Source organism: Oncorhynchus mykiss, chromosome 3, assembly GCF_057628025.1.
Source record: "Oncorhynchus mykiss isolate SJ-2025 chromosome 3, ASM5762802v1, whole genome shotgun sequence".
Taxonomy (NCBI): Eukaryota; Metazoa; Chordata; class Actinopteri; order Salmoniformes; family Salmonidae; genus Oncorhynchus; species Oncorhynchus mykiss.
Genome location: NC_143024.1, coordinates 83,553,998 through 83,626,086, shown reverse-complemented (window position 1 = coordinate 83,626,086; position 72,089 = coordinate 83,553,998). Strand labels below are relative to the sequence as shown.

The 72,089-nt window shown below is 43.3% G+C and overlaps 1 protein-coding gene and 1 long non-coding RNA gene across 4 annotated transcripts; one reads left to right on the top strand and one right to left on the bottom strand.

Moving 5' to 3' along the window:
• Positions 1 to 36,174: 36,174 nt before the first annotated feature.
• On the bottom strand, positions 36,175 to 45,898 carry LOC118964324 (uncharacterized). 2 transcript variants are annotated; one of them, XR_016494977.1, is made up of 3 exons: positions 45,748 to 45,898; positions 37,992 to 38,213; positions 36,175 to 37,700 (listed from the first exon to the last, which is right to left on the bottom strand). It is a non-coding gene; the product is annotated as an uncharacterized LOC118964324 (long non-coding RNA). The 2 variants fall into 2 exon arrangements; XR_005051370.2 differs by lacking the exon at positions 45,748 to 45,898 and having other exon boundaries at positions 37,992 to 38,320.
• A 14,203-nt stretch (positions 45,899 to 60,101) lies between these two features.
• rnaseh2b (ribonuclease H2, subunit B) lies at positions 60,102 to 70,825 on the top strand. 2 transcript variants are annotated; one of them, XM_021597898.3, is made up of 11 exons: positions 60,102 to 60,393; positions 60,852 to 60,923; positions 61,095 to 61,202; positions 61,305 to 61,381; positions 63,869 to 63,983; positions 64,283 to 64,347; positions 65,866 to 65,971; positions 67,816 to 67,897; positions 68,272 to 68,317; positions 68,656 to 68,733; positions 70,259 to 70,825. In XM_021597898.3, exons 1-11 carry the CDS (start codon positions 60,330 to 60,332, stop codon positions 70,367 to 70,369), a joined length of 924 nt encoding a protein of 307 aa, XP_021453573.1. In that variant the 5' UTR covers positions 60,102 to 60,329; the 3' UTR covers positions 70,370 to 70,825. The 2 variants fall into 2 exon arrangements, with proteins under 2 accessions (XP_021453573.1, XP_021453574.1); XM_021597899.3 differs by lacking the exon at positions 68,656 to 68,733 and having other exon boundaries at positions 60,166 to 60,393.
• Positions 70,826 to 72,089: the final 1,264 nt, after the last annotated feature.

Genomic DNA, 72,089 nt, shown 5'->3' with positions numbered 1-72,089 from the left:
ACCAGCTTCACCTGGAATGAGTTCCCACATATAATGAGCACTTGTTGGCTGCTTTTCCTTCACTCTGTGGTCTAACTCATCCCAAACCATCTCAATTGGGTTGAGGTTGGGTGATTGTAGAGGCCAGGTCATGTGATGCAGCACTCTATTACTCTCCTTATTGGTCAAATGGCCCTTACACAGCCTGGAGATGTGTTGGGTCATTGATCTGTTGAAAAACAAATGATAGTCCCACTAAGCTTAAACCAGATGGGATGAGTTACGCACTTCTAGGAGTAGTGGGTGCGGAGTCAGGCACAGAGAGCAGAGGGTAAAGGACAATCATGTTTATTCCAGCACAGAAAACGGTCACGCCAAAATACCATGCGCATACAAACGACCGGCCCAAAAACAGGACCAAAACAGTCCGGAGAAAACAAGAAAATAGCACAACCACAAAAATAATCAGAGGAACAATCCCACACAAAAACAGGCAGGCATAACCGGCTTAAATAGCCCTAACCAAAACCTAAACAAGAAACAGGTGTAACAAATAAGACAAAACTAACAGAAAAGGAAAACGGGATCGGTGGCGACGACCGCCGAGCACCGCCCGAACAGGAAGAGGAGCCACCTTCGGTGGGAGTCGTGACAGGATCGCGTATCGCTGCAGAATGCTGTGGTAGCCATGAGAGTGCCTAGAATTCTAAATAAATCACAGACAGTGTCACCAGCAAAACACCCCCACATCATTACACCTCCTCCTCGATGCTTCACGGTGGGAACCACACATGCAGAGATCATCTGTTCACCTACTCTGCATCTCAAAAAGACATGGCGGTTAGAACCAAAAATCTTAAATATGGACTGATCATACCAAAGGACAGATTTCCACTGGTCTAATGTCCATTGCTCATGTTTCTTGGCTCAAGCAAGTCTCTTCTTCTTATTGGTGTCCTTTAGTAGTTGTTTCTATGCAGCATGAAGGCTTGATTCACGCAGTCTCCTCTGAACAGTTGATGTTGAGATGTGTCTGTTACTTGAACTCTGTGAAGCATTTATTTGGGCTGCAATTTCTGAGGCTGGTAACTCTAATGAACTTATCTTCTGCAGCAGAGGTAACTCTGGGTCTTCCTTTCCTGTGGCGTTTCGCAGGAGGGCCAATTTCATCATAGCGCTTGAGGTTTTTTTGCGACCTCACTTGAAATTTTCCGTATTAACTGAACTTTATGTCGTAAAGTAATTATGTTTGAGCTGTTCTTGCCATAATATGGATTTGGTATTTTACCAAATAGGGCTATCTTCTGTATACCATCACTACCTTGTCACAACACAACTGATTGGCTCAAACGCATTAAGAAGGAAAGAAATTCCACAAATTAACTTTGAACAAGACATACCTGTTAATTGAAATGCATTCCAGGTGACTACCTCATGAAGCTGGTTGAGAGAATGCCAAGAGTGTGCAAAGCTGTCATCAAGGTAAAGGGTGGCTACTTTGAAGAATCTCAATGATAAAATATATTTAGATTTGTTTAACACTTATTTGGTTACTACATGATTCCGTATGTGTTATTTCACGGTTTTGATGTCTTCACTATTATTGTGCAATGTAGAAAATAATAAAAATAAAGAGTAGGTGTGTCCAAACTTTTGACTGGCACTGTATATATATTTTTTATCCAGCTTAGAATAAGGCTGTAACGTAACAAAATGTGGAAAAGTGAAGGGGTCGGAATTTTCTGAATACATTGTATGTCAACAGGATACACAGAGAAAGGGAAAGGGAAAGGGGGATACCTAAGAAGGCCAACAGGAAGTGAAAGACACACACACACAGCCCAATAGGTGTTCTATTTTCTAGGGCAGTGCTTATAGAGTTGCTCACATAGGGCCAGCTCTTCCTGTGTGTCTGTGCTAGACCATCCTGTCCTGTCCTGTCTTGTCCTGTCCTGTCTTGTTCTGTCAAAGTTTAAATCTACAGGCTGCGAGGCACTTGCTGTTGTTGGAGCAAATATAAGCCACATATAGTATGCCATATCATTTTTTCACGTAGTTTTTCACTTGCTCTGACTTTCTCTCTCTCACGCAGGCCCACACATACACCAGTGGAGGCTGGTGAGAGTTGCTATGAGAGGACGGGCTCGTTGTAATGGCTGGAATGGAATAATGGAACAGAATCACATCAAACACAACCAAATGAAAAAATGTTTGACTCGGTTTCATTTATTCAATTCCAGCCATTACAATGAGCTCATCCTCCTATAGCTCCTCCCACCAGCCTCTTCTGATAAACATACATTAAACGTAAACCTTCTGTCAACCCGAGCACTTATTTCTGCCACCTCAGGTCTCTTGGCCCTCCCACCCCTACGGGAGGGATTCTCCTGCTCAGCTCAGCCCAGTCCAAGCTCTTCCCCGTCCTGGCACCCCAATGCTGGAACCATCTTCCGAAGACATTTGTAACCCTATCTCTTCAAAGAGTATCTTAAATAATCCTTCCCCTCACCTCACCTGTACAGCACTTTGAGATATCAGCTAATGTACGAAGGGCTGTATAAATACATTTGATTTGATTTGGATAAGGGCGTCTGATAAATGACTAAAATGTAAATGTAAAATGTAAGGAACAATACTGTGGTAATGATGAAGCTCTCGGTCTTCCTCACCCATCAACACACCGGTAGAGCCACACACATGTACTGGGGCTAAGCTGGTGATTTATTACAGATGTAAGATTTTAATGCAGATGAGCTTTGTGATTTACATATTTTCACTGAAAACCCACACTAGCACTTGATTATACTAATAGAATTGCGCTTTTCATGTAACCTACAATTGTCCAGTTAATAGCCTAACCACCGATCAAGCAACATTATGGACTAAATGTTAAAGTCCCGTTGCTGCAGGATTATTTGCTGTGACAACAAGGGTTAAATTAAGCTACTACATCTGTAGAGACGCATGTAACTAAGAAAGGCCAAGAGTATGATAACCATACTAATACTGTACAGAGACAGAGATATGGAGAAAAAGTAAGACAGGGGATGGTAGAGAGAGAATGGGGAAGGAAAGAGATGAGGTGTGAGAGAGGGGAGAGAGAGAAGGGAGAGGGAGAGAGAAAGAAAGAGAAACTCATTCAAAGCCAAGGGGGAGAGATAGAATAGTGGAGGGAAATTCAAAGAAAAATTAGATGCCTGTTTGGAGATGACGGGAGGAGAGAGTGGGATGGGAGAGATGGAGAAAGTGAAATGGGAGAGATGGAGAGAGGGAAGGTAACTCCAAACAGGGCTTGAAATGGCCTTTGTGTGTGGGGTGGGAGTGGTGAGACCATCACACTGACGTCACTGTGTGTGTGGGGGTTACTGTGTGTGTGTGTTTGTGAGAGAGGGTGTCATTCGTCACATCCGGCCATGAGCGGATGAACATGTACAGTTGAAGTCGGAAGTTTACATACACCTTAGCCAAATACATTTCAACTCAGGTTTTCACAATTCCTGACATTTAATCCTGGTAAAAAATTCCCTGTCTTAGGTCAGTTAGGATCACCACTTTATTTTAAGAATGTGAAACGTCAGAATAATAGTAGAGAGAATTATTTATTTCAGCTTTTATTTCATTCATCACATTCCCAGTGGGTCAGAAGTTCACATACACTCAATTAGTATTTGGTAGCGTTGCCTTTAAATTGTTGAACTTGGGTCAAACGTTTCGGGTAGCCTTCCACAAGCTTCCCACAATAAGTTGGGTGAATTTTGGCCCATTCCTCCTGACAGAACTGGTGTAACTGAGTCAGGTTTGTAGGCCTGCTTGCTCGCACATGCTTGTTCAGTTCTGCCTACAAATGTTCTACGGGATTGAGGTCAGGGCTTTGTGATGACTACTCCAATACCTTGACTTTGTTGTCCTTAAGCCATTTTGCCACTACTGTAGAAGTATGCTTGGGGTCATCGTCCATTTGGAAGAGCCATTTGCGACCAAGCTTTAACTTCCTGACTCATGTCTTGAGATGCTTCAATATATCCACGTAATTTTCCTACCTCATGATGCCATCTATTTTGTGAAGTGCACCAGTCTCTCCTGCAGCAAAGCACCCCCACAACATGATGCTGCCACCCCCGTGCTTCATGGTTGGGATGGTGTTCTTTGGCTTGCAAGCCTCCTCCTTTTCCCTCCAAACATAACGATAGTCATTATGGCCAAACAGTTCTATATTTGTTTCATCAGACCAGAGGACATTTCTTCAAAAAGCACGATCTTTGTCCCCATGTGCAGTTGCAAACCGTAGTCTGGCTTTTTTATGGCGGTTTTGGAGCAGTGGCCTCTTCCTTGTTGAACGGCCTTTCAGGTTATGTCGACATAGGACTCGTTTTACTGTGGATATAGATACTTTGTACCTGTTTCCTCCAGCATCTTCACAAGGTCCTTTGCTGTTGTTCTGGGATTGATTTTGCACTTTTCACACCAAAGTACGTTCATCTCTAGGAGACAGAACGCGTCTCCTTCCTGAGCGGTAAGATGGCTGTGTGGTCCGTGGTGTTTTATACTTACGTACTATTGTTTGTACAGATGAACGTGGTACCTTCAGGCATTTGTAAATTGCTCCCAAGGATGAACCAGACTTGTGGAGGTTTACAGTTTATTTTCTGAGGTCTTGGCTGATTTCTTTTAATTTCCCCATGATGTCAAGCAAAGAGGCACTGAGTGTGAAGGTAGGCCTTGAAATACATCCACAGGTACACCTCAAAGTGACTCAAATGATGTCAATTAGCCTATCAGAAGCTTCTAAAGCCATGACATAATTTTCTGGATTTTTCCAAGCTGTTTAAAGGCACAGTCTACTTAGTGTATGTAAACTTCTGACCCACTGGAATTGTGATACAGTGAATTATAAGTGAAATAATCTGTCTGTCAACAATTGTTGGAAAAATGACTTGTGTCATGCACAAAGTAGATGTCCTAACCAACTTGCCAAAACTATAGTTAGTTAACAAGACATTTGTGGAGTGGTTGAAAAACTAGTTTTAGTGACTCCAACCTTCCGACTTCAACTGTATATACCACATGCGAAATGTGTCTGTGATGAGTGTATGTGTGTGTTTGTTTGTGTTTGTTTATATGGTCTTTTATGTCTGCATGAAAGTTTAAGAGGGTCTGTAAAGCTATGTTCATGTATTGAGAGTATTAAAATAATCTCTCTCTCTCTCTTTTTTTCTCGCTCTCCTCTCCTCTCTCTCTCTCTCTCTCTCGCTCACTCTCACTCTCACTCTCATTCTCTCTCTCTCTCTCACTCTCCCCTTCTCTCTCTTAAGCCTCTCCCAAACCTTAACCCTTACCTTATCCATTGGGAGTTATGCATAAACCTAAGGTTTGTCAGTTATGCCTAAACTTCAGATTTCAGAGTTAATCCCTAAACTTAACCCTAAACTTCAACATTTGGATGTAATGCTCGAACTTAACTTTAAACACTTTTGATAAACATGGATGAACGTCTAATTCTGCTTTGAGACTGTGAGAGCTTGTTGGTATATGAATCATCTCACATTGTTGGTTTCCTCTTTGCTCTCAGAGTAGCTTTATCTCTTTGTTATCTTTTACCTTTGTTGTCAGGAGGATCCAATTTAGTGATGAGACAGATCTATTCCCGTCAGATGATCCCTTTATGTCCTGGTCAGAATATACAGACAACCAGACAGACAGACAGTGTTTTGTTAAAACTAATGCATTTGTACATCAGAGTATTTGATCTGGAGCTACAATATGTAACTGAAGGTGAGTTATTTGTCAGTGATGGTGAGGCTGTTCCTCATCCTCAGTAGTGGATTCAGAAGGTTGGATTATGAGGCACGCTGGGAGCACACAGTGGAGCACAGCACAGCTAAGTGGACAACTGTGGAATCACGCAGAGAAACGAGAGGGGTGTGACATGAATTTGTGTGTGTGTGTGTCTGTCTGTGTTTCGATTAATGAATGAACTTGTGTGTGCCTTAATGTGTTTATTTGTGTGTGTGTGTGTATATATGTGTGTTTATATGTATGTGTATGTATATGTGTGTGTGGTGTGTGTTTGGGTGTGTGGGTGAGGTGGGTGGGTGTGTGTGTGTGTTTATGCGTATGCGTGTGTGGGTGTGTGTGTGTATGTGTGTATGTGTGTGTGTGTGGGGGGGTTGTTTTGTATTGATTTTATTGCTGCCTGTCTGCTGTCTCGCTGTGTATTTCTCTCGGGGGGTTACGCTACCTGCTCACAGAGCGAAAAGGAACTAGAAAGAACAAGAGGACATGGAAGAATGAGAGCAAGACAAAAAAAATATTAAATGGGACCAATTGTCATCAGCACTTTTTTAAATTCTCTCTATCTATCTATCTCTCTCTCTCTCCTTCTCGCTGGAGGATGCTAACTCGCCAGGTCCCTTGGCTCCTGCCCAGAGGATGATGTCATTTTGTATGACATCACCATGCGGTGTCAGCCCTCCTCCCTCCCTCCCTCCTCCCCTTCCCCATCCTTTTGAGAGAAGGTGCTGCTTGACACACAAGCCGCCAGAAACCAGACCATCGGCTAAGCCCCCGTTGTCTCGCTAGCTTTACTATTTAAGGGAAGAGAGGGAGGGTGAGGGGAAGGAAGTGTGTAGAGAGAGGGGGTGGAGGTGGAGGGAAAGGGAGTTGGGAGAGAGGAAAGGAGGGAGGAAGGTGGAGAGGAGGAAAAAGAGGGATAGAGAGAGGTATGGATGGACAAGAGTGGAGGGGTAGAGACAGGTTAGGGGAAATGAGTGGGGAGCAAAGGAAGGATGAAGAGGGGAATAGAGAGAAGGAGTGGCAGATGGTGAAGGAGAAAGAGAGAGAGAGATAGACAATGGTGAGTAAAATGAGAGGGAGAGAAAGGGATGAAGGGAGGGAGGAATACTTAGAAAAGGATCATGGGACGGAGTGGGAGAGAGGAACAGTGGGAGAGAAAGAAAGAGAGAGAGATAGACAATGGTGAGTAAAACAAGAGAGGGAGAGAGAGGAATGGAGGGAGGGAGGGAGGAATACTTAGAAAATGATCATGGGACGGAGTGGGAGAGAGGAACAGTGGGAGAGAAAGAAAGAGAGAGGCATCGTAGTTTAATTGCAGTTCTTTGCTTTCACCATTCCACCACAAGGCCCAGACGTACGCTGTCATTAGGCATGCCCATGGGAGACTGTCTGACACAGGTTGCTGCCTTCAGACTCTAAAGCTCCATTGTCTGCCATGTTCACCACACTATTGTAGTCTACTCAGCCCAGGGCAAAGAATTGATAGACCTTTTTAATATGTTCTTTATTGGAAACAAAAAAGAGAAAATTACACAACAACCATTTCAAAATAAGAAATACGTTAAGTGCAAGATGGTACACGTAGAAATGTTCACCATGACCTAATATTTTTGTCAGGTCAATGGAATAAATAATGTTTTCAAATATTTGTATGGCTTGAATGATTGAACAGCCAGTATACAATGCTTTTCAATCCTGCATACGCAGCACACATACAACACACCCAGGTCTCCCAATGCAGCTGGTGCACATGCACATTCAAACACTCCTGAGCTTTATTGAGTTCTGTTGGCACAGGCGGGAGCCAATGATGTCATTATTAGGACTGGGCCAGCAATAAGGGGATCAGCAAGATTCAGAAATGAGGAATAGTGGGGGTGGGGAGAGGGTTGGGGAGTGTGGGAGGGATGTGGAGTGGGGGAGAGGAGGGGATGGGGAGGGATAAAGGAGTGGGAAAGATGGGGCTAGAGAGAGAGATTGATGGGAGGGTGAGGGTTGGGGGAGGGATTGAAGGTGAGGGAGAGATGGGGAGAGCGACTGAGTGAGAGAGGGAGGGGGGTTATTGGGGAGTGCTACAAGCAGTAGAATGCCATTGACCCATGACACTGATCTAATCTCAGTTTTCAGTTTCGCTCCCAATTGTTATTGTCAGGAAATAGAGATGATAAGCTGACACTAGATCTGTGATAAGAGCAACTTCTACTCTGAGAGGATTTTAGCAGGGTGGGGGGAGTGTTTTAGGATAAATAAGGTATTACACATCTACAGATGTAGGATCTTAATTTGATCAGCCTGTCGCTGGAGAACTTTCCTGAAATGCAGGAAATGTAAAACGTGTAGAGTATTAGAGGTTTTTAAAAGGCTTCTGAAGTTTGTAATTTCAACTTTGAAATGTCAGACTTGATTTTTCCTTTACGAATAATTTATCAACCCCTACAAAAAATATCCAAGAATTAAAATATTGGCCCACACCTCTTGGCAGAGAGGAACATAGTAAAGAGGCTACAAATGTTTGTGCTGTCTTTGGCTTGGTGTGGATGGGGTTTAGCATTTATGGTTGGGTGGTGATGCACATTGTAATATTCAGAGTTTTAGGGAGATGCTGGTGGAGGTGAATTTAATATTCACAGTGACCACGTTTACATGTGCTCAGTATTCTTATTAGTAACTCATATCACGCTTCAGGTCTTATTCAGGATAAGCTGTTTACATGTGCTCAGTATTCTTAATAGTAACTCATATCCCTCTTCAGGTCTTATTTGGGGTACGCTGTTTACATGCGCTCAGTATTCTTATTAGTAACTCATATCACTCTTCAGGTCTTATTCAGGATAAGCTGTTTACATGCACCTCTTGATATCCCACCCGCAAGTATCCCGATAGCCATGAATAAACAGAATATTCCTCATTTAAGTTCATATGAGTTAAATGGAATAGTAACTGAAATATGGACACTGACTGTAGGCCTATAACCTCTTACATGTAGCATAATATAATGTGAATTCCTGGACAATTACGTATTTATTGCAGTGAAATTATATATCTTTTTTTTTATAATAATAGTGGAGAAATGTGATTTCTTTCTATAACTCTTAAGAAAATGCCATTGTTATGCAAGTATTCACCCACTTAAAAATATGCACCCAAGACCAACTGAAGTCGTATCAGAAATATGTTTCAGCATTTTTTCAGCTTTTAATTTCCTTAAAACTGGTCAAACTGATGACATTTGGACATTTTGCACAGGACCAATCTTTAATATCTTTGTTATTGGGTTTTCTCCCCAGTCCCCAAACGAAACAGACAACTTTACCGGTGTTAACTAAATTACTAATGCATTCATTCTATCAATGTAAGACATTGTTCTTGTGAGCACCACTATATTAAGTCTCAAAGGGCAACAGGTTGTGACAGAAGAGAAGCTGCATGTATCTAACTACAGTTGACAAACAATAGTCTACCAAATGTCGGAAATTATAATATGGCCCACCATATCATGGTAATTATAAGCAGAAACTTAATTGAAATTATGGCAAATTAATGATAGTAGGCTAAATTATCATGGTGGATCGACCTGCGCAGGTATCCTACTTTTTGAAATAATTAGTTTGAAAATCATATGAAAACAAGGTAACACTTTACGTGACACCTAGTGTCAGAACAGTCATAACTGTGTGGTAATATGTCATAACAGCTGATATAACTTGCCCTAACCTGTCATAATATGGTAATGACACATACATTTAGACCTGTTGTGACATATATTGTGTTATTTTATGTCTGGTTGTGACACCTAAATGAGAATGGCAAAACACACTAAATCCACAGTGGCAATTTTGGCATGTAAATCTTGGTGGGGCAAACATTTTCTTTTTTAAAGCGTGCCAGCAAAGTCACTACACTACACAACACTAAACAATACATTCATTTCACTATAACGGCGACAAACGGTGCCGACAAACTGGGCCTACATAAAGCTGTCCCAACAGCAGAGCTTTCTTTTCAGCACCATGGAGTGAATCCTTATCACTGCTACACCTGGCTATCAGCAGGGCCTTGTCTGGCCGCGAAACAGTTAATTCAGCCTCGTTTACTGCCTTTAAAAAAAACATAGCTGATATGGCTGACTTGCTTTAAAAATTGTGGTTTCTACTGATAATTAAGATGTACAAACTATGTTTTCTTTGGTTGCTGCTCTTTTGACCCCATGATCACTAGGCTACACAGCTGATGCCCCTGGACTGTTTCAATAACACCTCATTTTGTTTATCTATCAGCCCCAGCCTCGAACTCAAGTCCTGTATGTACCTAATTGGCCCGCTCTGCCCATTCATCACCATTTACCCGTTGTTGTCTTGGCTCTCCTGATCAACACCTGTGATTGCTTTATGCCTCTCTATTGTCAGTATGCCTTGTCTACTGCTGTCTTGGCTAGTTATTATTGTTTAATTTCACCGATAGCTCTTTTATCCTCCATAGACAAAACCTCTCTTATCGTCACTCAACGCCTATGTTTACCTCCACTGTACTCACATCCTACCATATCATTGTCTGTACATTATGCCCTGTATCTATTCACCCATGCCCAGAAATCTGTTACTTTTATTCTCTGTACCCAACGCCTAGACGACCAGTTCTTATAGCCTTTAGCCGTACCCCTATCCTACTCCTCCTCTGTTCCTCTGGTGATGTAGAGGTTAACCCAGGTCCTGTAGTCCCCAGTTCCACTCCTATTCCCCAGGCGCTATCCTTTGTTGACATCTGTAACAACATCACAAGCCTCCTCCCTAAGTTTGTTTTATTCACTGCTTTAGCACACTCCTCCAACCCTGATGTCCTAGCCATGTCTGAATCCTGGCTTAGGAAGGCCAACGAAAATTCAGAAATTTCCATCCCCAACTGCAACATTTTCTGCCAAGATAGAACTGCCAAAGGCGGTGGAGTTGCAATCTACTGTAGAGATAGCCTGCAGAGTTCTGTCATGCTATCCAGGTCTATGCCCAAACAGTTTGAGCTTCTACTTTTAAAAATCCACCTTTCCAGAAATAAGTCTCCACTGTTGCTGCTTGTTATAGACCCCCCTCAGCCCCCAGCTGTGCCCTGGACACCATATGTGAATTAATTGCCCCCATTCATCTTCAGAGTTTGTACTGTTAGGTGACCTAAACTGGGAAATGCTTAACACCTTGGCTGTCCTACAATCTAAGCTAGATGCCCTCAATCTCACACAAATGATCAAGGAACCTACCAGGTACAACCCCAAATTCGTAAACACGGGTACCCTCATAGACATCATCCTGACCAACCTGCCCTCTAAAAACACCTCTGCTGTCTTCAACTCAGCAATCACTGCCTCATTGCCTGCGTCCGTAATGGGTCCTTGGTCAAACGACCACCGCTCATCACTGTCAAACGCTCCCTAAAACACTTCAGCTAGTAGGCCTTTCTAATCGACCTGGCCCGGGTATCCTGGAAGGATATTGACCTCATTCCGTCAGTGGAGGATGCCTCTTAAAAAGTGCTTTCCTTACCATCTTAAATAAGCATTCCCCATTTAAAAAAATGTAGAACTAAGAACAGATATAGCCCTTGGTTCACTCCAGACCAGACTGCCCTTGACCAGCACAAAATTATCCTGTTGCGTATGGCATTAGCATCGAGTAGCCCCCACGATTTGCAACTTTTCAGGGAAGTTAGGAATCAATATACACAAGCAGTTAGGAAAGCAAAGGTTAGCTTTTTCAAACAGAAATGTGCATCCTGTAACACAAACTCCAAAAAGTTCTGGGACACTGTAAAGTCCATGGAGAATAAGAGCAGCGCCTCGCAGCTGCTCACTGCACTGAGGCTAGGAAACACTGTCACCCCCGATAAATCTACGATAATCGAGAATTTCAATAAACATTTATTGGCCATGCTTTCCACCTGGCTACCCCTACCCTGGTCAACAGCTCTGCACCCCCCACAGCAACTTACCCAAGCCTCCCCATTCTCCTTCACCCAAATCCAGATAGCTGATGTTCTGAAAAATATGCTAAATCTGGACCCCTACAAATCAGCTGGGCTAGACAATCTGGACCCTCTCTTTCTAAAATTATCCGCCGCAATTGATGCAACCCCTTTTACTAACCTGTTCAACCTCTCTTTCGTATCGTCTGAGATCCCTTAAGATGGGAAAACTGCCGTGGTCATCCCACTCTTCAAAAGGGGAGACACTCTAGACCCAAACTGTTACAGACCTATATCTATCTTACCCTGCCTTTCTAAAGTCTTCAAAAGCCAAGTTAACAAACAGATCACTGACCATTTCGAATCCCACCGCACCTTCTCCGCTATGCAGTCTGGTTTCCGAGCTGGTCATGGATGCATCTCAGCCACGCTCAAGATCCTAAATGATATCATAACCACCATCGATAAAAGACAATACTGTGCAGCCGTCTTCATCGACCTGACCAAGGCTTTTGACTCTGTTAATCACTGCATTCTTATCAACAGCCTTGGTTTCTCAAATGACTGCCTCGCCTGGTTCACCAACCACTTCTTAGATAAAATTCAGCGTGTCAAATCACAGGGCCTGATTCACGATGATGACTGCTTGCCTAGCTTGCTAGCTAATATTTTGAAAGTATGATGTTGACATGATCAATCCAATCAAAGCTACTGTAGATATAATGTGAATTGATGTCATTTTATCTGTAGCCAATGACCTTGAGCCTTCATGGATGGGCACTTCTAACGTAACTCTATGTCAGCACCCAAGAGGTTTGAATTTTTAAGCTCTCCTCTCCCCATGAATGACAGAACACTGAGCCAATCACGGTGCAACTAGAGAACATTACCAACCCCTATGCTCCGTCTTCTCCGCTGGCCACAGAAAGCACTGAGCTAGGCTGAAACACCTGCATTTGGGAGCTTCCTTACTCAAGAAAGCTAAAAAGAGACCATGTTGGTATGCAGCTTTATTAACTCAAATATATTTTTTTACATTGTTTGCAAACTGATATTTGACATGTTTTAATGCCAAACTAATATGCAAAACAGGCAACAAACCAAATAGGTGGGGCTCAAAACAGGTGGGGCTCTGCCCTACCTGCTGTCACATCTACTCCTGCTCCTCCCCTCCGGCGTTCGACATCGCCTGTTTACTAACCACCGGTCCTGGCATTCATCATTACGCGCACCTGCGCTTCATCAATAGGCACACCTGGACTCCATCACTTCACTGATTACCTCCCTTATATCTGTCAACTCCCTTAGTTCCATTCCCCAGGCATTATTGACCATGCGTTTCATGTCTGTATGCTACTTGTGTATCTTGTATTGTTCCATTTTCCTTTTATTATTAAACTCACCACCTGCACTTGCTATCCGACTCCCAGCGTCCACATTACAGAATACTGCCTTACCAAATGGAAGCAGCAGGAAATCAGGACATCTCCCAGACGGTCAACGAACATGGGTACCTACTTCATAAGCACCACGACCAGCTGGCGCAACTAGGGACAGCTATGGAAGAGGTTATTTGCAGTCTTCAACGTCTCGAACATGCCCGAGAGGCATTGCCTTTCACTGGCAGAGGATATTCTGCCACCAGTCAACCCAGCGACCCAGAACATCAGTCCATTCAGCAGTCCGCCCAGGTCAGCAATGCCCATTTGTCCCTCCCGGATAAATATGATGGAATTCCATTTAAATGCCCTGGCTTCCTATTCCAGTGCTACCTCTATTTTATGTATCAGATGGGAGCCCCCACCACCGAGAGGTCCAAGGTTGCCAGTGTTATTTCTCTGCTGACTGAGCGGGCGTTGGACTGGGCTACGGCCATCTCGGATAGAGGAGAGGAGGAGCTGGCTTTGTATGAGGGGATCATGGCTCTGTTCATAGGTATTTTTGATCATCCACCAGAGGGCAGAGAAGGGGACGAGCGCCTACTCCAATTATGGCGGGATGACCAGACCGCTACCGAGTACACGCTCCCCTTCCGGACAGTAGCAGGATCTATGCCGAAGAGGACTGCGCGAGGAGGTCCAAACGGCACTAGCATCGCAATGGCCATCTGGTTGGATAATTTACTTTGTGTGCGTTGGTACTCACATCGCTTCTCTCCCTCCCTCCCTCAGTGAACACTCTGTAGCAGAGCCTGAATCTATGGAGGTAGGGGTCACAGGCATCCCTGCGGCGGAGCGACGCAGACGGAGACAGCTGAGGCTCTGTCTCTATCGTGGTCAAGGGGGTCACCAGCTTCAGCAGTACATCTTAACACGGGATCCACGAAATCAGAGGCACGATCACGTGATCTTCCACCTCCAGCTGGCTGTCCCTCATGTACTGTTTCTACAGCGCTAGTCGATTCCGGTAACGCGGGGAACTTTATTAACCAGACCCTTGCCTCCTCTCTGAACATACCCTCATACACGCTCTCCTCTCTGTTTCCGTTGATAAGCCCTTGATAATAGGCCACTAGGATCCGGAACCATAACACACATCACCACACCACTCACCCTCACCGTGGAGTCCATTCATCAGGAAAACATACCCTTCTTTATCACTAGTGCACCAGCTCACAAGATCATCCTCGGCCTCCCATGGCTCCAACGCCATAACCCCACCATCTCATGGTCGAGTTTGAGAGTTACGGACTGGTCACTCGAATGCTGGAGGACCTGTTTTCCTGTTCCCTCTCATGTCGTAGCCCCTGTGGTTTGGGACATAGATGTGGACATTCAACTGGCTCTGGAGAGGGAACCCGCTCCCACTACCTGTCCTCCTGCGCGCATCTATGTTCCCACAGGGATAAGGGAGCGCCTGTTGACCGGGGCACATCTATGTTCCCACAGGGATAAGGGAGCGCCTGTTGACCGGAGCACATCTATGTTCCCACAGGGATAAGGGAGCACCTGTTGACCGAGGCACATCTATGTTCCCACAGGGATAAGGGAGCCTGTTGACCGGGGCACATCTATGTTCCCACAGGGATAAGGGAGCGCCTGTTGACCGGGGCACATCTATGTTCCCACAGGGATAAGGGAGCGCCTGTTGACCGGGGCACATCTATGTTCCCACAGGGATAAGGGAGTGCTTGTTGACCGGGGCACATCTATGTTCCCACAGGGATAAGGGAGCGCCTGTTGACCGGGGCACATCTATGTTCCCACAGGGATAAGGGAGCGCCTGTTGACCGGGGCACATCTATGTTCCCACAGGGATAAGGGAGCGCCTGTTGACCGGGGCACATCTATGTTCCCACAGGGATAAGGGAGCGCCTGTTGACCGGGGCACACACATCTCTCGTCGCTGGACATCCTGGGATTACCCGTAGTATACAATCACTCTCCGAAAAGTATTGGTGGCCCACCTTGTCGCAGGCCGTTACTCGCTACGTCAACTCCTGTTCTGAGTGTGCCCAAACTAAGTCTCCATAGCGCGCTCCAGCAGGGAAACTCCTTCCCCTTCCCGTGCTTCAGCATCCCTGGTCTCATCTGTCTATTGACTTTGTTACCAATCTCGCCTCCTCTGATGGTTTCACCACCATTCTGGTGGTTGTGGACAGATTTTCTAAATCAAACCGGTTTGTTCCTCTCTCTGGTCTCCCTACCTCTCTCCAGGTCGCTGAGGCACTGTTCCAGCAGGTCTTCCGGTACTATGGCCATCTGGAGGACATCGTCTCTGACCGTGGTCCACAATTCCCGTCACGGGTATGGAGTGCTTTCATGGACAAACTGGGGGTCACGGTCAACCAGGAGTTGAGGAGGTTCCTGAGGAGTCACTGCCAGTAACGGCATGGAGAGTGGGCCCGATTCCTTCCCTGGGCGGAATACGCCCAGAATTCATTACGTCACTTCTTCACTGGGCTTACTCCCTTCCAGTGTGTCCTGGGTTATCAGCCGAACCTGGCTCCGTGGACTCCGAGCCAGACCGAGGCCCCTGCGGTGGATGAATGGTTACGGCGCACAGAAAAGGTTTGGAGTGGTGCTCATGTGAGGCTCCGGCATGCCGTCTGTCGCCAGAAGGAGCAGGCGGATCGCCACCACAGTGCGGTGCCCGTGTTCCATCCTGGTGATCACGTCTGGCTCTCCATCAGGAACCTCCCACTTCGCCTGCCCTGCAAAAAGCCGAACCCCTGGTTTGTGGGGCCATACTGTCATGTCTAGTCCCAATCCTTCCCTCCAGCGTTTCATGCCGCTGGTTTACTAACCATCGGTCCTGGTATTATTTACACACACCTGGCATTCATCATTACGCGCACCTGGCAACCTTCATTATGTATACCTGGCAAGCATCATTACGTACACCTGGCAACCACCATTAAGTGCACCTGGCATTCATCATTACACGCACCTGGCATTCATCATTACGCGCACCTGGCAACCATCATTACGTATACCTGGCAACCATCATTACGTACACCTGGCAACCACCATTACGTGCACCTGGCATTCATCATTATGTGCACCTGCGCTTCATCATTACGTGCACCTGGGCTTCATCAATTGTCACACCTGGAATCCATCACTTCACTGATTACCTCCCCTATATCTGTCTCTCCATTAGTTACATTCTCCAGGCAGTTTTGACTGCGTTTCACGTCTGTACTTTAGTTGTGTATCTTGTATTGTTCTGTTTATTATTAAACTCATTACCTGCACTTGCTTCCCGACTCCCAGCGTCCACGTTACACCTACCCTGAATGACGCATCGCCCCTACACCTACGAAAGTGTCAAAACCCACAACCTACCACACAAGGCAAACATTCCATTACACCATAGCCTAATTGTCAACAGCATTTTTATGTCTTATAAAATTCTCATAAATTTACAATTTGTAATTACGCACACGTTGATGTCAGACATGCACATAACCCAATGCTCTGTTGCTAATGACTGGGATGAATGCAGGAGCAGATTTCAGGAGCAGGACAATACAGCCTATTTTTGACTGACATAAGGGCATGTACGTGATACGTAAGCCAGATGGGCCTGACTCTGATGTCATAATGCTTCTTGACAGTGTCATAAAGTGTATTTTCTACAAGTTATTTAAAGTTTGTTAAAGAATTTATCACAACAACAACAAAGGATTTTAAGAAACAAACTTTCAAACGAAAGGTAACTTCTTGGCAGGGGAAAAAAAACACATTTGAATAAATGTGAGTTTTGACACTCTAATGCAAAATATGTGACAACAGGTGTAAATATATGGGTCATGGTTGTGTTCTGACCGTATTATGGCAGGTTAGGACAAGTTATGTCAGCTGTTACCAAAAACATCACACAACACCCAAGATATGTGAAACTGAGCCTGCGCAGACCGCAAAAACAACAGTAAAGGGGAAAAGATTAAGATGTTTACATGCCACTGTATCCCGTCTTAGATTAGCATATCCCAGACGTATCGGGATATTGTAAACGGGATGTGATGTTTATATGCATCAACTAAAAAACAGAATACTTGAGTATACTGAATAATAACGGTGTGCGTGTAAATATTGTTGTTGCTAGGGTGATGCTGGTGGAGGAGGGGGACTGGTGTATTGTGTATTGACGGTGACACGCACAGTGTGTGTGTGTATCAGTGTGAGTCTGTGTGAGTGCCCTTGTGTAAATGAGTGTCTATAGTATGTGTGTTTGTATGTGTGTATGTGTATGTCTGTGTGTGTGTCTTCAGTGTGTGTGATGAAGGCATGTTACACATCTTGGCAAATCTCATCATGCACTCTATAATTAGAGTGCCAGGTCAGAGCTCTGGTCGTGCCATTCACCCGTCTGTCCCCTGAGTTTGGGCCAAGGCCCCCGTCACCACCACCTGCTCTGGCCTCCAAGGGGAACACTGCTAAACTTAGCCCAGAGAGGAGGCTCCGCCGTGGGGTATGAGGAGGCAGTGAGCGCCTCCAGATTGTAAGAGGACCGGGACCCTCGTCCATGTGCCAAGGGTGGAGAAGGGAGGGGGGATGGAGAAGGGAGGGGGGAGGAGGATGGAGAAGGGAGATGGGGGAGGAGGAGGATGGGGGAAGATGTGTTGTCTCCCATATGGGTGTAGGCTATAAACCCTTTCACACACACACACACACACACACACACACACACACACACACACACACACACACACACACACACACACACACACACACACACACACACCTGCCCTGCCTGCACCTGTTGTCCTGTAGTCTCTGTTGAACATCGAAGTAACACTCCCTTGGCCAGAAGGAAGAACCCTTAGAACTTCCACCTGCGTGTGTGTGTGTGTGTGTGTGTGTGTGTGTGTGTGCGTGTATGTGAACAAGCGTGAGAGGTGTGTGTGAAACTCCCATCTTAATCCCCTTCCGTCAAAATCAGATCCACCACCTTTGCCCTTAAATAACACAGCCACCCCCCTCCCTGTCTCTCCCCATTCAACCCCCCTCTCCATTATCTGCCCCCCGTCTCTCCCCATTCAAACCTCCCCATTCAATCCCCCTCTGATTCTCTGCCCCCCCGCTCTGTATCTCCCCATTCCCTCCCTTCCCCTGCTCTCTGCCTCCCCCCGCATCGACAAGCTTTGGGTCAGTGCAGCCGATTGGATCTCCAGGGAGGAATTAGCATGTGAAAAAAAAGTCAACCGTTTTAAGAGCTCTGTGTTTCCAATTTGCCGCCACATGCTTCAAATTAGCTTGTATTTACTAAGGTCAGGGAATGGGCACAGAATCCTTAGGGGAGTACATGTATGGGGTTTGGTGAGTGTGTGTGTGTGTGTGAGAGAGCAGGCAGATTGCTCAAGAGTGACTTCGAAATTGGACGTCTATCCATGTCCTGAGGACGTCGGGAAACTACTTCAAAACCGGCCAATAGGGGCAACAGAGGGCGAGAGATGGAGAGAGTGAGTGTGCATAGTCATTGCAGACAGCAATTTCTACTTAATTATATTGGAATCGACCCCAACCTCATAAAAAACGCAGACAGGTACGGTCATGACTAAAGTATCCACTATCCATTAAATAAATTATGAAAATAAGGATCAAGGTTAGCACAGGCAGAGGAGACGTTATACATTTTGTTCTATGATATAATTGTCAGTTAACATGACCTTTATGAATTATGAAGCCTTTACGTGCTCATTTTGAAAACATTAATCTTTTAAAATTCACAAAATGTGACGTTGGCTGATGAAGATTCTCATAGAACAAAACTTATGCGATCTCCCAAGCCTGTGTTTACCACAGACCTTATTTTCGGCGTTTATCCCAAAACATTCATTTCCCCATAGGCTTTGACCATAGTGCCTACAAAAAGACACCATTACTATTGCTATTTCTGTAAAAAGCATACACACATTTTAAACCAGAACATGCATGACTGCAAATTCAGAGCAAACATATAGTTGAGCGGTATTTAGAAAGCACATTCAGCTCTGTTCGAAATGTATGGACATCTCAGAAAAATACAGATAATCAAGGAATGAGAGAAGAGAGAGAGATAACCAAGGAATGAGAGAATGAGTGCAATGATGAGGTGGTGAGTCAGAAGCAGGTGAAACATTTTGAAACAAAACCAAGAACACGACACTAACATAAGGCAGTATGCGATACACAAGAACAATACCAAGTGAACATGGGAGTGTGACATATAAAGGGGAGGAAATGTTGAAGGTAATGGAGTCCAGGTGTGAATCATAAGGTTTCATAGGTGCGCGTAATGATGAGTGACACGTGTGCGTAATGATGAGTGCCAGGTGTGCGTATTGATGACCCCTAGGACCTGTGGTTAGTACTTCGGCGACGTCGTACCCCTGAGGGGAGGAGCAGGAGTAGACGTGACAGTACCCCCACTCTGAAGTGAGGCCCCTGCCGCAGGACGACGCCGACCAGGGGGACAACCCCGACGACGAGGAGCAGGTCGGTCAGGGAAAGTGGAAATCACAGGTGATGTTGGGGTCCAGAATTTCCTCCACCGGAACCCAACACCGTTCCTCTGGGCCATACCCCTCCCAGTCCACCGGATACTGTAGCCGACCACCCACGATGTCGGGAGTCCAGTAGGGATCTGACAGTGTATGCTGGGCTCACCTCTATGTCCAGGGGGGTGGTGGTGTGTCGTGGGGTCAGCATCAGCTAGGGGACCAGGAACCACCGGCTTGAGAAGGGAGACATGAAGAAGGTGAGATACGGTAGTGACTGGGCAATTGTAAGCTGTATATCACCTCATTGACCCTCTGGAGAACCTTGAAAGGCCCCACAAACCGGGGGCTCAGTTTCTTTCAGGGCAGGCGGAGTGGGAGGTTCCTGGTAGAGAGCCTGACGCGATCCCCAGGATGGAACACAGGGGTCTGCCTGCTCCTTCTGATGATTGACGGCGTGCTGGAGTCTCACGTGCACATTGTTCCACACCTCCACACGCCAGAACATCTCATCTATCGCAGGAGCCGCGGTTTGGCCCGGTGTCCACGAGCCAGGGCCGGCTGGAAACCCAACACACACTGGAAGGGGGTCAACCCAGTGGAGAAGTGACGTAGAGAGTTCTGGGCGTACTCTGCCCAAGGAAGGAAACGTGCCCGCTCACCCTACCGGTCCTGACAGTGACTCCTCAGGAACCTCCCCAGCTCCTGATTCATCCTCTCCACCTGCCTGTTAGACTGAGGCCGATACCCGGATGTGAGGCTAACTGTGACCCCAAGCTTCTCCAAGAAGGACCTCCATACTAGGGATGTGCATTTGGGGCCATGGTACAAGACGATGTCCTCCGGAAGGCCATAATGCCAGAAGAGTGCCTCAGCAACCTGGAGAGCAGTGGGAAGACCAGGGATGAATTGACATGACTTGGAGAATCCACCCACTATCACCAGAATGGTGGTGAAACCATCAGAAGGGGGAGATCAGTAACAAAGTCAATGGATAGAAGGGACCAAGGTCGCTGAGGCACGGGAAGTGGCAGGAGATTCCCTGCTGGAGGATTAAAGGGGGGACTTGGTTTGAACACAAACGGAACAGGACTTGACATACTTCGTAACATCCTGCACCAAGGTGGGCCACCAGTATATCTCAGTAATGGAATGATGGTGCGAGAAATACCTGGATGTCCAGTGACAACAGTTGTGTGTACCCAGGTCAGCAGCCGATCCCTTATCCCTGTGAGAACGTAGATGCACGCGGGAGGACAATTCCAATTCAAACACCTGGACCCACGACTCGGGAGGATGGGATTATGGGTGCCCTCTGGACAGGAACCTCTCCAAATCGTGGATATGGGACAGGGCATCGGCCTTGATGTTCTTAGAACCTGGGCGATAGGTCAGCGTGAAGTCGAACCTGGTGAAGAAGAGGGCCCACCTGGCTTGGCGCGGATTCAATCTCCTCGCTGTCCGTATGTACTCAAGGTTCTGATGGTCGGTGAGGATGACGAACGAATGGTTCCTTGGCACTCTCCAGCCAGTGTCTCCACTCCTCTAATGCCAAGAGCTCCCAATCGCCGACGTCGTAATTTCTCTCTGAGGGGGACAGTTTCTTGGAGAAGAAAGCACAAGGATACAATTTTAGTGGATCCCCCTGTCTTTGTGACAAAACTGCCCCCATACCCACCTCCAATGCGTCTACCTCAACCACAAAAGGTAGCGTGGGATCTGGGTGTTTTAGCAAGGGGGCAGAGGTGAAACGCCCCTTGAGGAGATGAAAGGTCTCGTCGGCTACTGGAAACCAAACCAACCTACAAGGCCCACCCTTGAGGAGGGAGGTGAGAGGGGCGGCAACGGCGCTGAAGGTCCTGATGAAGGGGCGGTAAAAGTTGGCAATCCCCATAAACCGTTGTAACCACTTGATGGTGGTTGGGACTGGTCATGACCTTACCACATCTACCTTCTTGTCCTCCATCCTCACTCCCTGTGGGCTGATTTGGTAGCCCAAGAAGAAGACACCTCATTGACGAATGCCTGGAACCCTGACAGAGCATTGGCTAAACCAAAGGGCATAACCAAGTACTCGTAGTGACCAGACATCGTGCTGAATGCCATTTTCCACTCATCCCACTTCCGGGTGTGAATGAGATTGTAGGCACTCCGCAGTTCCAGTTTGGTGAAGAACCAGGCCCCGCGGAGCTGCTCGATGGCTGACGGCATCAGTGGGAGAAGGTACCAATACTTTGTGGTGATGTCATTGAGTCCACGGTAATCTATACAAGGGCTTAATCCTCCTTCCTTCTTGGCCACAAAGAAGAAGAAACCAGCCAACCCAGGGGACGTGGACCTGCGGATGATACCCTGTTGGAGTGCCTCTTGAATGTAATCCTCCATGGCCTGGGTCTCAGCCACCGACAGAGGGTAGATGCGTCTGCACGGAGGTGTAGCACCTGAAAAAAGGTCAATGGCACAGTCCCAGGGGCGATGAGGAGGGAGAAAGGTAACGCAGATCTTGGAGGATACCTCCCTTGAAACCTGATATTCCTCCGGGATGTTGGGCTGGAGGGGAACCACAAGACTCAACTGACGTGGAACCACAGGGGACAGGAAAGCAGGTCTTCTGGCATTCAGGTGACCAGTCGGTGATGCTCATCCTCGACTATGAGATGGTAGGGTTATGGAGCTGAAGCCAAGATAGGCAGAGGATGATCTTGTGAACTGGTGCACTGGTGATGAAGGGGATGTTTTCCGGATGATTGGGCTCCACGATGAGGGTGAGTGGTTGGGTGATGTGTGTGATGGTTCCGGATCCTAGAGGCCGACAGTTGGGACCTTGAACCAGAAAAAAAAGAGGAGAGCGGGTAGATTATTGAGAGAGGAGGCAAGGGTCTGATGCATAAAGTTCCCCGCAGTGCTTGAATCCACTAAAGCTGTAGACACAGGGCATAGGTGATGGGTACTAAAAATAGTCTAACAGGAAGAGCAGTGGATGGAATACTCACTCCTGGTCCAGGGGATGTAACATCACGTGACCGTCCCTCTGCTCTAGTGGATCCCGGATTCTGAAGTAACGGACACCGCTGGCGCTTGTACCCTCCCTTGCCATAGTACAGATAGAGCCCCAGCTGTATCTGCGTTGTTCCGCCGCTGGAAGTGTTGTGACCCCTACCTCCATGGGTTCAGGCTCTGATCCCGAACACTCGCCGAAGGAGGGAGAGAAGCAATGGAGATGACGCTCCCGAAAGAGGTTATACAGACGGATGTCCATCGCAATGAGTGCGTCCAGGGTGAAGTTGTCATCTTGTCAGGCCAGTTCCGTCTGGACCTCCTCGCGCAGACCTCTTCTAAATAACGCTCTGAGCGCCGGCTCATTCCATCAACTGGAAGCTGCTACTGTCCGGAAGTTAAACGTATACTCAGCAGTCGTCTGATTCTTCTGCTGGGGCTGAAGCAGACACTCACCTCCCTCTCTGTCCTCCGCATGATGGTAAAAAATACTTTTAAACAGAGCCATGAACCCTTTCATTAGACTCAAACTCCTCCTCTCTCCCAGATGGCCGTAGCCCATTCCAATGCTCGCCCAGTCAGCAGAGAAATAACTGTGGAAACCTTAGACCTCTCGGTGGTGGAAGCTCCCATCTGATGTGCAAAATAGAGGGAGCACTCAAGGAGGAAGCCACGGCATTTGGATGGTGTCCCGTCATATTTCTCCAGGAGGGATAGACGGGCATCACTGACCTGAGCGGGTTGCTGAATGGCTGGTGTGCTGACTCGTTGGGTAGACTGGCTCTAGAATATCCTCCGCTGTTGAGACGTTGTAGACTGCGGCGAACATCTTCCATAGCTGTCCCCAGTTGAGCCAGCTGATCATGGTGTTGATGAAGAAGGTCACCTTGTTCATTGATCATGTGGGAGATGTCCGGTTGTCCTGCTGCTTCCATATTTTGAGTTGGTATTCTGTAATGATGGGGCGGTGAGTCAGAAGCAGGTGCAGGTGAAACATTTCCTATATACAAGAACAATACCAACAGGTGAGTGAATATGGGAGAGTGACATATAAAGGGGAAGAAATTATGAAGGTAATGGGGTCCAGGTGTGAATCATAATAATTCACAGGTGTGCCTAATGATGAGTGCCAGGTGTGCAAAATTATGACTCCCAGGACTGGTGGTTAGTACTCTGGCGATGTCGTACACCGGAGGGGAGGAGCAGGAGCAGACGTGACAATGAGAGAAGAGAGAGAGAGAGCATGAGAGAGTGAGAGAGAAAATGAAGGAATGAGAGAATGAGAGAAGAGAGAGTGTGAAAGAGAGATAATCAAGGAATGAGAGAATGAGAGAAAGGGAGAGAGAGTGAGAGTGAGAGAGAGACATAATGAAGGATTGGGAAAATGAGAGAGAGCGAGGGAGAGAGAGAGAGAGAGAGAGAGAGAGAATGTTGACCCTAACAATTACAGAGGCATTTGTGTGAACAGTAACCTGGGGAAGGTTTTCTGTAGTATTATAAATGTATGAGTTATTAACTTCCTTAATAAGCACAATGTCTTGAGTAAAAGCCAAATTTGATTTATACCAAAACATTGCACAACTGATCATATTTACACCCTACACACCCTGATAGATAAACATGTCCACCAAAATAATACCAAAATATAATCTTGCTTTATCAACTTACAAAAAGCATTTGATTCTATTTGGCATACAGGACTGTTCTACAAAGTTATTGAAAGTGGTGTAGGGGGTAAAACATATGACACAATTAAATCAATGTATACTGACAATACGTGCAGCATTAAAATTGGCAAGAAAATAACAGAATTCTTTAACCAGGGGCGGAGCCTTCGTCATGGTTACAATCTGAGCCCTGCACTCTTCAATATTTAGATCAACGAATTGGCAACTATTTTAGAAAAATCCTCAGCCCCTGGTGTTAGTCTCCACAATTCAGAGGTTAAATATCTACTCTTTGCAGATGACCTATGCCTGCTGTCACCCACAGCACATGGCCTACAGCAGAACCCGGACCTGCTAAAGCAGTACTGCTAGACCTGGGCCCTGGCTGTAAACCCCAAAAGACCAAAATAATGATTTTCCAGAGAAGATCCAGATCTCAGGGAATTAGACCAAAATTCTCAATTGGTACAAAATATATAGAGTACCGCACACACTACAATTACTCAGGTTTAAAAATAAGCTCAACTGGACACCTTAATGATGCAGTGAATGAACAGAGAGAGAAAGCATGCAGGGCTTGAAATACCTATTAAAATGTGGCTAAAACTAATTGAATGTGTCATTGAACCAGTTGCACTTTATGGCAGCGAGGTGTGGGGTCCACTTGCAAAACAAGATTTTGTCATGTTTGTCGTAAGAATTATCGGACCAAGTTGCAGCGTGATATGGTTTCCACATGTTTATTAACTGAAACGCACAAAAACAATGAAGAATGACCGAAACGTGAAGACAATGGAGTGCTCACGGGCAACTACACATAAACAAGATCTCACAAAACACAGTAGGGAAATGGCTGCCTAAATATGATCCCCAATCAGAGACAACGATAAACAGCTGTCTCTGATTGGGAACCATACCAGGCCAACATAGAAACAAACAACCTAGATTACCCACCCTAGTTACACCCCGACCTAACCAAAGTAGAGAATAACAAGGCTCTCTATGGTCAGGGAGTGACAGATTTCACCAAATGGGACAAACACCCCATTGAAACCCGGCAGAGTTCTGTAAGATTCTCGTACATGTCCAGAGGAAAACTACAAACAATGCATGCAGGGCAGAATTAGGCCAACATCCACTAATAATAAAAACCAAAAAAAGAGCAGTTAAGTTTTGGAAACATCTAAAATACAGTGACCCCAACCCCTCTCATATCATTACCAAGCCCTGCAATGCCAAGAGCTGAGCAAAGAAAAGAGTCCACTCATCCAGGTAATCCTGGAACTGAGTTCACAAACCTGTTCTACTAACACACTGAAGCCTCAGGACCAGAACATCCAATCAATCAGAATAAAACAAATTACAACACAATCAAAACAAAACTACATTGCTTATTGGGAAACACAAGCACAAGCACAAAGCGAAATGCAGTGCTATCTGGCCCTAAATCGACAGTACACTGTGGCTAACTATTTGAACATGGTTACTGATCAAAAACTTAGAAAAACCTTGACAAAGTACAGGCTCAGTGAGCATAGCCATTGAGAAGGGTAGACACAGGAAAACCTGGCTCCCTGTAGAGGAAAGGCTGTGCAACCACTGCACCACAGCAGAACCTGAGACAGAGCTGCATTTCCTGACAAAACGTCCAAAATATAAAACAATTAGAGAGTGTAATTTCCCCAAATTTGAAACCCTTATTCAAGGTTTCAAAGACCTCTCTGATGAGAGTAGGCTACCTGTCCTGTTGGGGGTGGACGCTGAGAGCTGTGGGTTGGCAGCGCACTACATTGCTGCCTGGCATAAGATGAGGGACAGTGTCTGACAGACCAATCAACCTGCACATGTCCTCTACTGTATGCGTTTTTGTTATTGTTCAATGTATGGTTATTTTGACCCTTGGATATTGTTGTTACTGTTGTCCCGTTGACAATTTAGATTCTTATTATCTTAATTTTGTAAATATCCAAAGTAAGCTTGGGCAATATGTACAATAAAGCAAATTGAAATTCATTGAAAAATTGAGAGAGAGAGAGATAATGAAGGAATGAGAGAATGGGAAAGGGGAAAGGCTCTCTTTTATTTATGTTTGTTTTCTGTATTTAAGTTTCAGAAAATTAACACAATGGTCCAAGGATACTATTTCAGTCCATTTTAAAGTAGTCCCAATGTGATTAGGCTCAGTGCCTGATTTAAAGGGAGCTTTTTCCGGGCAGGGAGGAATACGAGAAAATGTGGTCTGGTTTCTGTCAGAAAGCTAAAAGGCAAGCAGCTTATTATTATACCTATTAACTTGAGCATGGAGGCTTGTTTGATGTGTTCTGTGGCCAAATGACATCCTTATCGCATCTGTTGTGTTTTGTGTTCCTGTATATATCACTACTCACAGGAGTAGGTCCTGAAAAGGTCCTGAAAAGTGTGTGTGTATGTGTGTGCATTTATTTACATCTGCTGATTTTTTTTTATTGATGTATGTTCTGAGTATGTGCATTATATATGAGGGTGTATAGGGGTGGGGCAGTGTAGTGTGTATGTGTGTGTGTGTGTGTGTGTGTGTGTGTGTGCGTGCGTGTGTTTTATCACTAAGCCTGAAAGCGTTAGCGGGAATGGGAGAAGGTCTGGAATCCTGGGATGACATCATTATCCATGATGTCAGTGCTGCGGGCTGGGGTGACTTTGGCCCATGTGATGGTTGGTTGGGGTGAGGTCACACTGTTACTTTTAACTGCTGCAGATAATCAACACGCTGAAAGGAAGGTCGTGTGGCTGGGCTGTTCAAAATCAACATTTTTTAACGCCTTTTTTTTTATTAATGAATTTGCACAAGAAGGTTATTTGGTAATGCTTCTTTTGTACCGTATCTATTGTCTTGGAAATATCTTTGTAGTTAATAATAACTGGTAGCATATTAAAATCCTATTTGGTCAAAGTTATTATCAAGATGCTTTAAGCTATGAATGCTGGTTTCATTGCCTTTTGTCTAGGTTCCTCAATGCTTCCAGTGCTCCCATAAAGCCTCTTTATTAACTTTCACATTTCTCAAACTATTTCCAACTACCAGCCCTTATTTGCTGTGTTTGCATAATCTATCACACGCACACACACAGCAGCCCATCCAGGTCATTGGCGTTCCGCTGCAGCCCGCCGACCGAAGGTGCAGACTGAGCGTGTGCCAAACACATAAACCTACATATACCCCTTGCTGCCATTACCTCATCATCATGATATCAAACTACTGTCTCATACTGATAACTTCACACAGCTATGTTCACCATCCTCCTCTAAAAGTACATTAGACTTGGCCCATCTGTGCCAAGACCCTTACTCAGAGAGGCACAGAGAGACAAAAGGAAAGCTGAGTGTTGAGTTTGTGAAACATTTAGGTTATACTTTGAAATGGGTGGTTATATACAAGGAAGCTGATTTGCACCTGTACACATTTATGCACATAGCGATGTGACGAGCAGCGTAGAGGAGAGGAAGTCACTTCAGACAACTGAGATGTACCCATTCCATCTGACACAAAGTTCAGCAAAGAGGTAAGGTGGCAAAAGGCCAATTTACCAATTGGGGATGCTGCCATTACCTATAGCACATAGAGGAAGCCACTTTTAACTATTGACATTGACAAAAGAGAGACCAGTCACATACTGGAGTAAATTGTTGGAATTGGTGGCGAGATAAAGTGCAGTACAGTGTAGTACAGGCTACATAAAGGATACATAAATGTTGGGATGGATTAAAACACAAGCGATTAATGAATGGAGGGAGGACAGTGGACTCCCGGTGAACAGAACATATTATGTTTTGTTTAGTCTGTAATTAAAACTTTTGTGTTGCTGATTAGAATTTAGCATGGGTGAATACCAACAAAACTTACACTTTATCCTCCTGAAGAGGGTGGGGTGTCTCTATCTCTCTCTTTAAAATGTTTCCAGAGGCTGTTGTCTTAGGAGAACAGTTAGGGAAGTTCTGAAGTTGAATAAAATATAAAGGTATCCGGATGCGGCCGTAGAGGGAGCTCCCAAATAAGTAAGGCCCTGGCCGTTAATTTGTTTTTGCCCCACGTTTTAACACGCACACCAGCACAAGCACACACAGTGGTGAAATAATTACAATTCAGCAATAACACTGGGGTGATAGATGTGCAGATGATGATGTGCAAGTAGAGATACTTGGGTGCAAAAGAGCAAATAAATAAATAACAATATGGGGATGAGGTAGCAGGGTGTGCTATATACAGATGGGCTATGTACAGGTACATTGATCGGTAAGCTGCTCTGACAGCTGATGCTTAAAGTTAGTGAGGATAAGTCTCCAGCTTCAGTGATTTTTGCAATTCGTTCCGGTCATTGGCAGCAGAGAATTGGAAGGAAAAGCGGCCAAAGGAGGTGTTGGCTTTGGGGATGACCAGTGAAATATACCTGGTGGAGCGTATGTTATGGGTGGGTGTTGTTATGGTGACCAGTGAGCTGAGATTTACCTAGCAAAGAATAGAATACCTGGAGCCGGTGGGTTTGGCGACGAATATGTAGCGAGGGCCAGCCAACGAGAGCATACAGGTCGCAGTGGTCGGTAGTATATGGGGCTTTGGTGACAAAGCTTTGGCCGGGGTAGGGGCAGCCAGGTGGAAAGCATGGCCAGCCATACATTTTTTTTAATGAAATTCTCGATAATCGTAGATTTATCGGTGGTGATATTGTTTCTTAGACTCAGTGCAGTGGGCAGCTGGCTGGAGGTGCTCTTATTTTCCATGGACTTTACAGTGTCCCAGAACTTTTTAGAATTAGTTCTACAGGATGCAAATTTCTGTTTGAAAAAGCTAGCCTTTGCTTTTCTAACTGACTGTGTATATTGGTTCCCGACTTCCCTGAAAGCATATTGCGGGGGTACACAACAGGGTGTTTTTGTGCTGATCAAGGGCAGTCATGTCTGGAGTGAACCAAGGGCTATATCTGTTCTTTGTTCTACATTTTTTGAATGGGGCATGCTTATTTAAGATGGTGAGGAAAGCAAGTTTAAAGACCAGGCATCCTCTACTGATGGGATGAGGTCAATATCCTTCCAGGATACCTGGGCCAGGTTGATTAGAAAGGCCTGCTCACTGAAGTGTTTTAGGGAGCGTTTGACAGTGATGAGGGGTGGTCGTTTGACTCTGGGCTCATTACAGGCAGTGAGGCAGTGATCGCTGAGATCCTGGTTGAAGACAGCAGAGGTGCATTTAGAGGCAAAGTTGGTCAGGATGATATTATGATTGTGCTCATGTTTACTGATTTGTGGTTGTACCTGGTAGGTTCCTTGATAATTTGCGTGAGATTGAGGGCATCTAGTTTAGATTGTAGGACGACCGGGTGCTAAACATATCCCAGTTTAGGTCACCTAACAGTACGAATTCTGAAGATAGATGGGGGGCAATCAATTCACATATGGTGTCCAGGGCACAGGTGACGGCAGAGAAGGTCTATAACAAGCGGCAACAGTGAGAGACTTATTTCTGGAAAGGTGGATTTTTAAAAGTAGAAGCTCAAACTATTTGGGCATAGACCTGGATAGTATGACAGAACTCTGCAGGCTATCTCTGCAGTAGATTTAACATGCCACTCTCGACAGTGTAAGACAGGGATAAACGATGGCCGTAATGAGAAATATATATCGTCCCCTGTTGGTAAATGTAGAATCTAACCGTGTCGGTGTGTGCTAAATTGAGGATCTTGAAATTGAGTGATAACCATGATAACCATGATTGGGACATTCATAGTAGGGGTTTTGTTTTACCATGTTATCAGAATTGTAATGTTAAAGCGCATCAATACTTATGGCTTTCTGGATGATACAGTATAATTGACTTGAGCATGTTTTAGTATGTTTATAACTATATAAGTGGACTAACAGTAATGACTAACGTGTGATGGGTTAGATGGATGATTTATGTGCAAATCCAAGTTTATCATTTTAAAAGGCTAATTGATCATTAGAAAACCCCTCTCCTACAACACTGTGTACTACTCCCTTCACAGAACAGCACAAACTGGCTATAACCAGAATAGAAAGAGGAGTGGGAGGCTCCTGTGCACAACTGAGCAAGAGGACAAGTGCATTAGTGTGTCTAATTTGAGAAACAGACGCTTCACAAGTCCTCAACTGGCAGGTTCATTAAATAGTGCCCACAAAACACCAGTCTCAACGTCAACAGTGAAGAGGCGACACCGGGATACTGGCCTTCTAGGCAGACAGCGCTCCACCACTATCTCTCTGAGAAATACATGTTTGTGTGATGTTACTGTACAAAATGTTATAGCCAGATGCATTTTTTGGGGTGGTCCTGGGCCGAAAATGCTGTCGAATAGCATTATCATCTACAAACGAAACACTCGAACATGTCGACCATCTGGGTAACACTTTACCTGACACCCACGGTATGACACAGTCATAACACAGCCAACCATGAATAGTTACATAAACAAGGTATTTCTGATTGTTATTTATTTTTTATTATTATAAATAATAAAGCAACAATTTAAATAAATAAAGCAACAAACCTGTTTTAACTTTGTCATTGTGGGGTATTGTGTGTAGAGTTATGAGGGAACAAAATGATTTAATTGATTTTAGAATAAGGCTGTAATGTAACAAAATGTGTAAAAAGTAAAGCGGTCTGAATACTGTCTGAATGCATTTTAAGTTCAGTTAAGGACTGGGGAGTTTCAAGATTGAAAAAAAACGTAATGGTTCAGTCTGCTTCCACCAGACACTAGGAGACGAATTCACCTTTCAGCAGGACAATAACAAAGAACATAGTGCCAAATCTACACTGGAGTTGCTTACCAAGAAACTTTACAGGTTCCTAAGTGGCTGAGTTTCAGTTTTGACTTAAATCTACTTGAAAATCTATGGCAAGATCTAAAAATGTTTGTCTATGAATGATCAACAACCATTTTGACAGAACTTGAATTATTTTTTTAAGAATAATGGGCAAATGTTGCATACTCCTGGTGTGGAAAGCTCTTAGAGGCGTACCCAGAAAGACTCACAGCTGTAATCGCTGCCAAAGGTGCTTCTACAATGTACTGACACAGGGGTGTGAATTCATTCAAGGGTTTTTCTTTATTTTTTACTATTTTCTAAATGATTGAAAAGTAGTGAAAACATCAAAACTATGAAATAACACATATGGAATCATGTAGTAACCAAACAATTATTATTCAAAGTAGCCACCCTTTGCCTTGATGACAGCTTTGCTCACTCTTGGCATTCTCTCAACCAACTTCATGAGGAATGCTTTTCCAACAGTCTTGAAGGATTTCCCACATATGCTGAGCACCTGTTGGCTGCTTTATCTTCACTGCGGTCCAACTCATCCCAAACCCTCTAAAGTGATTGTGGAGGCCAGGTCATCTGATGCAGCACTTCATCACCCTCCTTCTTGGTCAAATAGCCCTTACACAACCTGGAGGTGTGTTTAGGGTCATTGTCCTGTTGAAAAACAAATGATAGTCGCAAACCAGATGGGATGGTGTATCGCTGCAGAATGCTTTGGTAGTCATGCTGGTTAACTGTGCCTTGAATTTGAAATAAATCACTGACAGTGTCACCAGCAAAGCACCCCCACACCATCACACCTCCTCCTCCATACTTCACAGTGGGAACCACACATGCGAAGATCATCCGTTCACCTATTCTGCGTCTCACAAAGACACGGCGGTTGGAACCAAAAATCTTACATTTGGACTCCTCAGACAAAAGGACAGATTTATGCTGGTCTAATGTCCATTGCTCATGTTTTTTTTGCCCAAGCAAGTCTCTTCTTCTTATTGGTGTCATTTAGTAGTGGTTACTTTGCACCAACTTGAGCATGAAGGCCTGATTCATGTAGTCTCCTCTAAACAGTTGATGTTGAGATGTGTTTGTTACTTGAACTCTGCGAAGCATTTATTTGGGCTGCAATTACTTGTCTAACAGAACACAGAGGGTGTTCTTTAGTGGAAGTCTCTCAGACATAATCCAGGTAGAATCAAAATCCAGGTAGAATCAGGAATTCCCCAGGGTAGCTGTTTAGGCCCCTTGCTTTTTAAACATTTTTTTTTTACCAACGACAAGCCACTGACTTTGTGTAAAGCCAGAGTGTTTATGCATGCGGATGACTCAACACTATTTCCATCAGCTACTAAAGCGACTGAAATGACTGCAACACTTAACAAAGAGTTGCAGTTAGTTTTAGAGTGGGTGGCAAGGAATAAGTTAGCCCTAAATATTAAAAAAACTAAAATGATTGTATTTGGGACATATCATTCACTAAACCCTAAACCTCAACTAAATCTTGTAATAAATAATGTGGAAATTGAGCAAGTTGAGATGACTAAACTCTTTGCAGTAACCCTGGATTGTAAACTGTCATGGTCAAAACATATTGATACAAAAGTAACTAAGATGGGGAGAAGTATGTCCATGATAAAGTGCTGCTCTGCATTCTTAACAACATTATCAACAAGGCAGGTCCTACAGGCCCTAGTTTTGTCGCACCTTGACCACTGTTCAGTCGTGTGGTCAGGTGCCACAAATAAAGGACTTAGGAAAGTTGCAATTGGCTCAGAACAGGGCAGCACTGCTGGTTCTTGGACGTACACAGAGAGCTAATATTTATAATATGCATGTCAATCTCTCCTGGCTCACACAGTACTACATAGAGCCATGACTACATGGAAGTCTATTCCATATCAAGTAACTGATGCAAGCAGTAAAATGTGATTTAAAAAACAGATAAAAAACACCTAATGGAACAGCGGGGACTGTGAAGCAACACAAACATAGGCACAGACACATTCATACACACACACGATAACATATGCACTATACACACACATACACATGGATTTAGTTCTGCAGATATGTGGTAGTGGTGGAGTAGGGCACACAATGTGTTGTGAAATCTGTGAATGTATTGTAATGTTACTAAAATTGTATAAACTGCCTTAACTTTGCTGGACCCCAGGAAGAGTAGATGCTGCCTTGGCAACAGCTAATGGAGATCCATAATAAATACAAATAGACATTTTTGAGGCTGGTAACTCTAATGAACTTATCCTCTGCAGCAGAGGTAACTCTGGGTCTTCCTTTCCTGTGGCGGTCCTAATGAGAGATAGTTTCATCATAGCACTTGATGGTTTTTGCGACTGCACTTAAATAAACTTTCAAAGTTCTTTACATTTTCCATATTTACTGACCTTCATGTCTTAAAATAATGAACGACTGTCGTTTCTCTTTGCTTATTTGAGCTGTTCTTGCCATAATATTGACATGGTCTTTTACCAAATAGGGCTATCTTATGTATACTAACCCTACCTTGTCACAACACAACTGATTGGTCAAACGCATTAAGAAGGAAAGAAATTCCACAAATTAACTTTTAACAAGGTACACTTGTTAATTGAAATGCATTCCAGGTGACCACCTTATGAAGGTGGTAGAGAATGCCAAGAGTGTGCAAAGCTGACATCAAGGCAAAGGGTGGCTCTCAATGATAAAATATATTGTAACGGCTTTCTTTAGGTGAAGGAGAGTCGGACCAAAATGCGGCGTGGCTATTGCGATCCATGTTTAATGAAAACAAAGTAAACATGAATCCAATACAAAAACAATAAACGTAACACGAAAACCGAAACAGCCTAATACTGGTGCAAAGTAACACAGACAGAACAAGGACATAAGGACAATCACCCACAAACACACAGTGAAACCCAGGCTACCTAAATATGGTTCCCAATCAGAGACAATGACTAACACTTGCCTCTGATTGAGAACCATATCAGGCCAGACATAGAAACAAGACATCCAACATAGAATGCCCACCCAGCTCACGTCCTGACCAACACTAAAACAAGGGAAACACACACGAACGATGGTCAGAACGTGACATATATTTAGATTTGTTTAACACTTTTTTGGTTACTACATGATTCCATATGTGTTATTCCATATTTTTGACGTTGTCACTATTATTATACAATATAGAACATTGTAAAAATAAAGAAAAACCCTTGAATGAGTAGGTGTTTCAATATATTTGCTAAAATATCTAAAAACATTGTGTTCACTTTTTCATTGTAGGGTATTATGTGTAGCATAGGTGAGAATCTTGTTTTATTTCATCCATTTTGAATTCAGGCTGTAACACAACAAAATGTGGAATACATCTAGGGGTATGAATACTTTCTGAAGGCATTGTAGATGGTGTCTAGTTACACCATTTATGGATTTTATTTTTTTGTAGTATAGGGCCAGATCAAATTGCTAAAAGGCTGGATCTTTTCTAATCACAATTGCATAATTCCTATTAAATTTGTCAACCAGCCACTGATCTAATGGCTACAGAATGATTAGGTAACATATTTAATTAAATAAGTTGTTAGGTTGAAGTTTAGAGAGCGTCATCTTAAATATTATGATGGTCAGGGACAGAAGAGATTATAATCACCAATGTTCCTTTTTAGAGAACGTTAGCGCTTACCTAAATCTTTGTCTTAACTTGCTGGGACAACTCAACAAATGACAGAGTACACCTTGCATGTTAGAATGCTGAGAATTGCTATATAACAGACTATTACAGGTGTCAACTATTAAACCAATATGCTAACAGATTGGGATCTCATGATAGTAACACTACTAACTTTCTGAGCTTAAATAGCACTATTCATTACATAAAGACATCTCAAAGTGCTGTAAAGCAACAACAAAAAACATGTAATTTAAAAACCACAGCATCATTAATCATCATGAGTTGATCAACAGTCAAGACACTGAAGGTTGAGAAAGGTTACGGCGTGATTGAGGTCAGAGGAGGAGGAGGAGGTCAAAGAGGAGAGCCAGAAGCAGGCAGGCAGCAGGCAGTACGTTGTCATCACGGTGTCTCGCCATCCAAGCCGTCTGTGGCTTAGTTGTAGGACTCAGACAGATGAAGTTAGAGTTCCGTACTAGCCACTGAACTATCTTGCTAGCTACTCTTTGCTACTACCAAGATTCAGCACCCACTTGGGTGATGCTACGACAGTCATGAGGCACGAGAAAGCACACCACACTTCAATAGTAATTCAGGAGTAGCCTTTTAACTTAATCCTTCATATGGCCATGGTCATCTGTCATCTCTCTGTACACCTCTGCCTTCGGGCTTCTCTCCATTCTCAACCTGCGGTGAGTTGGCATAATCTAATCCAAACATTGCCTCCTAGCCAAAAACCAACCGCCAAATTCAGTCTTGAAAACGTGCTGTATTCAAACTATTCAGACCATAATAATAAGCTAAATCAATAGTTCATTCATAAAACCAAAAGTTTGTTAGGGAAAAATTCTATAAAAAACATGAATTATTACAAATATTTACACAACATGTACAGCAGCTCTCTGCCTAGGCTACCTCACAGACACTTTTGGACTTGTATTATTTCCCAGTGTTACCAATACCACTAAAACAAATATATATTTCTGCTATTTGTAACATTGTTGTTTCAATAATGAGTCAGTCTTGGTAAATCATTAGATCTGATGGCAAAAATGTACTATATGAGAAAAAAGAAGAAACCCGTACACTGCTCTTGATAGTATCACTGTACTATATCCCATGGTTTTTAATATGAGAATAAAGAAGAAACCCGTACACTGCTCTTGATAGTATCACTGTACTATATCCCATGGTTTTTAATATGAGAATAAAGAAGAAACCCGTACACTGCTCTTGATAGTATCACTGTACTATATCCCATGGTTTTTAATATGAGAATAAAGAAGAAACCCGTACACTGCTCTTGATAGTATCACTGTACTATATCCCATGGTTTTTAATATGAGAATAAAGAAGAAACCCGTACACTGCTCTTGATAGTATCACTGTACTATATCCCATGGTTTTTAATATGAGAATAAAGAAGAAACCCGTACACTGCTCTTGATAGTATCACTGTACTATATCCCATGGTTTTTAATATGAGAATAGCCGAGTAGAATGTTCCATTGTTGTTTGATACAGTCATTTTCAATGTGCATGTGGAAATTCCAACTTGTCTCAGCATTCTTTTATCAGCCTGCAAACATTCTATTGCATAGATTCCCTATACATTAAGATATACACACGTGTGAAAAACTTATATGGTTATCATATATCAATTTGATCAGGAGTTGGTGGAGAACAATTTAACATCATTAAACCTTTGCCACCCCATGGACTAATAGAGGGGTTGGGTTAAATGCAGAGGTTGGGTTAAATGCGGAAGACACGTTTCAGTTGAATGCATTCAGTTGTACAACTGACTAGGTATCCCCCTTTCCCTAGTAGTGTACTTTGCCAACAATGGACCTCACCACTCCCTACAGCACGGAATTGGTCCAACTGCTTGTGTGGAGCCTGAATCAAGTTTTTGTCTTTCTGAACACGAAGAATGATGTCACTATTCTTCCACACAGTCTGTCTTTGGTCTGTCTTTCTGTTAATATATGCTGACATAAACCACCTTATACACTACTTAGATACAAATGTGCTTAAAATGTCAATCTGTCTATCGATTATGTGTGTTCGGTCATAATGCCGTTTGACATTGCTCTTACACTTAGAAAAAAAAGTTGCTATCTAGAACCAAAAAGGGTTCTTCGGCTGTCTCCATAGGAGAACCTTTTGAAGAACCCCTTTCTGTTCCATGCAGAATCCTTTCCACAGAGAGTTCTACATGGAACCCAAAATAGTTCTACCTGAAACTAAAAAGGGAGTTGAGTTTAAAAGGGTTCTCCTATGGAGACAGCCGCAGAACCATTTTGTAACCATTTTTTTCTGAGAGTGTAGTGTCAGACCAGTGGAGCGTTGGGTTTGCCAAATGCCTGAGTGCTCTTGGGTTGAAGAATGCATGAAAAGATGAAAAGAGTCATTTGACTTGGGAGGGAAAATGACAGGTTTCATTGATGTAAATGGCTGCACAGGTCCATCATATGAACAATTTCACTAAGAGACTGAATCGTTATTTTACACTGACACTGGCTCCATTCATCTTCTGAGGTAAGACACAAATGAGGACAAGGTTTCTGATGTTAGGATCTCAGGACATACGCACTTTTATCTGTCTGCAAATCTATATTTCTGCCTGTCTCTACCTTCATCCATCAGTACGTCTGTCCGTCTGCACCCTCCATTTTTAAACTTCATTCCATCATATGTATGAGCTTTCTTTGGGCATCTCTTAGAAGTCAGTCTGTTTGACTTCATCAAGTGATGTTTACCCCTGGCCTGTATAAATGGACAGACAGGTGTCAATGTAGTGCCTGTGAGTTTGTCACTCAGTGGATTCAGACTGATTCAGTAGAGCAGTCCATTTCAGACGGCAGGGGGCAGGATGCCTCAGAGAGAAGACGTCATCCTTTAAAGAGGGAGAGAGAGAAGGAGAGAGAGAAGGAGAGAGAGAAGGAGAGAGAGAAGGACAGAGAGAAGGAGAGAGAGAAGGAGAGAGAGAAAACTGCTGACAAACACAGTTACATATGTGGGCCCGTTTCAAACACTTGCGAAATACATACCCCCTCCCTCCCTCCCTCCCTCCCTCCCTCCCTCCCTCCCTCCCTCCCTCCCTCCCTCCCTCCCTCCCTCCCTCCCTCCCTCCCTCCCTCCCTTTATCCCAGATCTAAATAGCTTGTGAAAGGAAAATAATGGTCACCTTGCTGCATTCTGTCACCACCTCCTAGATTTCTATAGAGTGTCTGGAATCATTTTATTCCTGATCCATCCTGGCACGCCAGTGAACGATCCGGCTAATCTTCTAATGGCTGGGGCTGTCGGCGCTGTCATGTAGCAGCCCGTAAACCAGGAAGTGGAGGGATCTCCACAGCACCGACCTCAGCAGCGCAGGGCCCCCTGATGGTTCTCCCCCGCTACGCAACTGAGGAAGAGAAGAAAACGTTGCTGTCATGTGGAGAGATAGATCACATGTTTTCTGATCCAGCAGAGTGAGGGGAAGAGTTTATAGCCTTAGAAAGCCCAGATGATAGAGACATGGTACCTGGCATATGAGAGGAGGAGAAGGGGGAGGAGGGCCAGAACTACTGCTTCTAAGACAAGGCAACTACTATATTACTACTAACACTAGGATGCTACTACCACTACTACTACCACTAGAACTACTACTAATACTACTACTAGAACTACTACTACTACTACTACTACTACTACTACCACTTCTACTACTAGAACTACTACTACCACTACTACTACTAGAATTACTACTACTACTACTAATACTACTTGAACTACTACTAATACTACTACTAGAACTACTACTACTAGTAGCAGTACTACTACTACTACTACAACTACTAGAACTACAATTCCTAGAACTACTACTAATACTACTACTAGAACTACTACTACTACTACTACTACTACTAGAACTACTACTAATACTCCTACTAGAACTACTACTACAACTACTACTACTACTACTACTACTACTACTACTAGAACTACTACTACTACTACTACTAGAACTACAACTCCTAGAACTACTACTAATACTACAACTAGAACTACTACTACTACTACTACTACTACTACTACTACTACTACTACTACTACTACTACTACTAGTAATAGTACTACTACTACTATAACTACTACTAGAACAACTACTACTAGAACTACTACTAGTACAAGTAGTACTACTACTATAACTACTACTACTAGTACTACTACTACTCATACTACTACTACTACAACTACAACTACTACTAATACTACTACTAGAACTACTTCTACTACTAGAACTACTACTACTAGAACAACTACTATTACTACTACGACTTTGACTACAACAACAACAACAAATACTACTACAACAACAACAATAACCACACCAATACTACTACTAATACTACTACTAGAACTACTACTACTACCAGAACCACTACTACTACTACTACTACTACTACTACTACTACTACTACTACTACTACTACTACTACTACTACTACTACCAGAACTACTACAATTACTAGTAGTACTACTACTAGAACTACTACTACTAGAACAACTACTATTACTACTACGACTACAACTACAACAACAACTACAACTACTACTACAACAACAACAACTAATACAACAACCACACCAACTACTACTACGAATACTGCAACTAGAACTACTACTACTACTAGAACTACTAATACTACTAGTAGTACTACTACTAGAACTACTACTACTAGAACAACTACAACAACAACTTTGACTACAACTACAACAACAACAACTACTGCAACAACAACTACTACAACAACAATAACCACACCAACTACTACTACTACTACTACAACTCAGTGGTGTAAAATACTTAAGTAAAAATACTTTAAAGTACCACTTAAGTAGTTTTGGGGGGTATCTTATAGTTTTGACAACTTTTATTTTCATTTCCTTTCATTCCTAAAGAAAATAATGTACTTTTTACTACATACATTTTCCCTGACACCTAAAAGTACTCTTTAACTCTTTGAATGCTTAGCAGGGCAGGAAAATTGTCAAATTCAAGTATTTATCAAGAGAACATCCCTGGTTATCTCTACTGCCTTTGATCTGGCGGACTCACTAAACACAAATGCTTCGTTTGTTGGAGTGTGCCCCTGGCTATCGGAACATAACAAATCTAAAGAATCTGCCGTCTGGTTTGCTTAATATGAGGAAACTGAAACGATTTCTTTTCCTTTTCTTTTCCTTTTGATACATAAGTATGTTTGAGCAATTACACTTACTTTTGATACTTAAGTATATTTAAAACCAAATACTTTTAGACTTTTAATCAAGTAGTATTTTACTGGGTGACTCACTTTTACTTGAGTCATTTTCTATTAAGGTATCTTTACTTTAACTCAAGTATGACAATTGGGTACTTTTTTCACCATTGCTACTACTACCTCTAATGCTACTACTACTACTACTACTGCTACTACTGGTACTACTACTACTACTACTAATGCTACTACTGCTAATGCTACTACTACTACTGCTACTACTGGTACTACTACTACTGCTAATGCTACTACTACTACTACTACTACTACTGCTACTACTGGTACTACTACTACAACTACTAATGCTACTACTACTACTGCTAATGCTACTACTACTACTGCTACTACTGGTACTACTACTACTACTACTACTACTACTACTGGTACTACTACTACTACTACTGCTACTACTACTGCTACTACTACTACTACTACTACTACTACTACTAATACTACTACTACTGCTGCTACTACTGGTACTACTACTACTATTACTACCACTACTGCTACTACTATTACTACTACTACTACTTCTACTACTACTACTACCCCCTGCTAAGCTCTAGCACCACTGTTATGTACACATCTGTCCAGACCTGAGCTGGCCTTGGAGACCAGAGACACTGGTGCCCTTGCGGCCTGGGCTCTCATAAATATAAAAATCAACACACATCCACAGAGAGCTTTTCTCCTTGATGAGTGTTTGTTTTAATTACAGCTCAGTGTGTTTTCTGAACTGCCTGTCATTTCTGCCAGCTGAGAGACTCTCGGAGCCGTCTGCGAGCTGTGGCAGTCTAGTGGTCTACAGATGTACCACATCAGCTGTGATCCATTGTTCTTTAGAGACTAGCGAGTTGTGTGTGTGTGTGTGTGTGTGTGTGTGTGTGTGTGTGTGTGTGTGTGTGTGTGTGTGTGTGTGTGTGTGTGTGTGTGTGTGTGTGTGTGTGTGTGTGTGTGTGTGTGTGTGTGTGTGTGTCTGTGTCTGTGTCTGTGTCTGTGTCTGTGTCTGTGTATGAGAGAGTATGAGTGTGTATGTGTGTGTGAGAGAGATAGAGATAGTGTGTGTGTGCCTGTGAGTGTCTGTGTGTGTGTCTGTCTGTGTGTGTGTGTGTGTGTGTGTGTGTGTGTGTGTGTGTGTGTGTGTGTGTGTGTGTGTGTGTGTGTGAGAGGACCTTGTTCATAGTTAACAGTAATTATGGTTAGGGATAGTGGTGATGGGGGGTTGACGTCTAGATGGCTGGACAGACAGAGGCGGAGAGGAGGGAAAAGGGCTCAGGGCTTGGAGTAATCTGTGAAGATTTACCCAAGCGGCGAAGCCCACTTATGGGGTAGACAACACTGTTTTAGGGCCCCACATGGTGGCTGTCATGGTCAGTGGTTATACTGCCGTCAATGTCCTCATTATAACATACAGAATAGCATGTCCCAGACCCCTTCCACCCTCTTACAATGAACACGGGAGAAAAGGAGATAGGGAGGGAAAGACAGACAGATGTACAGATATACAGACAGACAGACAGATTATTTTCCTACCATTGGTCCTCTGCTCTCCCATGGAGAGTGATGCTGGGAATAACTAGTCAATGTCAGGAGGCACAACAGGGGGAAAAAGCAAGCTGTTTTACGGGAAGAGGGAGTTTCTCTGGTGTAACGTCCAAAGGGAAGGGGAGGGGGGGGGGGAGGGGGAGTGTGTGTGTATGTGTGTGTGAGTGTGTGTGTGTCCAGTCGAGAGTTTAGACATTAGTGTTATGCTAGAGGAAATGCCATTGTGACTGCCAGGAATGCTTTCCTCGGGTGTGATGTGTATTTCCAGACAGTGGGATTGTTTTAATTCCTGGCTTGCTGTTAGAATGTTCTGACATCACAAAGGGGTTCCACTCCATCTTCCGCATTCCGCTTCCCGCTCTTCCTTCATGCTCCCACCCATATTTGGAAGAGAAAGCAAGGGAAACCCGGATGGTGACTCAGAGGTTTCTGCTGCCAAGGGGGAATTCGCCACATCTGTGTGTGTGTGTGTGTGTGTGTGTGTGTGTGTGTGTGTGTGTGTGTGTGTGTGTGTGTGTGTGTGTGTGTGTGTGTGTGTGTGTGTGTGTGAGAGTTCTAGACAAAGAATTCATGGAGGGCTACACAACCTACTTCAGAATCTTTTATAGCTGAGCATTTGATTTTAAAACAAACACTATGAACATAAAAGGCCCAATCAGGAGCTGCTGAAATACTACTACTGGGTTTCTGCTACTGTATCATCGCAGCGGCTGAAGAAGACACACAAACATTACATATTCCCTGAAAAGTGCACTACTTTTGACCAGAGACCTATATATGATGCCAATTAGACACAAACTGTTAGACCTTACAGGAGACCCATTACTTCCTGTATGACAGTAGTATGAACCCAAGGGGTGAATATTGACCCTCTCCAGACCATATCCTGCACCCCACTCTCCCACCAGTCTCCCTCCTGCCCCTACCGCATCACTGTAGAGCCAGCAGACAGACCATAGAAGGCGAGTAGAGGAGAGGATGGGTTGGGAGGGGCTGTGGACAGATGTTGCAGCCCCCTCTACTTGGTGTGACTGAGGAGGACAACTCCGGGGAGGTCTGAGGTATCAACTGTAACCAAGAACAAATCTGAGTCCCGCTGCGCTGCTCATCTGAGTCATATGGCGACAAGCGGTCAACTGGGGTGTGGTTGCCAAAGTGTGACCAACCGACCGACCGACTGATCAACCAACCAAACAACCACATCTAGACTGGACGGCCCCAGTAGAGGGAGAAAAATCTGCCCCCACCCAGCCTTATCCCTCAACACAGACCCACGCCTGTCTGCCCATCACTACCCTATCCCCCCTCCCTCCGCAAGCCAAAAATAAAGCAGGGATAGAGTGAGAAATAAATCAAATAAAACAGAAAAGTAAGGAGTCAGAAAGAAAGAGTGTTTCTGTGACATTGTGCTCCTTTGTAGCTGTATGATTGAGGGAGAGAGCAGAGAGGTTAGATGGAGAGAGAGAGAGGTTAGATGGAGAGGGGAGGAGAGGATTAGGCAACACTAGAGCAGAGAGGTTAGATGGAGAGGAGAGGGTTAGGCAACACTAGAGCAGAGAGGTTAGATGGAGAGGGGAGGAGAGGGTTAGACCACACTAGAGCAGAGAGGTTAGATGGAGAGGAGAGGGTTAGGCCACACTAGAGCAGAGAGGTTAGATGGAGAGGGGAGGAGAGGGTTAGACCACACTAGAGCAGAGAGGTTAGATGGAGAGGAGAGGGTTAGGCCACACTAGTCGTCTGGGCCCACTCTAACCCCTAACCACACCTACATTTAGAGCCACTTTGTTCTTGTCAGCGTGTGGAAGACAGAGACTACTGCTGTCTATCGTTCTCTGGTACCATCCTCAGTCAGAAAGGCTGTTGTTATTCTCACTAAGAGAGCACCCCCACCTCCAACCCAACCACTGTCAATTGGACGTACTGAAAGAAAGCTTTCATTCATTGTTCTGTTCGTCGGGCTGCTTAATATCCACCTCCATATTAGACCTGGGTTCAAATGGTTTTGGTTTTAAATACTTTAGCTAGATATAATGCTAATAATATTATCTGCTTAATATTAATCTCTCTTGGTCATAAAACATGTTCCAGACCAGAAACCATCAACACATCAATATAATTACACTCAAAGGGCTAATGTGGTTTTGGGCAAAAGTCGCATGTAACAGTACATTACGTTCAGGGTAGAACAGAGGGTTATTATGAACATGTTTAGCAGGAATGTAAGTGCAGTTCTATGTGTGCCATTCAAGTCACTCTCCACCAGTGGAGGCTGGTGGGAGGAGCTATAGGAGGACAGGTTCATTGTGTTGGCTGGAATGAAATTAATGGAACGGAGTCAAACTTGTGGTTTGATGCCATTTGATACCGTTCCATTTCCATTCCAGCCATTACAATGAGAGCTCCTCCTATAGCTCCTCCCACCACTGCCTCACATGCCTCAGGTGAAAGGGAGCTGCAGAGAAAAAAATATACAAAAACAGAGAGCGTAAGAATATGAATACGAAAGAGAAATGAAGAGGGAAACGGGGGAGGAAAAGAGTAGGAAAGCACAAGAGATGGAAAATGTGAGGCAAACCCTGATGGGCCACATAGAGAAATAGAGAAAGAGAGGATCAGTGAGAAGAATAGAACAACAGAGGGAAGGAAAAATCCAGAGAGACAGATGGAGATGGGGAGATTGAGCCCTAGCTAGCTCCTCAGTGTAGATGTAGATGGAGACGAAGAGATTGAGCCCTAGCTAGCTCCTCAGTGTAGATGTAGATGGAGATGGGGAGATTGAGCCCTAGCTAGCTCCTCAGTGTAGATGTAGATGGAGACGAGGAGATTGAGCCCTAGCTAGCTCCTCAGTGTAGATGTAGATGGAGACGAGGAGATTGAGCCCTAGCTAGCTCCTCAGTGTAGATGGAGATGGAGACGAGGAGATTGAGCCCTAGCTAGCTCCTCAGTGTAGATGTAGATGGAGACGGGGAGATTGAGCCCTAGCTAGCTCCTCAGTGTAGATGTAGATGGAGACGGGGAGATTGAGCCCTAGCTAGCTCCTCAGTGTAGATGTAGATGGAGACGGGGAGAATGAGCCCTAGCTAGCTCCTCAGTGTAGATGTAGATGGAGACGGGGAGATTGAGCCCTAGCTAGCTCCTCAGTGTAGATGGAGATGGAGACGGGGAGATTGAGCCCTAGCTAGCTCCTCAGTGTAGATGTAGATGGAGACGAGGAGATTGAGCCCTAGCTAGCTCCTCAGTGTAGATGGAGATGGAGACGAGGAGATTGAGCCCTAGCTAGCTCCTCAGTGTAGATGTAGATGGAGACGGGGAGATTGAGCCCTAGCTAGCTCCTCAGTGTAGATGTAGATGGAGACGGGGAGATTGAGCCCTAGCTAGCTCCTCAGTGTAGATGTAGATGGAGACGAGGAGATTGAGCCCTAGCTAGCTCCTCAGTGTAGATGTAAATGGAGACGAGGAGATTGAGCCCTAGCTAGCTCCTCAGTGTAGATGTATATGTCTGTATTTTTCCGGTGGGATGCAATCCACTCCATAGGGACTCCTCCATAGCAGTGCTTCAAAGCTCCGCTGGTCACCCAACAACACACAACCATCCCCTGCCCTAACCTCCTTGTTAGAAAAACAAGCTAATTAGAGTCTCGTTAATGGGCTGTGCTACGAGTGCCTCTAGGATAGAGAGATCAACACGACGAAGGACCCTCAGAAACATGCCAGAGAGGCTCCTGCACTTTAGCGTAGCTGAGACAGAAAGGCAAACACAAATGTGATAAGTCAGCACTTCCTCAAAAGTACACACTTACATACTGTACGGACACGCACGCACACACACACACTAGAATACAGGATAATTGACTGTGTCTTGACTTTTTCCCCCTCTCCCTATATGACTCTGTAAGCATGTCATCATCTCCAAGTCACAGAGACAAACAGAGGCAACACATTATCCTCAGGAACAGAGTCTGGCTGATAAGGATGAACAGAAGAGAGCCCAGCTGCCCTAAAGAGAGGCAGCGTGCCAACTGGGATAAACAAACACGCAGGCTTATTTATCAGACTGAACAGTGAAGGAATAAAAAACAAGTGACTCACAGGAAACCCACTGGGAGATAAAATGTCACATCCTGTATGAGGCATCCATGCTGTCTCTCTGTCTGTCTGTCGGTCTCTCTCTCTCTCTCTCCCTCTCCCTCTCCCTCTCTCTCTCTCTTTCTCTCTCTCTCTCTGTGTGTGTCTGCAGTTCTCATCTCTTGAGGGCCAAGGAGTCCAAAAAGAAGCACTAAAGGAAAACCTAGTGGTAGAATTATAAGAAGTCGGAACCTTTTTAAAATAATGAAGAACCATCCCCTTACAAAAAGTCTGTGCTAACTGATCCAACTTTCTGTCCTCTCTATAAGGATGAAGACATTTCCTAACGCAGCTCCAGCCTCCAGGCCCTCTCTTCATGATTTTCTGACGCCATCTAGTGACATAAGTGTAAAACTGCTTCAACACACTTTGCAGTAAGCCACACACCAAACTTTCTGAGTCTGACAACCGAAAATTGACAAACACTCAATGGGATACTTATTTGCATTACTCAATTATTAATCTGTTGGTTTGATTGTCAAATGACAAAATATTGCAGGCTAGCTGTGAATGACATTGAGTTTGTGTGTGGACAGGCCACCAAGTCCTGACAGTGGCGGTCGGTGACGTTTAAGATGAGGGAGGAAGATTATTTTTTAAATTATAAGCATGGCCTTATTTCTATTACAGCATATTGGATGGCTGTCATTCATATTCCATTCAACCAGTTCACTGTATCATCGATAGGTTTAGGCTACTACATGATACTCTAATGTTCCCTATACCCATCATGAGGTTGCTACAACTTAGCCTATGAAAGTTTACAACAGAGGTGCACAGGTCAAGAGACAAATTTGAGTAATCAAGGGGTGCGGTCGTAAATTCACCCTTGGTATCTATTCCGATTTCAGACTTCTCTTTGCTTATTTGAGCTGTTCTTGTCATAATATGGACTCGGTCTTTTACCAAATAGGGCTATCTTCCTGTATACCACCGCTACCTTGTCACAACACAACTGATTGGCTCAAACGCATTAAGAAGGAAAGAAATTCCACAAATGAACTTTGAACAAGGCATACCTGTTAATTGAAATGCATTCCAGGTGACTACATCATGAAGCTGGTTGAGAGAATGCCAAGTGTGTGCAAAGCTGTCATCAAGGTAAAAGGTGGCTACTTTGACGAATCTCAAATATAAAACATATTTTGATTGGTTTAACACTTTTTGTGGTTACTACATGATTCCGTATGTGTTCTTTCACATGTTTGATTTCTTATTATTCTATTATTCTACCATGTAGAAAATAGTAAAAATAAAGAAAAACCCTTGAATGAGTAGGTGTGTCTAAACTTTTGACTGGTACTGTACATTAATGAGAAAATAAGTACAACAACAAATAAAAAACAAACATGAAGGAAGTAGAACAGAATGAAGCCATGGCATCTTCCCCTGAGCTGGACCAACCCTCACATTGTCTGAGAGCAGTGCTGGATAACCAGAAGCAACAACTGTAATCATGCTCTTTTCTGTAATGAAGCACACATCAGGGAGCAACCCCTCTTGAACTCAGACTCAACCAGCAACAATGGCCAATGCCTCCAGAGGGGATATTAATGAGAGCTCCCAACACGCCGCACAAGAGAGACATCGGCCCCACTCTGACTCCCCCCTGCCAATCCACTGGGACATCCAGGAAAGGCCCAGCCATGGGACCGGTGGCCATTTTTCAGCGGAGCAAGATGTAATAGAGTGGTGAACAGAGGTCTGTAAACTTCAATCAGCAGAACAAACACACCACACATGATGGCCCAAAGGCTAAGCTAGCCATTTTCGGTGGAAATTAAGATTGGAAGTCCTTCCTGTTGCCATTTGAATGTCAGGCTAAGAAGTATGGCTGGAACGGTGCTCAGCAGGTTGACAGGCTGGCTACATGAATGCCTGTGTGGAGCAGCCATCAGATACAGTTGAAGTCGGAGGTTTACATACACTTAGGTTAGAGTCATTAAAACTTGTTTTTCAACCACTCCACAAATTTCTTGTTAACAAACTATAGTTTTGGCAAGTCGGTTAGGACAACTACTTTGTGCATGACACAAGTCATTTTTCCAACAATTGTTTACAGACAGATTACTTCACTTATAATTCACTGTGTCACAATTCCAGTGGGTCAGAAGTTTACATACACAAAGTTGACTGTGCCTTTAAACAGCTTGGAAAATTCCAGAAAATTATGTCATGGCTTTAGAAGCTTCTGATAGGCTAATTGACATCTGAGTCAATTGGAGGTGTACATGTGGATGTATTTCGAGGCCTACCTTTAAACTCAGAGCCTCTTTGCTTGACATCATAGGAACATCAAAAGAAATCAGCCAAGACCTCAGAATCTTTTTTTGTAGACCTCCACAAGTCTGGTTCACCCTTGGGAGCAATTTCCAAATGGCTGAAGGTACCACGTTCATCTATACCAACAACAGTACGCAAGAATAAACACCATGGGACCACACAGCTGTCATACCGCTCAGGAAGGAGACGCGTTCTGTCTCCTAGAGATTATCGTACTTTGGTGCAAAAAGTGCAAATCAATCCCAGAACAACAGCAAAGGACCTTGTGAAGATGTTGGAGGAAACAGGTACAAAAGTATCTATATCCACAGTAAAACGAGTCTTATATCAACATAACCTGAAAGTTAAATCAGCAAGGAAGAAGCCACTGCTCCAAAACCGCCATAAAAAAGCCAGACTACGGTTTACAACTGGGGACAAAGATCGTAATTTTTTGAGAAATGTCCTCTGGTCTGATGAAACAAAAATAGAACTGTTTGGCCATAATGACCATCATTATGTTTGGAGGAAAAAGGGGGAGGCTTGCAAGCCGAAGAACACCATCCCAACCATGAAGCACGGGGGTGGCAGCATCATGTTGTGGGGTTGCTTTGCTGCAGGATGGGCTGGTGCACTTTACAAAATAGATGGAATCATGAGGGAGGAAAATCATCTGGATATATTGAAGCAACATCTCAAGACATCAGTCAGGAAGTTAAAGCTTAGTTGCAAATGGCTCTTCCAAATGGACAACGACCCCAAGCATACTTCAAAAGTTGTTGCAAAATGGCTTAAGGACAACAGTCAAGGTATTGGAGTGGCCATCACAAAGCCCTGACCTCAATCCTATAGAACATTTGTGGGCAGAACTGAACAAGCGTGTGCGAGCAAGGAGGCCTACAAACCTGACTCAGTTACACCAGCTCTGTCAGGAGGAATGGGCCAAAATTCACCCACATTTTTGTGGGAAGCTTGTGGAATGCTATCTGAAAAGTTTGACCCAGGTTCAACAATTTAAAGGCAATGCTACCAAATAATAATTGAGTGTATGTAAACTTCTGACCCACGGGGAATGTGATGAATGAAATAAAAGCTGAAATAAATCATTCTCTCTACTATTATTCTGATATTTTACCTTCTTAAATTAAACTGGGGATCCTATCTGACCTATGACATGGCATTTTTACTAGGATTAAATGTCAGGAATGGTGAAAAACTGAGTTTAAATGTATTTGGTTAAGGTAAACTTCCGACTTCAACTGTATATATATAAAAACATAAAAACAATACAATACAATATTATACAGGACCTCAGTTCCTACCGGAATCATCTCCATGTGGACATACTAGACTCATTTCCAGTGTCCAGTTCCAGAAACAAGTACATTCTCATCATCATCAACCAGTTTACTTGGTGGGTTGAAGCTTTTCCTGTTCCTGACCAAGGAGCTGAAACCACCGCCAAGAAACCTCAGCAACAACATGGAACGATAATGCACCACGACCGACTCAAGCCCCATGACAATGAGGTTATCCCGGCGTTGCTCAAGAGTCAAAGGAACCAGGTCCAACAGCGTTGTATAGACTCCACAGAGACACCCACACACCTGGAACCTCAGCAACTACCTGAGCCACCACCAGATGGCAGCCTCAGACTCTCCTGAACAGGAGCCAAAGGAGAAACAGCAAAGAGAAAAAGTGACAGACTGCAGGCCGTTGTCAACAGTTAAAACTACAACAAGTGGAAATATCAGACACAGATGAGGACAAAGACCCGATGGTAAACAAGACAGTGAAGACGACACTCTGTGGACGAAAGGTTCACAAACCTGAGAGAGACACCCGCTGTTAAAAAGGGGAAAGAAAGAAAACATGGACTGTGTAGTTTTCAGACACGTTACAAGTCAGAGAGATTGTGGACTTTGTTTAATAATCTTTACTGTTTAAACCAGTCTACAGCGAGTTCAGACTGTAAGGACTGTATTTATGTGTAGTGCAGATGGCATAGCCCCTTGTTCTCTCCCATGTCTAATACTGTACACACACTGCATGCATGATAGCCACTCATTGGTTAGTAGACGTGCCATGTTTAGGTTAGTTGTCTAGTTTTCCCACAGTTAGTTGGAGGTTTGCTCGCATGCACTTCGCACGAACGTGGACATCGTTCTGTGCCCGAGCAAGAGCGCCTAGACATAGCCTGTGTTATCACCAGTTGTATAAGAACATGTGCTGAGTGCCAGTATCTTCATTTGAATTCCCATCATTATTATACTTGTATCATATGAGAAGATCCTTCAGTAAATGTCCATCAAACGTGAATCATTCTTGTCATGGCCATTCTTTACCCACACATCATTAGCTAGGAAGAGCTATAACCAGTAACACAACAATGGCAAAAAAGTTCAAATGATTGAGTGACAGGTTGACACAAAATCTGTGTCAGCACAATGGATGGAAAGCACCGCAGTGTGTGTAGGGGGTCTTTGGAAAGCCATAGTGTATAGTTGTATGACAGTGTATAATTAGCCTTGCGCTTTAGGTGAATGTCCTGCTGAAAGGTGGATTTGTCTCCCAGTGTCTGTTGGAAAGCAGACTGACAGGTTTCCCTCTAGGACTTTGTCTGTGCTTCACTCTATTCTGTTTAATTTTATCCTAAAAATACTCCCTAGTCCATAACATGATGCAGCCACCACCATGCTTGATAATATGAAGAGTGGTACTCAGTGATGTGTTGTGTTGGATTTGATCCAAACATAATGCTTTGCATTCAGGACAAAAAGGACATTTCTTTGCCACATTTTTTGCAGTTTTACCTTATTGCAAACAGGATGCATGTTTTGGACTATTTTATTCTGTACAGGCTTCCTTCTTGTCACTCTGTCATTTACAGTGGGAAGAAAAAGTATATGAACCCTTTAGAATGACCTGGATTTTTGCATAAATTGGTCATAAAATGGTTTCTGATCTTCATCATCATCATCTACAACAATAGACAAAAACAGTCATGCTTAAACTAATAACAAACAATTATCATCTCTTTATTTAACTAGGCAAGTCAGTTAAGAACAAATTCTTGTTTTTGATGACATTCTAGGAACAGCAGTTTAACTGCCTTGTTTAAGGGAAGAATGACAGATTTTTACATTGTCAGCTTGGGGATTCGATCTTGAAACCTTTCAGTTACTAGTCCAACTCTCTAACCACTAGGCTACCTGCCTTCCCTTTTCGATCACACCGTGTAAACATTCACAGTGCAGGGTGGAAAAAGTATGTGAACCCTTTGATTTAATAACAGGTTGACCCTCCTTTGGTAGCAATAACCTCAAACAAATGTTCTCTGTAGTTGCGTATCAGACATGCACAATGGTCAGGAGGAATTTTGGACCATTCCTCTTTACAAAACTGTTTCACTTCAGCAATATTCTTTGGATGTCTGGTGTGAACTGCTCTCTCGAGGTTATGCCACAGCATCTCAAACGGGTTGACGTCAGGACTGACTGGGCCACTCCAGAAGGCGTATCTTCTTCTGTTCAAGCCATTCTGTTGTTGATTTACATCTGTCTAATGGGTTGTTGTCCTGTTGCATCAACTAACTTCTGTTGAGCTTCAATTGGCAGACCGATATCCTTACATTCTCCTGCAAAATGTCTTGATAAACTAGGGAATTAATTTTTCATATCATATTGACTTTGCAGAGAACTACCTGTGTAAATACACAAGTGAAATCCAGGCAGTTCACTTTGGTGATTCTCACAAGCAGGTGACCCTCCACACCTGTGTTGGATATACCACAAATGATAGTTTCACTTTGCTCACGGAGCTCTTCTAAGCAACATGACCCCTCTGTTATCTGGGCCCATCTCTCAAAAACACTGGCCTACTTCCTTGAGCTCTGCCGGCTACTGCTGTACACTTTGTGAGTGATGGGCCTACAAACCAATATAGGTCTGAAATCTTTAACAGTGGTTGTTGTTCAAAATGTTTGCAATAAAATATGGTTTTCATACATTTTTTTTTTTACATAGATGTCATTTCCACCACACCTTGTCATTTCCACCACACCATGTAATTATGTATAATTTACACACATTTATTTATTTTAGATATGGAAATCATATGGTTGTTATCATAATCTCACAAAAAGGTTGGGTGAAAAAATCTTATTTTTCATGATAGATACATATTTTCAGCTGTCACCAAGGCAAGTTTATACATTCAGGGGTCGTGTTGAATTATTAATATTAGGAAAACTTTAAAAATAATTTAAAATAATATTCAATACAAGTTAATGTACAAATGTATAAGTAATCCGTTATAAATCAATTGTATGACATTTCATTTTCAACTAAAATTGATGTTTAATGACGTGATGGAAATGACATTTGTGTATGGCTGTCTGGGAAAAAGTACAAAAATATATAAATTCCTGAATTCCGATCGCAGCCATTATCAGATATAGTTTCTAGACAAATCAAAGACAAGTACAATACTGGTAAAATGGTGTTTGAATAAGTTTTAATTTCTGAAAGTTTGCATGGCCAAAGTGCCCAAAGTTGCATAATCACCCATTTATGTATTTGTGCTTTTTAGCATATAAATGTAACCTCCACACCTCCGCTAATCTCTAGACTAGACCACATTGTTGTGGAACGACAGGGAGTTTTACCCGCCTTTTTTGTCCAGTGTGCCCTGCTCACGTCGCAGCATTGCACACCGTCAGTTCTTGTTGCAGATTGGCGTCACCGCAGCAGCATTAATACTTCCGGTCGTCCGATCCTGCCTTCAAAATATAAGTCTGGTAAAACGCTATGAAAACTATACGAAATCAATCTTTTTTGTAGCTTTGCTTAGTCATAGTGCACAATGTAAGAATTATGGTACAACATTCTAACTACATCAGGGGGAAATCTAAACTAATGAGAATTACTACTTTATATAAGATAACGTACATGATAAGGTGGAGCACATTGAGAGATTGGTATTTCATGTAGTTGTATATTATAGAATCTCTGTGTACAAAACATTAGGAACCATAGCCGTGGGAAGTAGGGGTGCTGAGGATGCTGCAGCAACCCTGTATATATATATATATATATTAATACTTTTCTCCAGGGAGAACTTGTCCACTTCCCCAATCTTCTGGTGCAAACGCAGGGAGACAAAGATGTTCCCAACCATGTTGATTTTATCCAGAAGCTGATGGATTACTTCAGGGCTTGCTTTGATGACTTCACAACAGATCCACAGATGATGCAATCTCTATTGCACTCCACACTGCCCTTTTCCACCTGGACAAAAGGAACACCTATGTGAGAATGCTATTCACTGACTACAGCTCACCGTTCAACACCATAGTGTCCTCAAAGCTCACCAATAAGCTAAGGACCCTGGGACTAAACACCTCCCTCTACAACTGGATCCTGGACTTCCTGACGGGCCGCCCCCCAGGTGGTAAGAATAGGTAACAACACATCCGCCACGCTGATCCTCAACACGGGGGCCCATCAGGGGTGCGTGCTCAGCCCCCTCCTGTACTCCCTGTTCACTCATGACTGCATGGCCAGGCATGACTCCAACACCATCATTAAATTTGCTGATGACACAACAGTGATAGGCCTGATCACCGACAACGATGAGACAGCCTATAGGGAGAAAGTCAGAAACCTGGCCGTGTGGTGCCTGTGAAACCGATGTGAAATGGCTAGTTAGTTAGCAGTGGTTCCCGCTAATTGCGTTTCAATCGGTGACGTCACTCGCTCTGAGGCCTTGAAGTAGTGGTTCCTCTTGCTCTGCAAGGGCTGTGGCTTTTGTGGAGCGATGGGTAATGATGCTTTGTGGGTGTCAGTTGTTGATGTCTGCAGAGGGTCTCTGGTTCGAGCCCAGGTCGGGGCGAGGGGACGGATGAAAGCTATACTGTTACATTGATGCTGTTGACCCAGATCATTGGTTGCTGCGGAAAAGGAGGAGGTCAAAAGGGGGGTGAGTGTAACCGATGTGAAATGGCTAGCTAGTTAGCGGTAGTGTGCGCTAATAGCGTTTCAATCGGTGATGTCACTCGCTCGGAGACCTTGAAGTAGTGGTTCCGATGCTAACGATGCTTCGTGGGTGTCAGTTGTCTGTGTGTGCAGAGGGTCCCTGGTTCGAGCCCGGGTCGGGGCGAGGGGAGGGATGAAAGTTATACTATTACACCAGGACAACAACCTCTCCCTCAACGCGATCAAGACAAAGGAGATGAGGGTGGACTACAGGAAAAGGAAGATTGAGCACGCCCCCATTCTCCTCAACGGGTCTGCAGTGGAGCAGGTTGAGTGTTTCAAGTTCCTTGGTGTCCACATCACCAAAAAACTAACATGGTCCTGTATCCAATTTTCCTGCGAAACGAGTAGCTCTCGTCATTGATAAACTATATATTGATAACCAGTTGTTCAGAGACTCAAAGACTACTCCATGGTTATTTTAAAAATTGCAAAGTTCTCATAGATGAGGAAAATAAATACAATTCTAGCCCGGTTATGGATAGTAACAATACAATACAAAATATAGCTTTTCTATATATCTTCACATATAACTAATTGAACACACAAGCACTAATTCAACATAGTGAAGATAAAAACCAAGTAAACAGAAAGCACAGTATGTGTGGATGGTGTGGTGTATGTTTATTTTTATTTGTTAGGTTTGGAAAGTAGAGTGAGTGAGTATTGAAATGGTTGCATATCCCAGAGACAATGTATTGCTGTGGGCCGGGGTATGAGAGGGCTTTCAATGTTGTTCAGATGATGGATATACTTTTATAATTAATGATATGTCTTATTTATTTATTGTCCTATCATGGTGGAACAGTTTTAAAATAGATGATACATTTGATTTGTTATTGTCCTATCATGGGGAACTACATTTTTAAAATAAATTATATCTAATTATTTATGATCCTATTTTAATGGTACGGTCCATGACCCTATACCGTAGACACCCACCTGAATGACCCAGAGACTAAGGAGAAGTCCTATTTTAATGGTACGGCCCATGACCCTATACCCAGACACCCACCTGAATGACCCAGAGACTAAGGAGAAGTCCCTAACTGTTTTATGTGCATGCTGTAAGCGGTCTGTATGCAGCCAAATGATGGTCAGAGACCAAGAGCAGCACTGCCCCCTCAAGATTCTGAGCCTGCTTGACAGGGTTGGTCCTGCAAAGCCAAAGCCCCCTAAAGGGAGAGCATACTACACAAGGAAATTCTCAAAGCTGCTAATGACGACCTTGTAACCTTGACGACCTTGTACCTAGCTGTTGGGGATTCTGGTGGGGTGCCCCCACCCAGGCAGTGGCAGTGCTGGCAACACTAGCTGCAGTAACCCATGGGGAGGGTTTCACACTCGGACATTCAGAGAGGGGGTATATTATTGTGAACCTAGTGGCACAGAATCAAGTCGGACTGCATGGGATGCTTGGGAATATGGTCAATACGGGGACTGTATTGTGGGTGTTTCAGGGAAAGGTGTACATTTGACCTCCATCATCTAGGATCTGACAATGGTAAATAAAATCTCTACATTTTTGCCTATTATTTGTGCGGTCTTGTAGGCCTTCTTGTGCAACTGCAAGTGCATTTGTAAATCAAGACCTTTCTTGAGTTGGGCTCTGGGGTGGTGCAATTGTTGAGCAAGTGAGCTTATGGTTGTGTGGGGGTATGGGTTGAGTGTGTGTGGGTGTGGGTGTATGTGTGTATCCCACAACTGTTGCGAACGAGTAAAAGATGTTAGGGACAATAGAGGATGATCCACAGCTATATATAATACAAATCGAGGTGAAGGCGATGGAAATGCATTTGGCAGTTCATCTACTTCAATTCGGTAAATGGCACTGTGTGCTCTTTTCAAAGGATGGATCCCAGTCGGTTATGGGTTATGGGATACAGGGGGTCGAGGGTGGTCTGCCGGGCATTGGGATGACAACCCAACTCGGGATGAGGAGGGCTTTTAGCGGGTGGAATAGTAGGGACCAATTGGAGGTTTACTTAGTAGAAATGCAAAGATCATGGTACAGCTATATAGACTCAACCATCATGTTACTTTTTAATGGCACGTTTACAAACATATATTTTGATAAAAATAATAGAAAGTTGTGTCTCATTATGACAGGTGGTGAAATAAGTATAGCCAGTTAGAATTGTAATGGCCTAGCAGATAATAAGAAAAGACAATCAGTACTTACCTGGCTAAAAGAGAAGGAATATAATATATATTGTTTACAGGAAACCCATTCAAAAGTTTTAGATTAAGAACTGGGGGGGGGGGGGGGGGGCGAAATATACTTCTCCCATGGGCAAAGAAATTCAAAAGGGGTGACTGTTTTAATTAACAATAATTTTGATCCAAATGTGCAAATTGTCCAAACAGATCCTCAAGGTAGATGGATGATTTTAAATATGTTATTGGACAATAAACAGATATGACTTATTAACCTATACGGTCCGAATAATGATGATCCAAGCTTCTTTGAAAATATATATAAGAATCTATCAACTCTACAAGCAACACTAGACTCTATTATTATGGTGGGATATTTTAATACGGTTTTAAATACCTCTATGGACCGGAAAGGAAATCACACTACAAACTATCACCCTCAGGCACTTAAGGAAATCATGAATGTCATGGATATATTGGAATTAGTGGATATATGGAGACTTAAATACCCTGACCTAGTGAGATATACATGGTGGAGGCTTAATCAAGCTAGTCGCCTTGACTACTTTCTTATACCATTCTCTCTGGCACCAAAAGTTTAAAAAGTGTTGATAGGGGACAGAATGCGGTCGGATCATCACATAATTGGCATATATATTACTCTTACAGAATTTCCACGTGGGAAAAATCCCCCTGATTAACTCCTTAATTATATCACAGTTTACCTATTTGCTTATGGTTTTGCCTACACCTGCTTTTTAAATTATATGAACAAAAAATATTCAATTTTATTTGGTTGATTGCAGCATTACCGCAAAACAAGTAGAAGGGGGAAAAAGTAAGGAACTTGTATGTCGGCCCTGTATTAAAGAACATAAATGGTTAAAGAAAAGTGTGATAAATAAAAACATATACCAATTTCATTTATTAAGGACCAAAAAACTGACAGCTGTGCCATATAAATTGCTAAATAGTTGGGAAGAGATTTTCGATGTACCCATTCCATGGCACATGGTTTATGAATTGATACGCAAAACAACGCCGGATTCAAAACTGGAGTGGCCTAGCCAGTCTCCAGATCTCAACCCCATAGAAAATATTTGGAGGGAGTTGAAAGTCTGTGTTGCCCAGCAACAGCCCCAAAACATCACTGCTCTAGAGGAGATCTGCATGGAGGAATGGGCCAAAATACCAGCAACAGTGTGTGAAAACCTTGTGGAGACTTACAGAAAACTATGACCTCTGTCATTGCCAACAAAGGGTATATAACAAAGTATTGAGATAAACTTTTGTTATTGACCAAATACTTATTTTCCACCATAATTTGCAAATAAATTCATTAAAAATCCTACAATGTGATTTTCTGGATTTGTTTTTCTGCTTTTGTCTGTCATAGTGTAAGTGTACCTATGGTGAAAATTACAGGCCTCTCTCATCTTTTTAAGTGGGAGAACTTGCACAATTGGTGGCTGACTAAATACTTTTTTGCCCCACTGTATGTGTATGTACAGTGCCTTGCGAAAGTATTCGGCCCCCTTGAACTTTGCGACCTTTTGCCACATTTCAGGCTTCAAACATAAAGATATAAAACTGTATTTTTTGTGAAGAATCAACAACAAGTGGGACACAATCATGAAGTGGAACGACATTTATTGGATATTTCAAACTTTTTTAACAAATCAAAAACTGAAAAATTGGGCGTGCAAAATAATTCAGCCCCTTTACTTTCAGTGCAGCAAACTCTCTCCAGAAGTTCAGTGAGGATCTCTGAATGACCCAATGTTGACCTAAATGACTAATGATGATAAATACAATCCACCTGTGTGTAATCAAGTCTCCGTATAAATGCACCTGCACTGTGATAGTCTCAGAGGTCCGTTAAAAGCGCAGAGAGCATCATGAAGAACAAGGAACACACCAGGCAGGTCCGAGATACTGTTGCGAAGAAGTTTAAAGCCGGATTTGGATACAAAAAGATTTCCCAAGCTTTAAACATCCCAAGGAGCACTGTGCAAGCGATAATATTGAAATGGAAGGAGTATCAGACCACTGCAAATCTACCAAGACCTGGCCGTCCCTCTAAACTTTCAGCTCATACAAGGAGAAGACTGATCAGAGATGCAGCCAAGAGGCCCATGATCACTCTGAAAGAACTGCAGAGATCTACAGCTGAGGTGGGAGACTCTGTCCATAGGACAACAATCAGTCGTATATTGCACAAATCTGGCCTTTATGGAAGAGTGGCAAGAAGAAAGCCATTTCTTAAAGATATCCATAAAAAGTGTCATTTAAAGTTTGCCACAAGCCACCTGGGAGACACACCAAACATGTGGAAGAAGGTGCTCTGGTCAGATGAAACCAAAATTGAACTTTTTGGCAACAATGCAAAACGTTATGTTTGGCGTAAAAGCAACACAGCTGAACACACCATCCCCACTGTCAAACATGGTGGTGGCAGCATCATGGTTTGGGCCTGCTTTTCTTAAGCAGGGACAGGGAAGATGGTTAAAATTTATGGGAAGATGGATGGAGCCAAATACAGGACCATTCTGGAAGAAAACCTGATGGAGTCTGCAAAAGACCTGAGACTGGGACGGAGATTTGTCTTCCAACAAGACAATGATCCAAAACATAAAGCAAAATCTACAATGGAATGGTTCAAAAATAAACATATCCAGGTGTTAGAATGGCCAAGTCAAAGTCCAGACCTGAATCCAATCGAGAATCTGTGGAAAGAACTGAAAACTGCTGTTCACAAATGCTCTCCATCCAACCTCACTGAGCTCGAGCTGTTTTGCAAGGAGGAATGGGAAAAAATTTCAGTCTCTCGATGTGCAAAACTGATAGAGACATACCCCAAGCGACTTACAGCTGTAATCGCAGCAAAAGGTGGCGCTACAAAGTATTAACTTAAGGGGGCTGAATAATTTTGCACGCCCAATTTTTCCGTTTTTGGAATGTTAAAAAAGTTTTAAATATCCAATAAATGTCGTTCCACTTCATGATTGTGTCCCACTTGTTGTTGATTCTTCACAAAAAAATACAGTTTTATATCTTTATGTTTGAAGCCTGAAATGTGGCAAAAGGTCGCAAAGTTCAAGGGGGCCGAATACTTTCGCAAGGCACTGTATATATGTGTATATGTATACATGCGTGTATTTACCAAAAAAATATGGGGGATTGGAAATGATGCAGACAATTACATTGGAAGCAACATTCTTTCCGCAATATTAAGCTGATCCTCCCTCAAAAAAAAAGAAGGAAAAAATAAAATAAAATAAAAAATAACATGGTCCAAGCACACCAAGACAGTCGTGAAGAGGGCACGACAAAACCTATTCCCCTTCAGGAGACTGAAAAGATTTTGCATGGGTCCTCAGATCCTCAAATGGTTCTGCAGCTGCACCATCGAGAGCATCCTGCCTGGTTGCATCACTTCCTGGTATGGCAACTGCTCAGCCTTCGACCGCAAGGCACTACAGAGGGTAGTGCGTACGGCCCAGTACATCACTGGGGCTAAGCTGCCTGCTATCCAGGACCTCTACACCAGGCGGTGTCACAGGAAGGCCCTAAAAATTGTCAAAGACCCCAGCCACCCCAGTCATACACTATTTTCTCTGCTACCACAAGCGGTACTGGAGCACCAAGTCTAGGACCAAAAGGCTTCTCAATAGATTTTCCCCCAAGCCATAAGACTCCTGCACAGGTAATCAAATGAATACCATTTTAACTACATATTCATGTACATATTACTTCAATTAGCTGGGCTAACCAGTGCCCCCGCACATTGGCTACCTGGACTATTTGCATTGTGTCCCACCCCCAAACCCCCTCTTTTATGCTGCTGCTACTCTTATTATTGTCATATGTAATTAATAATTACAGGTTATTGAGACTTTTCTACTATTACGTGGGGGACTTTTATTTTAACATTTCCCAAATTCCGTGACACGGAAGTACCTTTTTTGTGCTGCTGACGAGACGCTGATTTGTTGCACTGACAACAACCAGCTAGCTAACTATCTTCTTGAAAAAAAATACACTTTTAAATTGTTGCGTGCCATTTTAACTAGCTAGCTAGCCGAGATCAAAATGACCACTAAAAAGAAGCGGACACCACATTCACCAAACGACAGATGGGTTGTTGTTGCAGCAGGTAAATTAGGCAACTGTAGCTAGCTAACGTTAGTTTACTAATTTCACTTTCATCTGTGCATAACCTAATATTGTAACAGTAATTGTTATATCTGTGGTATAACAAATATGTGTATATCTAACCTGTGGTCTAACGTTCGCTAGTTAACTAAATAGCTAGCTGGCATCTATGTAACGTTAGGTAGTTAACGTTATAGTAGTTTAGACAGAATGTAGCTAAATTACTGTCAATGCTGGTTCGTCTTTCCAGCTACTACAATGGCAGTTGTTGTTGCATGATCCATCGTAGTCGAGTTAGCGCAACTTCACGATAGCTATAAATCCATATTACAGTGATCTAAATTAGAGCTAGATCCATCTAACTGGAGCAGCTCCACTTGCAACAAAGTTTCGCGTCCAGCAGTGGTCTGCATCGGTGACAACAGCAGCAGCATGTCGTGTATTTCTTTGTCCACACAGACTCTGCAGTGGAAACACCAAAGAAAGATGACAGTGACCCCACTTTCATCCGGCTTAGGAACCCTTCAACAGGTAGCTAGTTAGCATCAATAGCACATTGTACACAGAAACACAACGTGTATCATTCGAAGCAAAACTATGAAAGTCAAACGCATTGAAAAAAAGCATTCTCAAAAGTGGTAGCTAGCCTTTTCTTTACTCTATCTAGTGGAATTAGCTAGCTATCTATTTGTACTTTTCCAGATGCAGCTTCTTTGTACCTGTTGGGCAGTGGTGATGTGCAGCTGTATGAGGTCAAAGCCTTCAACGAGGACTTCCACTCCTGGTTCATTGGCCAGACAGTACAGCGAGGTATTTTCCAATCAGATGATAGGTAGTTAAGCTTAACCAGTCTTAATACATGGAGTACATTGTGGTGTTGAAGATTCAAATGTTTTATTTGATTTTGAACAGATGGGAGACTTCTGTATGTCACTCCAATGGATCCCCTCTACCTACTGTTGCCCTACTTGATCAAAGCGGGTGAAGAGGTAAGTAGTGTGTCCAATCAAAAACGCATCTTTTGACCAATGTGCAAAATACTATCTTTATTGTGTCCTCTAAGAAAACCAATGTTCAAACCTCATGTCTCTTTCATAATCTGTTCAAAACTTATTGGAGTTTTTACCCTTGTAGTATGGTCAAAATTAGCGCGACTAAATCAATGGAGGCCAGAGGGAAAAGTGGTCATACTGTACATCAGGAAAATAGCACTGTGTCAGCTAGGTTAGATGCTGTGAGAATAAAGGCTACCTGACAGGCAGGTTGAACTTGTCATCTTTCTTTTGAAATCTAGGGGACATAAAACAATATAGAGGTAAAATATATATTGTTTTTTAGACATGACATCAAGTCTTTTCATATTTTAGTATACGCTGTTCATATGCATGCAAAGTAGAGGTTGACCAATTAGGATTTTTCAATGCCAATACCGATTATTGGAGGACCAAAAAAAGCCGATATCGATTAATCGGACATTTTTTATATATATACTTGCAATAATGACAATTACAACAATACTGAATTAACACTTTTATTTTAACTTAATATAATACATAAATAAAATACATTTAGTCTCAAATAATTAAATAAACATGTTCAATTTGGTTGAAATAATGTAAAAACAAAGTGTTGGAGAAGAAAGTAAAAGTGCAATATGTGCCATGTAAAAAAGCTAACGTTTAAGTTCCTTGCTCAGAACATGAGACCATATGAAAGCTGGTGGTCTTCAATATTCCCAGTTAAGAAGTTTTAGGTTGTAGTTATGGGAATTATAGGACTATTTCTATACCATTTGTATTTCATATACCTTTTACTATTGGATGTTCTTATAGGCACTTTAGTATTGCCAGCCTAATCTCGGGAGTTGATGGGCTTGAAGTCATAAACAGCGCTGTGCTTCAAGCATTGCGAAGAGCTGCTGGCAAACTCAGGAAAGTGCTGTTTGAATGAATACTTACGAGCCTGCTGCTGCCTACCACCGAAGAAAAAGAAACGCACACCTATTAAGACGAGGTGCTGGCTAGCTGAGTAGAAAACTTGAAAATAAAGGAGAGCCGCACACTCTAGGAGCTCATTTCGAAAACATTCTTTTTTTTCTTTCAGTGAAATACGGAACCGTTCTGTATTTTATCGAACGGGTGGCATCCCTAAGTCTAAATATTGCTGTTACATTACACAACCTTCAATGTTATGTCATAATTATGTAAAATTTAGGAATAAATTATCTTCACACAGTTCGCAACGAGCTAGGCAGCCCAAACTGCTGCATGTACCCTGACTCTGCTTGCACTAAATGCAAGAGAAGTGACACAATTTCCCTAGTTAATATTGCCTGCTAAAATGAATTAATTTTAAGTAAATATGTAGATTTAAAAAAATATACTTGTGTATTGATTTTACGAAAGTCATTGATGTTTATGGTTAGGTACATTGGTGCGACGATTGTGCTTTTTTCGTGAATGTGCTTTTGTTAAATCACCTGTTTGGCGAAGTAGGTTGTGATTCGATGATAAATTAACAGGCACTGCATTGATTATATGCAACACAGGACAAGCTAGATAAACTAGTAATATCATCAACCATGTGTAGTTAACTAGTGATTATGTTAAGATTGATTATTTTTTATAAGATAAGTTTTATGCTAGCTAGTAACTTACCTTGGCTCCTGGTTGCACTCGCGTAACAGGTGGTCAGCCTGCCACGCAGTCTCCTCGTGGATTGCAATGTAATCGGCGTTCAAAAATGCTGATGGCCGATTAAGCGCAATTAATCGGCCATCAGTCGACCTCTAATGCAGAGTTCCTGTTCTTTTTAAACATTTTCAAGCCTTTTACATTTAATTCAGCTCATGTCCTGCAAAAGTTTTGCGACCCATGGAAACAACTTGGAAGACGACGACCACAATGTAAAATCCTGAAAAGTTTTGCAGATAAAGCTATACCTCTCTGTTAACAGAGCTCGGTGCTTATTATCGGATGTATTAGGTTAAGAAATCAGACTTTTTGGACATAATGTTAATGCTATTTAATGCTAAGCCCACTGAATGATTCAGAACATTAATTATATTTGTCTTGGTAAAATGTATTTTATAACATAAAATTAAATGTCAACACCAAAATGCTTTTTCACACACTCTGGGTGGACACCCTAAGGTAAGGCCATAAGACCATACTCACTTTTGAAATTAATTTAATTGGTTTTATTGCATCTTCATCTCTCCCCCTTTATGATCTTTGTCAGTCTTTCTTTCTTTGTGATCTCTCTTGTCCCCCCTTTGTGATTTCACCTATCTCTCTTTGCGATGTCCTGTCCTTCTCTCTTTGTCATGTCATCTCTGTCCTGTGTGATTCCATCTCTGTTCGGTCATTGTGATGACATATCATTCGGTCTTTCTCTCTGCAAGGTCATTTCTGCCCTTTTGTGATGTCATCTGTCTTCTTCTTTTTGTGATTTAATTTCTCTGTGTTCTGCTGTAGGGGAAGTTCCAGCCCGTGGACCAGGTAGTGATGGACGAGGACTTCCCAGCATGCACCAGGCTGCTGAGCTGCATACGCTCCCAGGCCTCCCTGCACCATGTGGCTGAGGAGAAAGGTCAGAGGTCACTGTGTTCAGCAGATACAAACTAATGTTGAAAGTTAATGTGCTCCTCAGAAACAATCAACTATCAATCTCTGATTTACAACCCCTCTCAACCCAATAATTATCTTCTCACTCATACGTCAGTCTGAAGCGCACATGAATGGTTGCTGGATTAAATGTGTATATCAGATCCTCAGAGACTGCAGCACTCTTGTCACATTGTTTCTGATTTTCTAAGAACGTGCACACAGAATACAAGTGTAATGTGGTGGTCTCAGGTGTTATACATGCTCTTTGTGCTGCTCCTTCAGAGGTGGGCAGTCAGAAGTTTCAGCGCTACAGCCAGGAGAGGACCATGGAATGGTTAAAGAAAAAGGTACACATTGATCACTGAGCTGCATATGCCCATATCATCCTCTATTGCAGTGGTTTCCAACCCTTGTCAGTTCCTGTACCACCAACTGAATGTTACTCTATACCACCAACTGAATGTTACTCTATACCACCAACTGAATGTTACTCTGTACCACCAACTGAATGTTACTCTATACCACCAACTGAATGTTACTCTGTACCACCAACTGAATGTTACTCTGTACCACCAACTGAATGTTACTCTGTACCACCAACTGAATGTTACTCTATACCACCAACTGAATGTTACTCTATACCACCAACTGAATGTTACTCTGTACCACCAACTGAATGTTACTCTGTACCACCAACTGCATGTTACTCTGTACCACCAACTGAATGTTACTCTATACCACCAACTGAATGTTACTCTGTACCACCAACTGAATGTTACTCTGTACCACCAACTGAATGTTACTCTATACCACCAACTGAATGTTACTCTGTACCACCAACTGAATGTTACTCTGTACCACCAACTGAATGTTACTCTATACCACCAACTGAATGTTACTCTATACCACCAACTGAATGTTACTCTATACCACCAACTGAATGTTACTCTGTACCACCAACTGAATGTTACTCTGTACCACCAACTGAATGTTGCTCTGTACCACCAACTGAATGTTACTCTGTACCACCAACTGAATGTTACTCTGTATCACCAACTGAATGTTACTCTGTACCACTAACTGAATGTTACTCTATACCACCAACTGAATGTTACTCTGTACCACCAACTGAATGTTACTCTGTACCACCAACTGAATGTTACTCTGCCCGGAGGACCCCTGAAGTACCCCCTCATGTGCATTTTACCAGCAGGCCATTGGTCTCATGATTATTTTCTAGTACCCCCTGTGGATAGGCTCAGTGCCCCCAGGTGTCCTAGTACCCTCAGGTGTCCTAGTATCCCCTGTGGATAGCCCCAGTACCCCCAGGTGTCCTAGTACCCTCAAGTGTCCTAGTACCCCCTGTGGATAGGCCCAGTACCCTCAGGTGTCCTAGTACCCTAAGGTGTCCTAGTACCCCCTGTGGATAGGCCCAGTACCCCCAGGGGACCGAGTACCAACCTGTGGATGGGCCCAGTACCCCCAGGTGTCCTAGTACCCCCTGTGGATAGGCCCAGTACCCTCAGGTGTCCTAGTAGCCCCTGTGGATAGACCCAGTGCCCCCAGGTGTCCTAGTACCCCCTGTGGATAGGCCCAGCACCCTCAGGGGACCTAGTACCCCCTGTGGATAGGCCCAGCACCCTCAGGGGACCTAGTACCCCCTGTGGATAGGCCCAGTACCCCCAGGTGTCCTAGTCTAAGGTGTTATAGTCTTAAACTAATCAGTCATCAGGTGTTATGCCAGGTTCCCAGGAGAGGAGTGGGGAATGGTCATGCTGTGGGTTCCCAGGAGAGGAGTGGGGAATGGCCAGTAGATGTGACAGCGTTAACTGTGTGTTGGTCTTGCTGTGTCTCTGCTGTTCCAGGCTGAGAGGACAGTGAAGACCCTCAGAAAGAGTAACATCTCAGTGGGAGAGGGAGTAAAGTCCACAACGTATGTCCGAGTCAAGCAGGAGTCAGAGACCCAGGAAGGTGAGTCAAGCCCAGGTCCAGTCTGGTCCAGTACTATATACCTGGGCATGCTCTCCCTGGCCTGCATACATAACATGAACCAGAGGATGGCACTAAACCCCTTGTAGAGATCAGGGGCCTAATTTATAACTGTTTCATACATTTCACACTAAATATCTATACTTGGTGCACACCATGTTTCCTGTTATAAATCACCTGTTATAATTTATCTGTCGTAAAAACCCTCCATTCACCATTTATGATGAATATGACGGCTATCATTTTCTGTATAATTTGTAACTATTGGCATTAGGCCACAGCATAAAAAATATGAATTGTTGTTCAATATTTAGTTTGGCAGTGGAATATTGTTTTTCTATGTCCTGTCTTGGTATAAGGGCGGCAGGGTAGCCTAGTGGTTAGAGCCCCCGAGCTGACAAGGTACAAATCTGTCATTCTGCCTCTGCCCATTGTTCCTAGGCCGTCAATGAAAATAAGAATTTGTTCTTAACTGACTTGCCTAGTTAAATAAAATAAATAAATAAATAGGCTCTGAGATTAAATAGGCTATGCTCATATCACACAGCAATAATGTGGCCTACCCATACTGTCAAATATTTTACGTAAGCTACCGGTCTATTTACTGTGTTGGCAGACTGTTTGAGTCTTTAGCAGTCATTTCTGCTGTGGGGAATGGCTTGTGCCAGTTTGTGAATGCGAAAACAACGGCAACTTGTTGTGGACCTGTCAGTAGAACATTTAGATTCAGCAATGTTCTCCATCCACTCTTCCACCAACCTAAACATGATGGACGGCACGCAAATTCTGAGACATTGTCTAGGGCCGGCTACTCAAAATGAAATGTATTTACAGTACTTGCAGTAGTATACATAGGCCTACTTCAATGTTAAATTTGACTGTATTATAAAATGTGCTCTCTATGGGGTTAACTTGAAAGCCTATTTATAACCTATTTATTTCCTCGGCTACTAGGTTAAATGAGATGTGCACGGTCGTTTGTTGTATGGCTTCTTCGGGAATATAAACCCATCACGGTCAAAAAAGGTGAATCATTTATTCACCAATGGTTATGAAAATAAACTAAATAGGATGAATATTCGTATGTCGATCTTAAATTCTACAGATTTTTTTTTTCTCTTCACACTAACGGCAAATGGCTGAATTCTTGTTCATATGTTTTCCTGTTTTATTTATGAACAAGCTTTTCATCATTTCCTCCATTTGCACAAAATACTTACTTCCCAGCTTGCAATACAATATTTCAACCACTAGCAGAGATGTGTACTCATAGTCTATAGTTTGCGGAGAGGTGAGCATATTCTCAACTTTTGCATGAACTGGCGCATGCACATTTTGGGCTGTATTTTGTACATATTCCCAAGGACCCTAGCTACGCCCCAAGACCTAGCTACGCCCCAGGACCTAGATATGCCCCAGGACCTAGCTACGCCCCAGGACCTAGCTACGCCCCAGGACCTAGCTACGCCCCAGGACCTAGCTACGCCCCTGGACCTAGCTACGCCCCAGGACCTAGCTACGCCCCAGGATCTAGATACGCCCCAGGACCTAGATACGCCCCAGGACCTAGCTACGCCCCAGGACCTAGCTACGCCCCACAATCTAGATATGCCCCAGGACCTGGCTACGCCCTAGGACCTAGCCATGCCCCAGGACCTAGCACAGCAGACTTAGCCAATTCCTGTTTTACATTGAGTTTCACACAAGCTCAGATTGTAAACCCAGTTTTCTGTGATATCAATAGGAAGGTTATAATTGTGTAATGAAGTGTATAAAGTGATGCTGTGGTATTAACACTCTCACGCCCTCTATTCATAATCACACAGAGGACTACCTGCGGTATGCCCATGGCCTGATATCTGAGTACATCAGTGAAGACCTGAGCAAAGCCCTCCTCAAGCATCTCCAGTATGTACACACATGGACTATAGTTATGTATTAATGTTAAAAGCACAATCTAGAATGACATTTTCATGTAGCTTCATTGTAACTGCCACTGAGTCAGTTTTAGTTAATGGAAACCGCCCCCAAAACTGCACATGAGTGGGCGGTTTGAGGCCGTCACCACAGAATTCAAAGAACTCGCTGACAGTTATTTTCAAAACACATCCCACACAGTGCAGGGCCCAGGGCAGCACTTTGACTGGAAATGTACTGGTGATTCAAGTGCCAGATTGTGATATTAAGACCATGATAGTACTGAAGGTATCACATTAAGCAGTATTGTTAGTGTGTAACAGTTTGATGGTGAGTCAGTAATCCTTCAGTTTTCCTCCTGACAGGTTACCTGAGCTCTCAAGTCCTAAGGAGGTGGAGCCTCCCTCAAAGGTATTTTCTCCAGCTGCATTTTGAATTTGTGTCGTCACACTGTAGTTATATTTGTTTTCAGCATATTTGTTCCAAGTTATGTGTTTATTTATTTGGTCAAATTTTTGTGATTTTTTAAAAAGATTTTCAACTGTGTTCTATTGACATTCACCTGATGGTTACAGTGTAGCAGTAGATTAGTGTGTTTTTATTCCTGTTTCACGTGTGTTGGTGGGTTTGCGGTAGTCATGGTATCTTGCGTGTCCCTGGCGTGTCTGTGCCGTGTGTCTGGGATGTGATGGTTGGTGTTCTGAGTGGAAAGTACGGCTAACTGTGTAAGTGCCGTGTTCGGTCGGCAGAAGCGGAAACTGACTGACAAACCATTGGAGGCAGGAGAGGACTACACCAAATTCAACCGCTCCGATTTCTCCCGCAAAGTGAGTGAGATTAGGGGCAGTCTGCACGAAGGGACCAAGGAGAGAAATGGGGGGGGGGGGGGGGGTGACTCTTGCAGGCATTTTTTTCTCTAACAGTTTTATAGGTAGTGATAGGTTTCCCGTACCTTACTAAATCTCATGTCTTTTTGGTTTTATAGTCATGCCTACATCATACAAATATTTTTATAGGGCTCTGAAGTGCAACCATTTTGGTCACTTATGGTCCTAAATATTTAGCTGCGTGACATTCAATTTTGATTTAGGAGCACCATTTAGAAGAAAAAAAATCGTCCCCAAAAGTAATGATTAGGCTTCGCTGTACCGCTGTTTCCTGGTGCCCTGGAGAAACAAGCGTCTCTAGCCCAAACCATTCAAAAGCTGTGACCATCTCCATTAGCAGGCCGCATTTTACATTCAGAAACCATGTCTCGGGTCGTTAGCACCTTGATCAGTGACGTTACCTCATTAGCTAGCTAGTTAACAACCTGGACCTGGTAACTTTAACAGTATATCCAAACGTGGGGGCAGGAAAAGAAAAGGCACATCTTCAGGAGATCAATGATCATAGCAATGATTGAATGACAGATTTGCATGTCCTCATCACAAACCTGACATTCTTAAACAGACAGTGTACAGTTGTCTATGTAATGCATCTCAGTAGGAAACAGTAGAAACCTCATTTTTCACAACTCTTTTTCATTTCAATGACAGGTATTTGTATCAATATTTTAGTTAAACTAATTTACAGTGTTACGTATTAGTTTCTAGGGAACAACATGTGCTTCAGCAGAAGCTAGAATTCACATTGATATACAGTCTATCAATAAAAACATTTTCTGGGGCTGCTAAATTTGATGTGGTGCTCCTAACTTTAAATTGGGAGCAGCAGTGCTATCAACTAAAATGTATTTTAGAGCCCTGTATATAAATGTATTTTAGAGCCCTGTATATGAATGGATTTTAGAGCCCTGTATATAAATTGATTTTAGAGCCCTGTATATAAATTGATTTTAGAGCCCTGTATATAAATATATTTTAGAGCCCTGTATATAAATGTATTTTAGAGCCCTGTATATAAATATATTTTAGAGCCCTGTATATAAATTGATTTTAGAGCCCTGTATATAAATTGATTTTAGAGCCCTGTATATAAATTGATTTTAGAGCCCTGTATATAAATATATTTTAGAGCCCTGTATATAAATATATTTTAGAGCCCTGTATATAAATGTATTTTAGAGCCCTGTATATAAATATATTTTAGAGCCCTGTATATAAATGTATTTTAGAGCCCTGTATATAAATATATTTTAGAGCCTTGTATATAAATGTATTTTAGAGCCCTGTATATAATTTTCTGTCAAGCTAAACCAGTCTACGTGATTGCAGTTTAAAGCAATGCAGTGCAGAGGCCTACAAGTAACCTCTGTCTGGAAATGAGTCATGCTGATATGTAATAACGTTTCAGCCGTCTTCACTCAAGGCGGATGAGCAATGCTATTGACTCTCTTTTCTCGTCCTCCAGCCGCCCAAGAAGATGAGTGCTGCACAGAAGACCCTGGCCAAGGTGGACAAAACAGGCATGAAGAGCATGTCTGCCTTCTTCAGCCCCAAGGGCAAGGCAGAGAAAAAATGAATGTTAGAATGATGCAGCAGTTTGTGTCTGTCGGTGTGCGTGTCTGTCTGTCGGTCGGTGTGTGTGTCTACAGTGTGTGTTTCTGTCGGTCTCTGTGTGTGTCGGTCGGTCAGTGTGGGTGTCTAGTGTGTGTGTGTGTCTGCCGGTGTGCGTGTCTACAGTGTGTGTGTCTGTCGGTCTCTGTGTGTGTGTCGGTCGGTCGGTTTCTAGCGTGTGTGTGTCTGTCGGTGCGTGTCTACAGTGTGTGTCGGTGTGCGTGTCTATAGTGTGTGTCTGTCAGTGTGTGCCGGTCGGTGTGTGTGTCGGTGTAGTGTTTATGTCTGTCGGTGTGCGTGTCTACTCTGTGTGTGTGTGTCGGTTGGTCGGTGTGTGTGTAGTGTGTCTACAGTGTGCGTGTGTGTCTACAGTGTGTGTGCACGCACACATGTGCTTTTGGTAATAAAGAAAATAACTATTTTTGTCCCCTTTTTTTGTCCTTGAAAAGGGTTGAATCTCCAGACAATAGGGATGATGCAGGAAACTCATCTGGAGCGAAGTGCATTGAGAGGCAGGGGACAAAGCCTAAGATAATGAATAGTTACTATTCTTTCAAGGTTGGAGTATACGATGGTACATGTTCAAACTTGCTGCTCCCACTCTTTTCTTTACTGAGCGCTCAGATTACTGTAGATAACCAGTAGGAGTACAACATGTGGTCTCAGATTACTGTAGATAACCAGTAGGAATACAACACGTGGTCTCAGATTACTGTAGATAACCAGCAGGAGTACAACATGTGGTCTCAGATTACTGTAGATAACCAGCAGGAGTACAATATGTGGTCTCAGATTACTGTAGATAACCAGCAGGAGTACAACATGTGGTCTCAGATTACTGTAGATAACCAGCAGGAGTACAACATGTGGTCTCAGATGACTGTAGATAACCAGCAGGAGTACAACATGTGGTCTCAGATTACTGTAGATAACCAGCAGGAGTACAACACGTGGTCTCAGATTACTGTAGATAACCAGCAGGAGTACAACATGTGGTCTCAGATTACTGTAGATAACCAGCAGGAGTACAACATGTGGTCTCAGATTACTGTAGATAACCAGCAGGGGTACAACATGTGGTCTCTGATTACTGTAGATAACCAGCAGGAGTACAACATGTGGTCTCAGATTACTGTAGATAACCAGCAGGAGTACAACATGTGGTCTCAGATTACTGTAGATAACCAGCAGGAGTACAACACGTGGTCTCAGATTACTGTAGATAACCAGCAGGAGTACAACACGTGGTCTCAGATTACTGTAGATAACCAGCAGGAGTACAACACGTGGTCTCAGATTACTGTAGATAACCAGCAGGAGTACAACATGTGGTCTCAGATTACTGTAGATAACCAGCAGGAGTACAACATGTGGTCTCAGATTACTGTAGATAACCAGCAGGAGTACAACACGTGGTCTCAGATTACTGTAGATAACCAGCAGGAGTACAACACGTGGTCTCAGATTACTGTAGATAACCAGCAGGAGTACAACACGTGGTCTCAGATTACTGTAGATAACCAGCAGGAGTACAACACGTGGTCTCAGATTACTGTAGATAACCAGCAGGAGTACAACACGTGGTCTCAGATTACTGTAGATAACCAGCAGGAGTACAACACGTGGTCTCAGATTACTGTAGATAACCAGCAGGAGTACAACACGTGGTCTCAGATTACTGTAGA

What these genes read in the sequence shown, in the direction of transcription:
- rnaseh2b (XM_021597898.3), top strand. Translation starts at nt 60,330, where the DNA reads ATGACCACTAAAAAGAAGCGGACACCACATTCACCAAACGACAGATGG. An exon ending in GCTTAGGAACCCTTCAACAG is followed by an intron (nt 60,924 to 61,094) that starts GTAGCTAGTTAG and finishes GTACTTTTCCAG; the next exon opens with ATGCAGCTTCTTTGTACCTG. An exon ending in GGAGTCAGAGACCCAGGAAG is followed by an intron (nt 65,972 to 67,815) that starts GTGAGTCAAGCC and finishes ATAATCACACAG; the next exon opens with AGGACTACCTGCGGTATGCC.